Raw genomic sequence first — 72089 nt, forward strand, 5'->3', positions numbered from 1 at the left:
CCAGGCCCTCTCGTGCTACCTTGTTCCAAGTGGCCTGATATTCTGCCTGCTAGGCACACATAGTCTGTACCCTTTTAAGGTACAAGTGGGGAAGAAGGACACTTTCTGTCACATCCATTACCACAAATTCCTGACAGGTGGCAGCTGGGCTCTGTGGGAAAAGGACCAACATGCTCAGTTGAGCTCAGCACCTCCTGAGGCCTCCTTACCAAGCCTGGAGCCTGGCCTGTGGAGGAGACAGGTGTCCCAGCTGTGGCCCAGAAGTGTGCAAAGGTTGGGGGTGAGAAGGTGGAAAGACTATGGGGTTGGGCAAGGAGGTGTAATCTCCGCTTGGAGCATGGCTGGAGGAGAGCAGGTAATGGAGGGGTGGGGAGGGCTCCCAGGAAGGAGGGCCTGAGCAGGGTGTAAACAGGCCATAGAAACAGGGTGAGGAGGGGTTCTGGGAAGGAACGGGCCAAGGTGTGGGTCTTGGGTGGAGTTTCGGGGGATGCGAAGCAGAGGCTGTAATCATGCACAGCACACTTGCTCTGGACTGTGTTTTGGGCTCAGACACAGAGCAGTCCCTAGGCTGAGAGACCCCAATGGAGTGGGGACAGGCAACATTCTTCGTGGTACCTCAGTCTCCAGTGGGCCTGTTGTGGGGATGCATCTTCTGACAAGCCCATCTCTTTTGGGGTAGATGAGAATTCCTGGAGATCCAGGGATGCAGCCTTCAGGCCTGGGTTTGTTCTCCCCGGAGTCTCTGTGACCTGGCCTCCCAGAGAGCTGAGGATAGGGCTGCACTGGCCCCTACCTTCTGACAGACACAAAGCAGAGCTGGTTGTAAAAACTTAATTAAATGAAGTATTTTAACAAGAAATTCCTAGAACAGAATGCCCTGCTCATAAGCAAGCCATCACAGAAATAAAAGCTGACAGAAAGCGTGTGTTCTGTCCAGCAAGAGAAAGTTTCTGCAAGAAACAAGATAGTGCAGAGAGCTGGCCTGTGCTGGACCAGTGGCTGAGCAAGCTGGTTCCTGGAGTCAAAGCCAGGCAGAGTCGGGACACAGCCCTGGGGCTGTGACTACTTGGCTCAGGAATGCGTGAACTCCAGACCATAATTCATGCATTCCACAAGCTTTTCCTGAGCACCTACCGTGTGCTGGGCAGTGTGCTGGGCTCTGGGTATACAATGCCTTCAGCGTTCACCAGGTGCTCCTCTGAGAGGGCTATTTTGCAAGATGAAGAAATGGGGGCTCAGGGAAGTGAGGCAACAGGGTACCACTGAGGCAGAGCTGGGACTGGAACTCAGATCTGCGAATCTTCAAGTTCAAGCTCTTTACCACCTGACCTACTCTTTACACCACAGCTCAGTTAGCAGAGGTGCTGAAGAGGAAACTCGACTGTGTTCGCAGGCTGCTAAGTTGTGGCCGGCCCCATGCAAGGCCACCTCTCTGGCTGGAGTGTGCCGTTGTAACTTCCTGGGGCAGTGCAACCAAATCCTGTCCTCACAGTGGACTGAGAGTGGACAGAGACACCCATTCCCATACTGAGGGAAAGGGCCTGCAGATCAGAGTGTGTAGCTTGCCTAGTGGACTTCCTGGAGGAGGTGGCACTTGAGAGGACCTTGAATGTTTCTGTAGAGAGTCAGGGGAGGATGTGCCCCTACATAGGAGGGGAAAGGGAGTAAGCCACGCCTGACAGTGGGCAGCAGAGCATGGAGTGATGCTAAGTGGCAGGAGGAGCCTGCATTGGAGGCGAGAGTGGAGCCTGGCTCAGGGACTGACTCTCCAGGGAAATGTTGCCCTCTGCATGTGTCAGTAAGGATGAGGTGACAGAAACATCTCTTGCTCCCTTGCCCATCTTGGGTGAGTGTGAGGAAAACGCATCACACGCACAAGCCAAGGAACTGGCTTGATTTCTCCTGATTGATTATTTCCCAGGCTAGAAGGATTTCGGGAACAGCAGAGTCAAATCCTTCCTGCTACCCGGTGCCTTTGTTCCACACCATCTTCCAGTGACCTCAGTAGGACTTGGCTCAGGACCAACCTGATTTAAGAAAATTCCATCAAAAACCCTGACATCTGCAAAGAAGACTCATTTTAGGTAAAATCGTTCACAGGGTAAGAGGAAACTTTGTTTTACATGAATATCCTCCATCAGGTTCTCTTATATTGTAAATTTCAAATATTCTTTGATTTATTCAAGGAAATGCCCAAACTTTACAGGATATGGTGAGTGTGTACAGTGAGACAGGGCCATGTTTGTTCAGAAATCAGCTTACAACAAGTGCCTCTTTTTTGCAGCAGAGAAATTGTCTTTAAATTCTATCCCCTACACTCGCCCAAGGACTCAGCCCCCTATTGCCCCAGGGAGTCTGGAGAAGGAAAGGGGAGTCTAGGGGTGGGCGAGTCCTATGTTTGGATGACTCTCTGCCTCTGGTATTATTGGGGAGTTGAGGTTGTATGTGCACTCCATGCCAGCATCGTGGCTTTGCCCCATTCACAGAGCTGAGGGGGAGACCCTGCATCCCTGGCTTATCTCTGTACGTGTCACAGGAAAGAGTCAGCCCTGCATGGGCAGCTAGACCTGTGAGTGGGGAGGCAGGGTGCCCGGGACGGGGAGGCAGAGGTGGAGGCTCAACCCATGCAATAGAGCATGACAGCAACCCTCAGTCAGCCTCGTGAAACTGCAGCCCCTTCCATCTCCCATCCAAACCTTTTTCTGAGAGAACAAGCCTAGAAATGCCACTTTAGTGTGTGTGCTTAGCCAGTTAGAGGACGGCAGCACACACCAGTGCTGAGTGAGTTGTCTCAGAGGCATCCATGCAAGGGAATGATTGTTTTCAGCAAACTCAGCGAATCCCCAAGAGGAGGCCCTTCAACTACCCAGCCACAGGGTGAGATATGGAGGAAAACTGATGAGACCTCAGGGGAAACCCCTTGGAAGGGCCTGGTTGATTTCAGTTTGGCCTAGGGAGTGACACAGGCGAGGACAACTAGATCAAGGCAAGCACGTGGCCTGGGTGTGCTTCAGCAGGGATCGGGGGGTCTTCAAGGACTAAGAGACATTCTTTGCTGGGCCTTGGAGGATTTTTGTATAGAGAATAAAAAGAAACAGTCACAGAGGTGAAAAGCTTAGATGGTATAGGAGGAGCCGGGCTCATTCAGTTCATCTGGAGCATGTTATTGTTCTCTGAGTTTCCATTTTACAGATGAAGTAACTGATGAACAGAGAGGCAATGTGACTGTCCCAGGACCCCATGGCTGGTGAGTGGCACACTTGGAACTCACACCCACATCTCTCTCCAAGTGTGCTCTGTGACCTCCTGCCTCTTCTGTCTCCGTGATCCCAGAATCCCTATAAGTCCTCCTCATTTGGGTCCCTCCCAGATTGAACACCATGTCAAGCCTCCTACATCAGTGCCTTGTTTATTTCTCTGCCCTGAATGCTTAGGAGAATGCCTGGCCTAGAGAAGGGGCTTAATAAATAGCTGCTGAAGCAATAATTTTGCCTTGAGAAGGAGGAGTTGATCTGCCCAAAAATCTCAGGTGAAGAGGAAAAGGAAGCATGAAATAATTTAAGTGCTTCATAAAAGCCATGCACTTAAAGGCTTTACTTTTTTCTCCTTTGTTTTAATTCATTAAATAAATAATATAGCTAAGTCAATTAGTAGTGCCATAAGCACCTACAAACTCACCCTCCAGCATGAGAATGAGGACATGAGGGTCACCCACATTGACCCATGATTCCTCACCCTCCCTTCCCTGCCTCTCCCCACCAGATCATAACCTATCCAGAATGTTGAGTTTAGCATTCCCTGGCTTCAAAACTATAATCCCAGAAAACAAAGCATTTTGTTCTTGATTTTAACTATATTAAAAGAGTATGGCGGCTGGGCTCAGTGGCTCATGCCTGTAATCCCAGCACTTTGGGAGGCTGAGGTGGATGGATCATGAGGTCAGGAGATCGAGACCATCCTGGCCAACATGGTGAAACCCTACCTCTACTAAAATACAAAAACTAGCCGGGCGTGGTGGCACATGCCAGTAATCCCAGCTACTCGGGAGGCTGAGGCAGGGGAATCGCTTGAACCCAGGAGGTGGAGGTTGCAGTGAGCCAAGATGGTGCCACTGCACTCCAGCCTGGTGACAGAGCAAGACTCTGTCTCAAACAAATAAACAAACAAACTAAAACAAAAATAAAAACAAACAAAAACCAAAAAACCCAAAAGAGTCTGGCACTGCATTTCATCTTCCAGGACTTGCATTCTTATTCCCTATTATGTTGTGGTCAGATTCCTCTATGTAGTTGAGTATAATTGTAATTGTACGTCATTTATTTTGACTTCCATCAATAGAAAACCATCGATGCATTCATTCGCTGTGTGCCAGGCTCCATGTATGTTACCTCATTTAATCTTTGTAACAACTCTAACATAAGAGGGGGCCACTTTCTCCTCCTGCTCAGAGTCGCTCAACCTATTTTTCTCATTGATCTCCATTTTAATGATGAAACTGAAGGTTAGGAAACTCAAGTGACTTTTCTGAAGTTAAATAACTCATGAATAATGAAGCTTGAATTCGAGAGTGGGGACTTCTTTTGAGAGGAGGGAAGTATTGACTGCCTTGATTCCCAACCTCAGCTCAACAGACTACGGGGCAGCAGTTGGCCCTCTCTATTGTTCTTTCCAGGATCATCCAACATCCCGTGTGATTATAGAAATGTTCTAATGACCCTAGCTCCAACCCCAGTTCAAAGGCTTTAGGTCTCCTGGAGCTATACTGAGCTCCATTACTCTAGAAAGACCTTGGCACCAGCCTGGAGGAGCCCCACCTGATGGAAAAGCAGAGAAATGGAGAGGGAATTGGTGGAGCTGGGCTGTTGGTCCAGCTGTGCTTTCCTTAGGCACTGTTTCTGGGTTAGAATCTAAACTCTGGATGCCTCTGCTCACTGTGGTTTGGTGTTCACGCTGCACAGCTGACAGCCCAAGCCACAGTTTAAAAACAAGGGTGGGGACACAGGTCTGCAGTTCATGAACGAGTCCACCTTCAAGGCCTGAGTCATCCCTCTCACCCCAAGAATGGGCTTTGGTGGTGTCAGTCCAGGGAGTAAAATGGACACAAGTGTCAGTGTTAGCACTTAGTGCCCTGGCATTGTTGACTTGAAGCACTGCTCAGATCTGGGGAAGGCATGAGCCAGTCTATGTAGCAGAATAAAGGCAGGGCCCTCTCCTTGTGGAAACATGTGCACCTACTCCACCAACTTTTATGAGGCCCTGGAATGTTATTTGTTGGTGACCACCCAACCATCCCACCAACAAATGGAGCACTCTGAAGGGAGTTACAGCTGACCTCTTAATGTGAAACAGCATACAAGGAGATGAGCTAAGAGGTAGGGTCTGTTTCTGCACATTTATCTCTGGTTATTAGACACTTTTAGAGGGAACATCTGTTTGTCCACTCTGGCTCCCATATTGCAGGCCCCATTTGAGGGCCAGCTTGGCCCCTTCTCTGACTGAATTGGGACTAAGTCATAAATTAGAGTCAGAAGGGGACCTAGAATAGGGAGTTAGAGGGGGCTTTGCTCAACTCACCAAAAAAGGGGAATTGAGCTGTTCAACTGACCAGGCTTCAAGTAAAAAACAGAAGAAAATGGAGGTAGCTCTGAAGACATCTGGTGGTGCTAAGTCCCATTGGACCCATTTCTTATCAGGTTTATCCTGAGGACAGCACCACTACTCTAGGTGGGACCTGGGAGTCAAACCAAAGCACACAACTTGATCATGCTTCTGAAGCCCCAGGGACTTGGGCTGGGCTCCATTATTTGATTTCTCCTTTGGTTGAAAACTTTAGATATTTGTTTAATGGGAGGAATATCTGTATTTATAGCAGGACTTTCCACGTCACGTCACAGTATGTTCTTAGCAGATGTACCTGTTGACTTACTCCCAGGACAATAGGGCAATTAACTGTACAAAAGGAAAAACCCTTTGTTTTCTTGTTAAGTTTCTAAAGATACTTATACAAACATAAAATTAATGCAATTATTGGTTAAAATCCTCCTTTGTCCCTACTCCTTTGGATATTGTTTCTCTAGCCCACATTTCCAACTGGCCTGCTACATATCTCTGCTTAGACACATCATTGCAAATGGAAACTCACTATGTGATCCTGTAGTCTCATTCCAGCTGTGATGGTCAATGAGTCCACGTCTTATACTGATAATTTCCCACTCAACACATTCCTCCCATTTCTACTGAGGCTCCATAATCCTTCAAGTTACACAGGTTCGGAATTTCCTAACTCTGAAGTCTGCTTTACCTATTCTTCCTTGTTCCTCTCTCTCCTGCAACCCCTCCAATTCCCGGCTTCAGTGACTTACCAAGGCAACTCCATTTCTAAGAGCTTTTGCACCCATCCTTTGTGTTTTACTCAGTCAGCCACCTGATTCTGTCAATTCTGCCTTCCCAATCTTCTTTTATCCTACCCTCCTCACCATTCCCAACCCTAGGACTTGACTGAGGTGCTCCTCATCTGTTACTTGGACCCTAGCACAACCTCATAGATGTGGTTTGGGTCTGTGTCCCCACCCAAATCTCCTGTCAAATTGTAATCCACAATGATAGAGGTGGGGCCTGGTGGGAGGTGACTGGATCATGGGGGCGGATTTCCCCTTTGGTGCTGTTCTCATGATAGTGAGTGAGTTATCACGAGATCTGGTTGTTTAAAAGTGTGTAGCACCTCCCCGCACTTCCTCCTGTTCCAGCCATGTAGGATGTGCCTGCTTCCCCTTTGCCTTCTGCCATGATTATAAGTTTCCTGAGGCCTCCCCAGTCATGCTTTCTGTACTGCCTGAGGAACCATAAGCCGATTAAACCTCTTTTCTTTTTAAATTACCCAGTCTCGGTATTTCTTTATAGCAATGCTAGAACGGACTAATACACTCATATCCAGATTCACCCCATTACAATTCATTATCTATATGTTGTCATGTTGGTTTTCCTAAATCACAATGCATGTCACCCTTCTGCTCAAAAACGTTCACTTGATGTCCTTCAGCAAAGAGAGTGTCATCTTTTTACTCTGACATTCAAGCCGTCTGCAGTACTATAGATCTGCCTTTCCAGTCCTCTCTCCTTCTTACCTTTCCTGTGCTTTGGCTAAACTAGATAATCCAGTGTCCTTACAACACACCTATCTATCATTCTTTACTCATCTTCTCCCTAGACCGCCCTCTCTCTCATCTGTTTATTAAAGTCAATGTATATTTGAGATCCATTTCAACCTTTTCTATAAAAATCCCCTGATTCACAACTTTCCTCTTTTAAATCCCTCATAGTACTTTGGTTATATCCATCATGAGACAACACATTTCACCTTTGATAGACAAATGGGCAGACAGACCTCCAGGAACTGCATCTTATTGATCTTTGTCTCCTCTATAGAGCCACTGCACAGTGCCTTACACATAGAGGTGTTTTATCAATGCTCACTGAACCAGACATGTAGCCCTGCCTCCATTGTTTCTTCTTGTCATAACATCATTTTAATAATCATCTAATGATAATGGCACTTTGTTTCTACAGGACATTAAAGGTTACAGAACTCTCATATATGTTATTTCAACTGATTTTCATGAAAAGTCCTGCAAGGCAGGCAGGATAGATATTATCTCCATTTCACAGGTAAGAGAACTGAGGCTTGCAGAGGTGAAATAAGTTGCCCTAAGTACAAGCAAATAAAAAATGTAGCTATTAATTGAACCAGAGAAGTATCCAGATATGCAGTAGAAGACCTAAGAAGGGAGCAGGCAAAGTCCAAGCCCCCACAAGGATCCCTTGTTCTTCAAACCTCATTCAGTACAACAAAGACATTATGAGCTCATCAAGGGCCCTTTGTATGAGGGACACTGGTCAAGGAACTGAGCAGTGGGTACCATGTGACTGCATAATCATTTTGGATTTGTGGCTATTTTTTTTTTTCCTTTCAGCACTAGATAGATATCAACAAATAAGCACTGGGAATCTTGGACTCCCTCTTTCCCTCCAAATTAAGCCACAATTCCAGGCCTCCTTTCAGTTTGAACACTCACTAGATTTTTGCTGCTTATAGATCATCAGGGAAACTCTTGCAGAACTATTCCTGGAACTATTCCATGTGGTGCCTTGGGATTTGAGTCTAATTTCTATGTTTCTCTCACTCTCAAAACTGACCCCTCATTTATCTACTCATTTATTCGCTCACCCACCCATCCATCCATCCATCCATCCATTATCCAACAGACTTTCCTTGAGTACCAGATTCATACACTACCGTATTATAGCTCTGTAGACTCTTTCTCACTCTTCAGTTCAGTACAGAAGAATATTATTGAGGCTATGTGTTTCCTTTTCCAGGTAATGCCTGTGCATTTTAACAGTGGGCTTCACCAAGAGAATGTGAAGCTTTATGAAAGAATGGTGGAGGTTGAAGGATTTTTGAATTTAAAAAGGAGGTCTTTTCCAAATAGACCTTATGTGGGATTTGGGAGGTGGTGACCTCCAATTTCTTATTGCCCCCAAGTTACACTCTTCCTTTGCTCTTCAGTGTCATGGAAAAGAATGTGCTGTTTTATATCTACCCTTGTCAGTGATATGAGTGCAAGTTTTGTTGCACAGGTTTTTTGCAGCTTTCTCTTTCTAGAGCTCAGCTTGGAGGTTCTGACTGGACATTGCCAGTGTTTAAAATCAGAGTATGAAGTGAGTGGATGTGACAGGAGAAACCCTTGGGTTTTTATTACACTTGGGACTGTTGGATATTACATTTGGAAAAATAAGGATGTTTAAGAGCCTAAAGAGCATACATGTATGTTGGGTGGCAGAATTGTTAGGAATCTACATCTCCACCCCTTCTCTCTGAATCATACTTTCTTTGCCTTGAATGGATCCTGGCAGAGCTCCAGGGAGACATGTGGGGTCCGTATTGCCATGAAGCCCCTGGGGCTAGGACTCCCTAGCCATTCCTTCTCCACTCCTGGCAGGCTGAGTGAAATAAAGGATCTGTTGTTTCACCTCAAGGCCTACCGGAGAGCCTTGACTTGCGAAGGCAGACTGTCAGTGAAGAAGACTATGTAGCATATGAAGACACCAGAGGTGTGTGTGTACAAGCCTTTGTGATCAAAGTGTGTACAAGCCTTTGTGAATATTTTTTCCTTCTCGCTTGGCAAATACAATTCCTGAGATCAATAACCTCGTCTTTTTAATTTTTTCCTATTTTTTAACTATTTATAAAATACTGAATTATAAAGTATGTAATTATAAATACTTTAATTATAAAATATGTAATTATACTTTATAAAATATTTAATTATAAATATTTTAATTATAAAATATTTAATTATAAAAACACAATTACCTCATCTTTTTAAATATTTTTACAAAATATTTCCCTCCACAATTTCTCCATTTCCATTTTTATTCTGTTACTTAAATCACACTATATGTTCTAGAGGTTTTGCTGTGCCAGAACATTTGCATCAATGCCCTCGTTTCACTGTCTTTCAATACAAATGAGCCACATTGAGTGGTATGATACACAATAAAGACTCCATTTATTTGTTCCTCCTCCCCCAAGTTTAGCAAAACAGCTCAGATCCTGATTTTCTTTAACTTGCAAAAAATGCCATCCTTCTGAATTCAGAGACCTTCAGAGCCCTGGTGCCAGCTTTGGTGCAGGTCCAGTTCATATGTGCTTCTGCTTATAGTCTACTGCCTACTGCAGGGCTGGCTCACTGTATGGTTTTATCAATATAGGCAGTTTGAATGTTTTCTGTGCTATGTGAAAGTTCAATTGGAAAAGAAGAATAAATGAAGATTGCTTTTAAACAGTTAGAGGATGATAGTAAGTTCTCCTGGAGCAAGCTTCATGTAGGGGTTCATGACTGTGGTTGATTGCAGCTTTTTCAGTAACTCCATGATGTATATCAGAAATGTGTGGTAGTTTTGAATGGACAGGTCAATCAGTCTTTTGGATTCAGCAATAAATTTTTCATAGTAATCAGAGAGTTGGTCTGAAAAATCTTGCAGTTTATATCTAAACTGCTGGTGGTAATCAGAAATTATTTCCTTCATAGCAATGGCCTGGCTTTTAATTATTTCCTGAGCAGTGGTAGAAAGCTCTGCAATCTTCTCTTTCCCTTTTCCATCTGGATCGGTAAGGATGCTAAGATATTCCTGAATATTTCTGTGCAGAAATTGCTCAACTTGACTCGAGAGTTGGGAAGTAAAGTCAGAGGCACTGACAATATATTCGGAATGGAAGTCCTTAAAAGCAACTAACAGGTTCTTGATCAGACTGACTATCTTTTCTTCAAGTTCATAATATTTCACTGTCCAGCCAACTATACTTGGATCAAAATATTCTTCACGAAGGGCCATAATGTATTGATGGATCTGCTGTAACTCTTGAGAAGCTTCCTGAAGCTCATTTTGAATAAATTCATTGAACTTATGAAGATTAAGGCATAGGTTTTCTTTCAACAATTTAAAAACAAACGGGATATAATCATTGAAGATTGTGTTGATCTCATCTTGGATATAATTAATAAGATTAGTAAATTTCATCTCTTTCAGCTCTTTAATGTTATCTTCTATTAGTTGGAAAATAAATTGTAAAAGGTCCTGAAGATTACGTAGCACCTCTGTGGTCTTGAGAGACTGAATGGCTTTAAATACCTCTTGGGCTTCTTTTGATAAATCTTTCAACAGTTCCCTATACATCGAGATTACATCTATTAGTTTATGTCTCCTTAACTCGAAAGGAAGTGTAATCACCAGGTCTTGGAAATAGGAAAACAGTATTTCTGAACCGTTATGGACTTTTGAATATACCTGGGACAGTACTGTCCCTACCTCCCTTATGAACATAGTGCAAAGTTCCTCCCTAGTGTATGTCCCAGGTTTCCCCGGAAACTGGAATCTGGGGAAGTTCAGAAAATCAATGAGTGAGTCAATCAGATGCTTGACTTTCATATGGAATTCTTGAGTAACTCGTACCAAGCCGTCAAACACCTTATCCTTGAATCCCTGGAAACTGGCTTGGCCTTCCTGAGTCAACAGTTCCTGGTACAGATTCTGGGCCTTGTCCTTCCACTCTTGGTAGGTCCCAGTGGTGCCACTGGCTGCTTTCTGGAACCGCATGTCGATATCATCAATTTGCCTAATGGCCCCTTGATAAACCCATTCAGCATTGTTCTGCAGATTTCTTCTCAGCTTTGAAGACGCTTCTCTCAGGGTGAGCCCTGTGTGTTCCCAGTGGTACTTGTTGACATAATCATAAAGGGCCCCTGTGGCCTTGGGCATGTTGTCTTTCAGAGAGGTTAGCAAGCCAGAAGCTGCCTCCTCTTCCCAATTAACTTTGATCTGAGTTTCCTCATCAGATTCCCGGACCCTCAGCTCAGTTTTGAATATGGTGAGTTTTTTATCTGGAGAGGACTACATAGAGAGAGAAAAAAAAAAAAGAACATGTTTTCAATTACTCCAATTACATAATATAGTACACTAAAACTTCATTAGCAGTTAAAAATAAAGATCAGAGAATCTTTCATATACTGAAAGGGATTTATCTTTCATATGTCAGTTCATGTGTTTGTTTTATGGTTAAATAAGTCTACTGTTGTTAATTTCTCTTTATCACATGCCCCAGAAAGGATTTAAAAAAACGCTTGCTGTTTGGCATTCACATTGTGACACTTAACATTAAAGCCTTCCTAGGACTGAAAACTGGAAGAGGAGGAGGGGGAAGAGAAAAGAGGAGAGAGAAGAAGAGTCAGGAAATGACAGATAGGGAAAGAAGAAATAGCAAAAAAAGGCAAGTTGGAGCCCACCCTGTAGAGACCCAGAATCCCAATATCAGTACGCATTCTCCAAGCCCATGACAAACTTTTAGTAACAGTAATAGAACCATGTTTGCTCTTCTCCTCTGGTAACGTCACCCTTGATTTGGCCCTGGCAGAGCTTGTAAATGACATGAGAGAAATTCGATGTATCTCATCTAGCAATTCTATTGTGGGGAAGAATTTTAAAGTTTTAAATACTACAGATACCAGCACTCTCTGAAAAATATACCCTGCCTATGGTTGAGCTTGCCTATGATTTAGATGATGAGGTATAACCCTCATCTTCCTGGATTTGCCCAGAATTAATAAACAATAGTGCTGATAGGGTGTCATGTGTACATCTAAAACTTAAAATCAATCAAGGACTCATTGTAATACTTTCTAGAGTATATTTCCTCAGAGAAGAAGTTGCTTACCGCCTGTCTTTCACCTAGTCTGGGGAATCTCTGAATGCATATTTGGTCCTGAATTAAATGTATCTGCCCTAATTCTCCACTCGCTCTTGGGTGTGTGTCACTCATTAGGTGGTATTTACCTGAGGGCTGTAGTAGAAGTTCCATTTAGAAAAGTCGTCATCTTCATCCATATCCATGCCCACGGTGCCTATGGCTGGGGAGGCTGCTGAGGTGGAGATGCCTTTCTTGTCTTTCTGGTAGCGCAGATGGAGATCAGTGAACGCTGGGCTTTTGATATTGAGGTGCGCTTTTCCTTCCCATTCCCTGAAAGCAGAAAAACAGATGAGCCATCACGAAAGGGGTATGGAGATGATGAAAATCACAATGAATTTTCAAAAGGGATAAGGTTTCAATAAAAGCTCCATACGGAAGTCCTTCATATTTGCCATCTTCTTCATATTCTGCGCTGAAGTCACGGTGTGCAAATGTTCCTTTAGTCTTAGAGGCTAACATACCATCTTCGATTTTGTGTGTTCCCACAACTGTATAGGAGAGATTTTGTATTTTATTAGATTCATAACAGTAGGATGTAGATGTTTTCATTGTGAAAACTGGGAGAATTCTATCCTAACCAGATACTTATGTTTAAAACATGCAATGTACAGCTCACAGTTGTTTTAAAATAAATAGTTGAAAGACATTGTTGGTCCCAAAATAATTACAGAAAAATCCATTTTCTTTAAAGCTGTTTGACTTGAATGGCACTAGATTTTCTACAGTTTGGTTTTTACGTGTAGGGTATATATGTATCTCTTTTCTTAAAATTTTGTGATATTGAGTAATTGTACATCTACTCACAACTAAATACATAATTATTTATGCATAACTCTTGTTGAAAATATACAGTATCTAGGGGAGGATGCAGGATATTTCTTACCATTTAGTTCATATTCCAGGAACTGTATGGTTGAGCTGCATGTGGAATCCAGAACTATTTCAGCATGATCTGCTTTGTTTTTCAAACTGGCACTCCAAGTGGCATTATACAGGGGAGAGTCTACCTCAAAGCGTGCAGTCAGTGCTCGAAAGGAAGGAATGAAAATTCCAGCAGGTACAGAGAACTTAATGGAGGGAATCTCAATGGTCTGCTTAGGCACGATGATGGTGGGCAACTCAAAGTCTGCGATCTTGTTGGCTACCGCATTTAGATCCAAAGCAGCAATGCCAACTGAAACACTTTTTGGAAGCGTGAACTGGGACACAGTTAACTGAGATTCAGGCACGGTTATCTCAAAAAAGGGAATCAAGGAGTCTTCTGGTTGAGAATATTTTGTTAACACATCAACTTCAGGGAATTTTACCTCGGGGAGTGTTGGTAGGTTGAGGGCAAATGATGAAGTTCTCAGCTTCTTATAGATTTTTATTTCTCTGAAGTCAAGTTTGTAGGATGGGACCTGAAGATCTGTAAATGGGACATGGAACGTAGGCATGACAAGAACTGAATTTAGATCATTTAGTTTCAGCCCAGGAATAATGAATTTATCAGCCAAAACTTTTACAGGGATGGAGAATGAATAGCCATTGGGGTTTTTGGTGTACACAAAGGCAGTTGAAACACGAAGATGCTGTCTCCTACCAATGCTGGTGGTTACATCCAGCTTTAGGAAGTCCCATAGGCTCTTGTCATAGACTGGTAGGATGATATTTTTGAGGAACCTTAGGTGTCCTTCTAAGGATCCTGCAATGTTAAGGTGTGCCTTTTCTTGGTCATTGGAAAGCTCGACATGGCTCTGGAAAGACCCAGAATGAACCCAGACTTCATTTTTCCATCTGATCTTCTGGTTCTTAGTGTTAGCATTCAGGGCCACTTCTTGGCCAAAGTGGGGGAAATCAAGGAAGGAATTGGGCTGACTTGCATGGACCTGAACAAGAGCTGACATTTCCCATGGAGAGAGTTCCAGGGTGGCTTTGCTTGTAAGTTCTCCGTTTGTGAAAAAGAGGCCCTCTAGCTGTAAGTGGTTTTTCGTACTGTGCTCCCAGAGGGAATATATGCGTTGGAATGTGGCTTCTCCAGCAAAATTTTCTTTTACTTCAAGGTTCCAGATATCATCAATTTTGGAAGTGCCCTGCAGCTTCACTGAAGACCGTGTGCTCTTGGAATTCAAGTAAGTGTTGACCTCACTAGCAATAGTTCCTGAATATTCCCGAGAAAGAACTGAACCCTTGACATCTCCTTTGGTAGATGACTCAATGGAAAAGTAAGAGGTGAGGCTTTCCAAGCTGAGCTTGTGGTTAACTGCTCCTTTAGCGGTAGAGTACAGCATTGAAGAATTGAAATCATACTTAAATTCCATGGAGGAAGAGACAGTAGGTTTTGACTTGGTATTTCCATTAAGTTCTTGCTTGAAATTCATTCTCAAAATTGGAATTTGGGCTTTTGCGGTTGTTGCCACTGATGCTTCCACGTTTTTCTTGGTTAAGCTCACAGTACTGTTATGACTACCCTCCACAAATTTGTTGCTCAAAGACAGAGCTGTGGCTAACTTCAATCCCCTTTTTCTTGTCAATCTTGTGGTGCCCTCTAATTTGTACTGCAGTGCGTCAATGACAGATGAAGATGAAGAAAGGAGATGAGCAACAATATCTGACTGGTTAAAAAGTTCAGCATTGGTATTCAGTGTGATGACACTTGATTTAAAGGAGAAATCATAGGTAATATTGCCCATGGCAGGAATAAAAATATGGCTTATGGTACACAATTCCTTGAAATCTGGAAGAGAAAGCTTGAGATTTCTAGGGACATGAAGGACTGGCAGTGCTAAGGATGGCAGGATTAATGTGTATGAAGGCACACGGATGTCAGAACCTAGGATGGTGAAACTAGGCATGCTGACTGCTTTTGGGAACACATAGCCGAATGCCGACATCTCTATGGTGAATGGAGACACTTCAACATTGACAACTGGAACAGTGTATCCAGGAATTTGAAAGGTCCTGGGGAGCTCGTCGTGAGATTTTTCAGCTTTGTACTTATCAAACTTAATTTTTGCTTCATTATAGGATTTGGTGACAAAATCTAATGCATTGTTTCTGGCTTTTTCAAAATGCCTGTCAAAGGATTTGATGCTCTGACTGATAAACTCATAAAGCACAGCCAAAGGATTTGTGATGGAATGCCTGTGTTTGTTTTTCTTATACTGAGCTTTTACACTTAAATCAAATGATTGCTTTGTTGTTTTCAAGAATTCCTTCAAGCCTGTTCTTTCCCATAGAGAGAAATCTTTCAGTGGAGGAGTTGTGATTATTGTGTAAGGTAGACGCATTTCAGGAATTGTTAAAGGAATGTTTAAGAAATCCAGATTTGCTTCTCCACTTATTCCTGCGTGGGCCTCCATAATGTTCTCATTGTTTCCAGCAGAGAAATTTTGGTTGTACTTATACTGATTGAACCTAGCACTTACTTGCCAACTTGCTTGCTGGGCACTGGGACTCAGAAACAGTGCATAGTTATTCAGGAAGTCTATCTTCCCTGTTAATCTTAATGGAAAACTAACTTTCAAATTCCCTTCATTGTTTGTGGATGCCGTGATCTCAAATGGCTGGGCTGAAAAGAAAAGAGAATTTTTCAAAGTTCCAATAACCTTTCCATTTAAATGAGCATCATGCCTCCCAGTAAACTCTGCCTTCCCTTCTCCAAACAGCGCCGTGCCTTTAGCAGTTAGCACACTGCGGCCCACATGCTGGGAATCAACTTGTGATTGAATTTCAAATTTAGAAAAGTTGAGGGAGCTAGATTCATAAACCAAGTTTTGGTTTACTCTTAGGTGTTTGCTATTGATCTTATTGGACAGTCCAAAGGAAGTGAAGGGTCCTTCTATGGTGAAACTAATTTGTGATTCATGTGTTCCCTCATCTGAGAATCTGGGGCAGGCCCATTTCCATGACCCTTTTCCAGAAGAAGTCCATGCTATGTGGCCAGCTTCCAACAGTGTCTTGATCTCGTTGCGCAGGTCAGCCTGACTAGAGAAGTCCAGTTTGGGGATGTTCAATTTGTGGAAGTACTTAGTGTTGCTATCCAGGGTAAGCTGATTGTTTATCTTGACAATCACTCCATTACTAAGCTCCAGCGTATTTTTTTCTGTGTGTAAACTTGCCACTGTGTTTGATTTTCCTTCAATAGCATTTCCAAAAAACAGCATTTCACTCCCATGCTCTGTTCTCAGGTACTTGCTGGAGAACTTCAGGGACTCCTTCAGAGCCAGTGGATTAATCTTAGGGTTTGAGAGTTGTGCATTTGCTTGAAAATCAAAATTGAGAACTTCTAATTTGGACTCTCCTTTGGCAGTGATGGAAGCTGCGATACCTGCTTCGTTCGCTGAAGTGGTTCCATTCCCTATGTCAGCATTTGCATCTAATGTGAAAAGAGGAGATTGGATTTTCAAAATACTGTACAGCTTGCCAAAAGTAGGTACTTCAATTGTGTGTGAGATGTGGGGAAGCTGGAATTCTGGTATGTGAAGGTCAGGAACTTGAAAATCTTTAAGGTTGAGATTTGGGATTATGAATTCTGGAATTGCGATTTCTGGTAAATGGAAGTCTGGCAGGGTGATTCTTGCTAGAGGAATGTCCTCTACCTTCAGATCTCTGAGATATACTTCTGGAACGGGCCACTGCAGCTCACTGTTCAGCATCTGGTCAATGGTTCTGATGATCTTTACTTTTATTTCTACAAAGTCAATTGTAAAGGAAGGAATGTGGAGGGTGTTAAGGATGGTAAATTCTGGTGTGGAAAACCTGGATGGGATTTTTATATCTTTTAACTCTTTGAAGTTTATCTGAACTGATGGAATCCTCAAATCTGTTAGGGGGACTATAAAATCAGGTGTCTGGAAGGTAGCTTTCTGAAGAGCCTGAAGACTGACTTCAAAGGCAGGCATGGTCCCAAGGACGGTCTTGATTTCAGGAACAGTGAACCCTTGCTCTACCAATGCTTTCACACGTTTAGCCCAATCTTGGATAGAATACTGCTCTGCAAAGTCAGTAAGGTTCTTAGCAGCAAGAGTCCACCAATCAGAAATGTAGGTGACAAGTGTGCTATAAACTTGGCCTACCAGAGACAGGTATCGTTGAAGTTCCTGCTGAATGTCCATTTGATACATTCGGTCTCGTGTATCTTCTAGGGTCTCTCGGAATTTGGCCTTCACGTGAGCCAAAGATGCTGAACTTAAAGCATCCTGTAACCAATCGATGATTAAGGTTATTTTGGTGTCCTGTAGGCTTTCCAGATACACTGCGACTGTGGCCTTGGTTTCCTCCAAAAACAGTTTTAATGCTTCAGCTTTTTGTGGTAGTTCCAGAGCCTGAATTTCACCATTGAGTCTCTGAGTCACCTCATGGATTTTGTTATTGGTTTCATCTACAAACTGGTGGTAATCAAATGACTTTAATTTCTTTATCAACATGTCAAGGAATTTGTTAACATCTTCAATGACTGTTTTAAAAGATAATTCATCAAGCTGCTTGACAGCATCATCAACAAATCCAACCAATTTCTCAAAGTAATCTTTTATCTTAACTTGTTGTAGGATATTGCTTAGCTTCTGAATAGTCTCCTTCAACTTGTATTGGTGGGCCAACTCTACTAATTTATCCATTAAAACCTGGATTTGTTGGTCTACTTCATACCTCTCAATTAACTCACGGACTTTGGCTCTGAAGGCATTGATTTTCTCAGTTACTTCAAAATCCCCAATAAGATTTATAACAAAGTGTTTGACATGCTCAAGAATGTCATTTATTCTTTCAAATGAAATTGTAGTTCTCAACTGATCTAAAAGCACTCTAACATCAATAGCCTCAACGTGTTGTTTTAACTTTCCAGCTAGGTGCTGGATGTCTATATTCTGTATGTGTCTCTTAAGCTGCTGCAGTTTTTCTTGTATCTGGATTCTGATTTGGTACTTAGTATCCACATTTTGAATCCAGGATGCAGTACTACTTCCACTTTTGTTAAAATCAATATTTTCAATAAACAAATGTAGATCATGGATTGTTTTTACTAAATTTACATGGATATGATAGTGCTCATCAAGACTTTTTAATTTTTCAATGATTTGATCAATAATATTAGCAATAGCTATTTTCAAATCATTTATATCATAATTATCTTTAATATACTGATCAAATTGTATCATATATGTCTGCAGTTGAGATAGTTTTTCATTGAAGTTGATTTTGGCATCATCTAATGCAATTTGTATATCATTTTCTGTAATTCTATACTTTTTTGTGAGAGCAGTCAGTTTCTCCTTGGCACGTGAAACTTGTCTCTCCCAATTGAATGAATTCAGATAATCATTAACTTGCTGTGGGAGTTTTCCCAGGGCTGCTCTGTATTTTCTTACAAATTGATCAATATTGATGTGCTTCAGGTCTCTCTGTATGTTTTCCAGTACAACTATAATGGTTCGTTGATTCCTCTCAAAATATTCTTGCAAGGTCTCAAAAAATGGGAGGTTAATGGCGTGAACATCTTGGTTTTTATCATACTTTACAAAAGCAACAATTGTAAATTCTTGGGGCTTCTCAACGGCATCTCTCATCTCTAAAGCATCAATGATATTGACGGGCTCACTGAGTAAAAGTGGCACTTTAATTGGGGAGTCTAGTAGAGTTAGGTCGGCCAGGGCTCGTCCACTAAGCTCCACCCCAATTTTGTCTTTAGTGTTGTAAGCATCCAAGTCCTGGCTGTATTCATTGTTGTTAAATTGGGTCTTGAGTTTCCAGGTGCCTGTCTGCTCAGCTGGAGTAAGCAGGGCACTGACTTTGTGTTCAAGAGCTGTACTGATGCTTTTCCTAGACGTGAGATGATGACTTGTGGAGCCTTTGTAATCATGAGAGAAAGTAAATGCCAGAGGTTCTGCTTTCAACAGGAATTTGCTATACAGCTGCCCAGTATGTTCTCCCCAGAGAGCGAGTTTCCCGTTGCCATTTGTATGTGCATCGATGGTCATGGTAAATGGGGCCATGATAGAACGGAAGACATTGCTGAAATGCAGTGAGTCTGAATTATAGTTTGTGCTCATGTCAATGGCTGAAGCCAGCCCAGCAATGTCTGTGTTGAGCCGATGGCTAAACTCCACACCCTGAACCTTAGCAACAGTGTCTGCTTTATAGCTTGCTGATAAGGCAGCAGAAGAGATGGCATAGATGTGTTTTATTTCATTATTTTGGTAGGCTCCTTTTAGGTTACCAGCCACATGCAGCTTCAGGGGTTCTAGCCGTAGTTTCCCATTGTTGGTGAGATCCAGAGCATTGTATTTCAGGTCACTGTTTAAAGTAGTTACCAGAGAATAGGGCTGTAGCTGTAAGTTAAAAGTTTGCTTATAAAACTTGTCAGAGCTGTAAATGTTGTCAAGTTTTGAAGAGAAGTCCAGTGATAAGCCTGCAATGTTCAGACTGTTTGTGTGGTCAAATTTCATTTCGGCATATGAGCCCATCATGTCGTTTGAGAGCTTAAGTCCTTCTTGACTGATCTTGAAGTTGAAAATGTTTTTGCTGTCGACACCCAGAATCATGGCCTGATAAGCACTTCCCAGTGATAGCTCTGTAAGGGCGGCTTTCCCATCCAGACTGAATTTTGCATTGTGTTCCCTGAAGCGGCCATTTGTTGTTAATTTCATAGATGCCCCAGAGAGGCCAAGCTCTGCATTCAGCTCATTCTCCAGCACCAGGAGACTATACTTCAAGTTGGTCGTTGCACTGGTAGATATTCCATCTTGGCCAATCCTTAGTGTCGCCTTGTGAGCGCCACTATTAATTTTGTCAGTGCCCAAGATGTCAGCATTTAACTCAAGACCATGGGAATTTAGTGATCCAGAAAGCAGGCTGAAGAACCTCAATGACTCGTAATCAGCCTGATACTCAGAACGCAGCAGTGCATTTTGCTTAGAGAAGGTCATATCCATCTTGTTAGAAGTGGCAAAGTTCTTATACTTCCCATTGGTGTCAGATTTTAAAGTCAGCTCGTAGTTCTCATACTTCAGGGAAGCAGTATTTTTAATGATGCCACTTTGCAGATCAGAGGTGGAGGTGAGGGAGAGGGTTCCATCTTCATATTTTCCTGTTATCTGGTTGGTGCCTTGGAGGTAGGAGGAATTAAACCTCAGGTTGGACTCTCCGTTGAGCCAGCCAGTGTTAGGATCCCTCTGACAAGACAGGCCATATGTGCCTTTAGCATAGAATGAAGAGACTCTGAACTGCCCATCAATCTTGACTTCTTTGACAAACAAATGCTGTTTCTTTTTTGAGTCCAAATGAACTGAAGCAGACATCTGTGGTCCCCAGGAACTAGATGCATCGAATGTTAGTAAACCTTTTGAGACTGGGTTGTTTCCAAGTTTTTCTACATGACTGAATTTGATATTCGAATCTAGAAATTTGTGGCGTAGAGACCCATCACATGATAGTGTGAACGTATTCTTGTGGTCATATGTTGTTTCTCCAGATCCTATAATAAAAATGAAAAGACATTGGTTAAATTAAGCAGTACATTTCCAGAGCAATCTCTATGTTGAAAGTCTTTCAATAATAAAGTCCCATTTTTCTGGGCCAATTGTGCAATAGACTCCTCCATCTGTAATGCAAAGATAAAATCTGATAGCAAAAGGCATTCCTCCAGGTAGCCTTGCCTGACCACCACAGGCTTTGTTTAGGTTCCCTTGCTGAGTGCTTCCACTCTACCTTATACTTATATACTACACTTTATCATAGCACCTCTCGCACTGAATTATAATTGCGGGCTTATCTGTCTACTTTCTGTTACTGCCTACTAGAATATTTAATACATGTGATATGTTTAATAAATATTTCTATTTGTTGAATAAAATAAAACTTCCAAGTAGCAAGGAAGATTATCTGCTAGAAAACCAAAGTCCTTTCCTCCCTGGAGGAGGCTCTCCTCTTAGAGCCTGCCGTGAACTAGCCCTGTGCACCCTTTACCTGAGCATAGCTCACCTTGCACGTTGTAGGAAAGCAGGTCAACCACAGAGTCAGCCTTCATATGGTAATGAGCCCGAAGGCTGAAATGGTCTGTGCTGGTGTTGCCACCACTGTAGGAGGCGGACCAGTTGTACAAGTTGCTGTAGACATTCGTGGAGAGGTCTAGAACACCCAGGAGAGGCACTTGCAGTTGATACAACTCGGGAATGGTAAAAGTAGGGACTTGGAACTCTCGAGATGGCAGATGGAATCCCACAGACTTGAAGTGGAGGGCTGGTGTCCTAACAGTCTCTAACATCTTTAGATCTCTGGAAGATTTGCCACCAAAAGGCAAAGGAATCTCAATTTTCAAACTGTTCTTGTTCAAGGTATATTTGACCCGGCCATCGCTGAAATGAACAACAAAGACAACATCCCCACAGTCAGACATCAGTCATTCGAAGTTCTCTGCTTCTGACCTTCACAGCAATATTGTACTTGCCCCATTCCCAAAGCCACTCTGCACTTTTCCTTGTGCTACTCCTATGCCTGGACCCCTTCGCTTTTACCTCCACCTGTCAAACACTCAAATCCTGACAAAGCTCTTCTAAGAGCCACTCCTTATCATTACCATCCCACCTAAGTCATAGCCAATTTGTCTCATTCTTACAGTTACATAGTCCCTTGCACCTTTCTCAAAGAGCAGGTCATAATTTTGCTTATATAATTAATTATTTCTCATTTGTTGATGTCTCCATGGTATCTTCTTGAAAGAAAGGACTATACCTTACCCAGTTTCTATCTTCTCACTGTACCTAGTCTAGCATTTTGCACATAGGGGATACTTGATACAAATTTGCTAAACTGAATTGAGGCAACTTGATTTGTGGAAAGAACATAGGTATGGAAGTCAGTAAGCCTGGGTTAAAGTATTTTCTCAGAATGCTGCCTCCATCTCATGCTCAATGGCTGTTCTGACTCTCTGTAACTTAACAGCAAGCCTGTAGTCAGTAACGCCTCTAGCCATTCTGAATTCTTCACAGTCAGAGGGAGAATTTGCTTATAACAGGTTGTACTGTTATACAGTGGGTGAAAGTACCAGAATCCTCTAACGACTTTCTTAGATTCTTCCTGACAGGGTTGCCGTTCTCATGTTTACTAATGCAAAGATGCCACAGTGTTTGTGCTATAGTTATTAATCCCCTTAAAATGCTTAAATTATTTCCCTTACAAATTTAAATTAAAAAAATGTCTAAGTCATGCTATGTAAAATCTTTCATTTACTTTGCGTGGTTCAAGAAGCTTTGCCGGTTTCTTCTTTTACCTTTTTAAGAAGAGGTTTTCTGGGATGTGGAAGTCTGGCAATGCCATGTTCTGGAGGTTGAACTCCTTCAGGCTATTGAGGTGGTCTTGCAAAGTCTGGGTATAAGGAAGACTCCCAGATGCCTTCTGAAGCCATGAGTTCATTGCCTACAAAATGACAGGAGATTTTTAAGGTAATGGGCTTGGATGAGCCTCAAAGAGCAATGAACATTAGGCAAAACTCCAGATTTGACAAGCTAATTATTAAGCAGGACAATGCACTGAAAGTTAAAAATAAATAACAGAAAATTATGAATCTTCGTTGCCACTCACTGATCACTGTCCATATTTATAAAGGGAATGTCTAACATAGTCAGCCTCCTAGCTAGTGTCCTGAAGCTTCCTTTGATACCACTAGGCAAAGAACTGTTCTGCTTAGTAGCATCTCTTTGATATGTATCACATTCAGCTTTGTGTAACTGGGTAACTACACATGTGTGAAAGTTTTTTTCCTCCCCAAGAATTCCCTGGGGGGCAGGAGGCATGCCTTATACATCTTTGGAAACCTTCCTGCACCTAGCTCAGAGTTGAGGATGTAATTAGTACTTATACCCATGTATTTATTGACTGGCAGACTCATACTTACAACTATTAATTTGGAACCCACGTGCCGGAAAGTCATGTCTGTTTGAGGGACTCTGTGATCCAGGAGTCTATTAGCATACATATGCAAGCTCTTAGGATAATCGGAGAGATCCACAGGGAAATTGGAAGTCATTTTTTTGGTATCTACATTGGTGCCTGTGTTCCATTCAAATTCAATCTTCTCTTCATCTGAAAATACATAGGAAATAGTTGTGAATGGTACTAGGTCAGCCTGTAACCACAGGTCTCAACACCTGCATTACTTTGGAAGTGCTCACACAGGGGAAGAGACATGTACCGTAATGCCACGCCACCCTCTTGGAAACTGTGGAGCCATAAGCTGTAGCAGATGAGTCCATTTGGAGGAGCAGTTTGGCAGGCGACCAGTGGGCGAGGATCTCACTTCTGGCTTCTGCTTGCAAACGGGGTATGGAAATAACACCTTTGATTTTTCTTTCTTCCTTTGTGTCACAACTATGGTAAAGAAAATCAGTTGGCACCAATGATTTTGTCCTTTCAAAGGAGATATGCAGGATTAAACAGAAGTTCCATTTGTGGTGATCAACCAGATACAAGGATGGTTCAGAGAAACAGCCACAGATCAAACTCACCAACTTCTAAAGCCAACATTCAGCACAAATTAAGGACTTTGCAAGCAGGTTTAGGAGAAAGAGAAGTTTTTTGAAAACTGTTTGAATCCTGCTCTGCTATTTACTAGCTCTATGACTTTGACCAAATGATTTAACCCCTCTGAGCTACCATTTTCTTATCCCTGAAACAGGAAAACTCACAGTGACCTCGCAGTTTATTGTGAGGACCGAGATAATTTCTTTAAAGCACCCAGCACTATGCTTGATATATGAATAGTAAGTGCCTGACAAATGGTAGGAAAATCCAACTGGACATGTGCAGAGGGTTAAAATGTTGAGAGCTCGGCTGGGCGCAGTGGCTCACACCAGCACTTTGGGAGGCCAAGGCGGTAGATCATGAGGTCAGGAGATCGAGACCATCCTGGCCAATATGGTGAAACCCTGTCTCTACTAAAAATACAAAAATTAGCTGGGTGTGGTGACACACACCTATAGTTCCAGCTCCTTGGGAGGCTTAAGCAGGAGAATCACTTGAACTCGGGAGGCGGAGGTTGCAGTGAGCCAAGATTGTGCCACTGCATTCCAGCCTGGTGACAGAGTGAGACTCCATCTCAAAAAAAAAAAAAAAATTGTTGAGGGCTCTATCTGCCACTCTGATTATAGACGAGGGGCGAACATGGCTTGGTCAGGCATAAAGTGGAAGGGGAATAATGAAAAGAACCCCCCAGGCCTGCAGAGCAGATCAGATAACCCTCAGCCTTCCTTACCTTAGGTGGCCCATGAGGGCGACCTCAGTAATTTTCTTGTTCTGAATGTCCAGGGTGAGTCTGTAAGACTTTTTGCCCTCAGTAGATTCATCATTAACTCTGAGGATTGTTCCGAGGTCAACGTCAAAATCCGGAATTTGGACTTCACTGGACAAAGTCATACTCTGCCGATTATATTTGAACGTCATGGTAGCCTCAGTCTGCTTCGCACCTGGACGAGTGTATAAAATTTTTGGGTGGCGGGTGGGTGCACCTGTAACCACGCTTTGAAGCCAAGGTGGGCAGATCACGAGGTCAGGGGATCAAGCCATGAAAAAGTAGAGAAACTCCAAGAAATCAATGTGCTTAAACAAAAACACAGTTCAGGATTTTATTGAGATTTTTTTTCTCATTAAACTTTTTTAATGGGTTTCATTTACTGATAATTTTAAACTCAATGCTGTTGATGTATGCAAGTCTTTATGGATCGCCTATTATGAGCCTATTATGTGCTGGGCATTGCTCTTGGTACTGGGGAGTCCTTGCTTTCATGGGGCTTACCTTCTAGTGGGGGAGCTGTACAGGCAATAAACAAGTAACTTGCTCATGTCAGATGGTAATGAATGTTATGAAGAAGAGTAAAACTGGATACAAGGATAAAAGAAAGGGATAGAAGAAGTGTTATTTCATACTTGGTGGTCAGAGAAGTTCTCTCTGATAAGGGCACATGTGCGCAGAGACCAGAATGAAGAGAGGTTGGAGCCATGCTGAGTTCTGGGAGGAGCACATTCCAGGCAGAGGGTGAGGAATGCAAAGGCCCTGAAATGGGGAGCACTTAGCTTGTTTGTGGAACAGCAAAGGCTCGCAGCCCTTCTGGGCCAGGAAGACATGACATCTCTATATTACTTTCTATCCAAGATGCCTGTCCTGGTTCCTTGCTGCCCTTGCCCTGGGCTCCATCTCCCCAACTCCCCCTTTCTTTGTAACAAGATTCCCAGGCGTCCTTCGATCCATAGGCTGGTCCATTTTATATCCTTCGTGAAACAATGTTTACCAAACACTATTTCCCCAGCATGCCCTGCTCCTCCAGTGCTTTCTATCATGAGATTTTCTTCCTAGTTTAATTTTGTGATATGCTATCCCTATATAAACATTTTTCCAAAGTGAACACCTAAATTTGCCCCATTCCCTAAAACCTGCTCCTCACTATCCCTATATAAATTTTTTTCCAAAGTGAACACCTAAATTTGTCTCATTCCCTAAAACCTGCTCCTCCAGTAGCCCTTTCCATCTCAATAAATGGAAGCTCCATTTTTCAGTTGCCCAGGCCAAAGACCTTAGGTTTGTCCTCATTCCCCTTTTCCTCTTACACTCAACATCCACTGTATCAGCAAATCTTGTCAGCCTAGTCTTCAAAATAGGGCCAGAATCCATCCCCTTCTCATATCTCCTCTGCCATTGCCCTAATCCAAAACAACACTGATTCCTGCCTGGATTATTGTGATAACCTACATATTAGTTTCTCTGCCCTTGTCTCCCCATAGTCTTTTCTCAACATAAACATAAATCAAATCATGAGGACTCCCCAGTGGCTTTTGTTTAATTCATAGACAAAGCCAAAGTTCTTACCATGGCCTATGAGATCATCCCTCCTTCACCTCTCCATACCTCTCTGTCCTCATCTTCTACCTCTTTTCTCCCTGGCCTTTCTGCTCCAGCCATACTGGCTTCCTTCCTTTCCTTGAAACATGGCAGTAGTGTGTCAGCCTCAGGGCCTTTGCACCTGCTGGTCCCTCTGCCTGTAACAGTCTTACCACACACGGCTTCTCCTCTTATTTCTGTTAGGTCTTCTTATGCTCACTTTACCAGGGAGACTTTCCCTTGTTATTCCAAATGCACTGCTTTCCCTGCCCTTCTTCCTCCCTCCTACTCCTAGCCCTCCCTAGACCAGTCTTTGCTCTGTTTTCCTCCTCAGAACTGATCTGATATTCCAAATGTTAACTTGTTTGGTTGTTCACTGTAACTTCCATGAAGGCAGAGACTCCACTGTTCACTGTTCTAGCCCCAGGTCTTAGAATAGGCCTGCCGCTTATTGGGTACTCAGTTAACCTATTTGTTAAATAGGTTAAATTACATGTGTTCGCCTCATGAATTCTGAACCTGAGACGACAAGCAGAGATGAGGCAGCTGTGTTTTCAATACTCACCTTCTGCTTGAGTTACAAACTTCAGGGTGTCCACCAAGGCTCTGTCCTCTCTCTGGAGCTCATAGGTTGCACTGACAGAATACTGCTCAATCTCTCCTGTAGGCCTCAGTTCCAGCTCTAATCTAAAGATGTTACAATGAAGACAGTGCCTAATGTTAGAGATTTCAAGGATGGTGATAATGTTCCCAAAACAATTCAGCCTCAAATGCAACAAAAATATGGTCCTTATTTTAACATTGTCTCTTGCCCTTAACTAAGATGATCTTTTTGATCCCTCAGTCCTACAAGAACCCAAGGCAAGGGCAGACACCAGGACTCCCAAGACTTTGGACAAGCAGAGCAGGAGTTGGCTGGTTGTTTCAGCAAAGCTGAGAACAAGCACTGGAACTTGGGGGCTGAAGACAGGGAGCCGCCTAAGTATGGTGAAGGCTTCAAGCACATTGGTGGGCTCCAGGAAGCTCATAGCAATGGGTCTGGAGGCTCAGAAACATGGACACTGAATTAGGAGCAAATTGGGATCTGTGCTGTGATCCCATCCCATGCACAAGGAAGCAAAAGGGGACACCCAACCTGTTGGCCAGAGGACCCTGCTTTAAATACCCAAAGATGATGCAAACCCAGAAGGCTAGTGACAGGGGCTTACAACACAGAGCATTTTTTCCTGTGCCATGCTAGGTGGCCATGATGTGGAAGGTGAGAAAACGCCAGGCCAGGCACTGAGCATCTCTAACCTGGTGTCCCCGGTCAGCGGATAGTAGGAGGCGGAGTCTGTGGAGCTGGCGTTGGAGTAAGCGCCTGAGGTGCAGTAATTCAGGCCAGTAAAGAATTGCTTGCAAACTGACCAGGACTGCCTGTTCTCAATGAGAGGTGGGATCACCTCCGTTTTGGTGGTAGAGACCAAATGTAATGTGTTGCTGGTGAAGAACAAAAATATCTGAGTTATTTCCAAGTCATGAATCAAAATGAACATCACAAATTCTCAGGGTGCAAATACCCCCTTATCCTCCTGTCTTCCCTCAGTCTACACCTATCTCTAACTATTTAATTTACTGAGAAACAAATAATATTAGAAAGAACATCAACATGACAAGCCATGAGAGTGACTCTGAAGCTTCTGGCTGAGTGCTTTCCATCTGTTACCTGTAATCCCCACAACAGTAGGCTTATGGTTCTCATTTTACAGAAGCAGAGGCTCAGAGATGTTAAATAGCTGACCACTGGGGCTGAACTTCAGTGTGCCCCTTCCTTCCTACGATGCAGGGCAAGAGAAACTGTCTCTTTCATATGAAATCTCCTACTCTCTACCTGCTTCCTTCCACCCGCATTAAGCACACTCAAGTCTCTTCCCCTGTGCCCCTCCCCTATGCTCCTTTCTTTCTTTTCTTGTTTTCTCATCTTCCTCACCATCAAGAGAGTTGTCTGCCTTTGCAGTCTCTACTTCCTCCCTATGTGCTCTGACTGCTCACTCCATCTTCTGAAAATGCTTTCATCAATGTCTCTAATGCCCTCCTTGCTCCTACATCCAATGGGCATATTTAGGTTTCATCTTCCTTGACCTCCCAGAAGCCTTCCATAGAGTTGCGCACTCATGACCAGACTAAGATGCTGGAGCCTCTCACATCTGAAGAGATGATGGCACCTTCCTTCCAAGTGTGTACTTAAAAACTTAGTACATGTAAGAAAGTTCAACATTGGCCTGGTTTTTTCTAAGGATGCTTTCTTTGAAATAGCACATTTTCCTCTAAGTATTGTTTCTCCGAGTTGGGGGTGCCACAAGACCAAGCTTTGCTGATGTGCTGGAGTCCTAATGCCAGCTTTCGCCTACCCATGGGGTGATCTCCCCCGTGGCTGCTCTTTGGCTTCTGTGACCTTTTATGGGGCTTTGGTTCTCCTTCTGCTTCTCTGGTCACTTCTTCTAACTCATTGCTGGTTTTTCCCCTTCTTCCTTTATATGTTTGTCTTCTCCATATTTCTGTCCTCATCTGTCATGTCTCACTCTACACCAGTTGCTGTTTAACCACAACAACCTTTGTATACTAATGATTCCCAAATCCATAGGTGGAGCCCAAGCCTCTTTACTGGGCTCAGATCCATAGGTCTATTTGCCAGCTAGATTTCTAAACTGGTTGTTTCACAGGACATCAAATACAGCACATCCAAAACTGAATTTGTCACCTTCCTTGAAACCAGAAGCTCTCCCACTGTAGTTCTTATTAAAATGAAGGGCGCCTCCTTCCTCTTTTCTTCTTTCTTTTGCCTTGTCCCCATACCCAGTTAATCACCCAGTACTTATGATTCTGCCTCTTAGAAAGTTGTAGAATCTGCTCACTCCTTTCTATACCTGGCTTTCCTCCATTGCAGGCTATTATCAGCTCTTAGCCACATAGGATCTTAAGAGATGCCCAGTGATCTCTTCTTGTCCAGCTGTGCTTCCTTCTTACCCATTTTCCACACTAGAGTCAGAGTATTTCTTCTAAAACATCACCCCTATCTTATTTCTGCTCCCCTTTTCAACTCCTGTGCCTTCAAAAGAGTCCAAACTCCTTAGGATGGCTTTCACAGCTGGGCAAGCTCTCTCCCCTGCCTACCTCTCCCCATCATCTCTGAGCACCTTACCATTCTGCACTTCTTCCTTGAACCATATTCCTTTACCTTCAGGCCATTACATGCTTTTCCTTTTGCCTGGAACACTTACTCCTTTCTCCTTTGCCTAAATGACTCTGACACAGTCCTCAGTGATCAGGTCAAGTACACTTGCTTCAGAATGCATTCTCTGACTAGCACAGGCTACATGATATAAAATTTCATGGTACTCTAATACTTTCTATAACTTAGCCCTTACTCTATGATTACTGCTTGCTTAATTGTGTGTCTCCCTTATAAAATGTAAGCGTTCAAAGGTCAGGGACCTTGTGTGTCTCACTCAACATACGTGGTATATATTAGGCAATTAAATATACTATTTTTTGTTTTTTGTGAGACACGGTCTTGCTCTGTCACCCAGGCTGGAGTGCAGTGGTGCAAGCATGGTTCACTGAAGGCTTGAACTCTTGGGCTCAATTGATCCTCCCACCTCAGCCTTCTGAGTAGCTGGAGCTACAGGCATGTGCCACCACGCCTGGCTAATTTTGTTATTTATTTTATTTTTTTTGTAGATATGCGGTTTTGCCATGTTGCCCAGGCTGGTCTCCAAACACCTGGGCTCAAGTGATCCATCCACCTGGGGCTCCCAAAGTGCTGGGATTACAGGCGTGAACCACTGTGGCTGGCCAATTAAATATTATTTTTGAATGAACACATGAATGTGTCTAAAATATGAAAACTAAGGTAAATCAATGGTTGAGGGTGCCACTTAAAATGGAGCTCTCCATAAGAGGCTGTATCCCATTATCACGAGGTTAGGAGTTTCATGCTTTACCTACCTAGCTACCTCAAATCAATATGTTCTTAGGTATTTTTTAGGGGGAAAATATTAATTTCCCAAAGATGATCTCTCCAGAGCTATTGTTTCTTCATTTTCAAAACAAATAAACAAAAAAATCACAACTTAATAAAAACTAATTAAGCAGTAGGTCTTAATAAGTCTCAAAGCAGAAAGATAAAGGACAGTTTAGTAAAATGTAAAAAGTAGAAGAAAGGTAATTATGTAGTTATGTAGTAAGTCTAGGCTAGAATTAAAATAGGTAACCCGGAATCTTTCCTCTCTACTCCTCTCCTGCTTCCTCAGGAACTGAATGATCTCAATCAACTGTTTAGCCTGGCAAAATTCTGCAGGTATATTCTCTGTTCTCTCTTTCAAACTGGCTAGGCAGACTTGGCTGAAAGAATTACCCTCCACTGAGCAGCTTGACTGGTCTCTTTGGGGAAGGAATGATAAACTTCAGCTGCCCAGCTTTTAGGGCAACATGAGCCTCCAGACCCGACTCGTGGAAGAAGTTGGTGTTCATCTGGACCCCACTCCTAGCGAAGTCCGGAATGATGATGCCCATATTTGTCACAAACTCCACAGACACGGAGGGTTTTGCCACCAGTTCAGCCTGCATCTATAAGTCAGAAAACAACCTATTCAGATTCATTAAATACTTCAGTCCCCTGTTAGTCAGATCAACCACCGTTTCTCACCTCCGGGCAAAGATTTCCTGGATAACTCAGACCTTTGGAAACATTACTGGGATTTGTTTGGAAGAAGGAAAGCAAGTTCTCAGTTCTCTAGAGTTGGAGTATACTACCCAGAACTAGAAAGTACTTAAGTTAACGTTAGGCAAAACCAGATTAAAAACATGATAGGAATACTCATTTATTGAGAGAACTGAGTTCTTGTCTTAAGGCCATACCACTACTGGAGCTAGTGAGGTAGTGTATTCTGGTGGAAGCTTGAAGTTTTCATAAAAAAATAATGAGGTGATTACAATGATGAAGCATTTTGTCTTGAACTGGAAACACATTTTTAAATGTGTTTTAACAAGAAATCCACCCTGGAAGAAAGTAATAACCTAAGAAATCAAAAGGCAAACAGCATCTTACGTTGGCTACTTCCAGTTTTACTCCAGCCTTGGTTCCGGGAGCAATGACTCCAGATGAAGATATTTGCAACTGTAATCCAGCTCCAGTGGGGAGTTCAAAGGCATTCTCCATGAAGATGTAGTGAAGAAAAAAGTCATTCTTTGAGCCCTTCCTGATGACCTCTCCAATCTATAGACCCAATAGGGGAGAGCAAATGAAAGTAAGTCTTTTTAAAGTCGGTTTTGTTAATTGCAGCCTCCCATACATTGGAGAGTAATTCCTCTTTATCTAGAAAGGAAGGACTAACATATTTTGATGAGCTGAATAGTTTGATAAATAAAGATCAAACTGATGTTTTTACCATTTTCAGTGAATCAGGACATAAGCAATTTCACTAGATAGATATCATGTCATTTTCAACTGGATTCAGAAGGCCCTTAAGAATATTGCTGGGCCTCAGAGCTTTATGGACTTTAAGTATCATATATGCCATGGCTTAATTCTGGTGTTCTGGAGTCTCACTGTAAGTGAAGGTGTACTTGAAATATATTATATTATGATAAAATCAATTTTTTGAAACCAAATGCCTATTGAGATGATGTACATATCAATTTGCATTGGGTTTTATTTTTTAAATAATATTTCCATAAAATAGCTTGAGACCTGTTTTCTTAAAGTCAACATTTTTTTTTTTAATCAAGCCATAGGAGTACATTTATATATTTCCTTTTATTAATAAATTAATAATAAAAATTATAGCATATTTAGATAGTGAATTATAGTTTGCCAAATACTTTCTTTTATAATCATTGTATCATTTCAATATTAAAACGACCTTCAAGTCAGGTGCAGTGGCTCACACCTGTTATTCCAGCACTGTGGGAGGCCCAGGCTGGAGGATCACTTGAGGTCAGGAGTTCGAAACCAGCCTGGCCAACATGGTTGTTAACAGGCTTGTCTCTACTAAAAATACACAAATTAGCCGGGCATGCTGGTGCACGTCCATAGTCCCAGCTACTTGGGAGGCTGAGGCAGGAGAATTGCTTGAATCCGGAAGGCAGAGTTGCAGTGAGCCGAGATTGTATCACTGCACTCCAGCCTGGGAACAAGACTCCATCTCAAAAAACTAAAAAACTAAAAATAAAAATAAAAGGACCTTCAGCAAAAGTAGAGGAAGGTATACCGAACATTGTTTTCCAGATGAATAAATTAATGCTCATAAAAATACAGCTAACATTATGAATAGCTTAATTTCTAAATGTTAACAGTTCCTTGTGATCCAAGAGTCATCTTCAGTGAAATTCAAGGCAAACCTCCATCTTTGAAGAAAGTACAAGCATCTTTTCTGGCTTGTGCAGCTGGGATCGTAAGGGAGTCTGCGTGATCTAAAAAAAAAACCAACGTCTGGTCTCATGGGCCCCAATGGGGCCTGCTGACTTACCATCTGGGGGATCCCCTGCAGAGTGCGGGCACTCATCAGAAGCAGCTTTCCCAGGAGCTGGAGGTCATGGAGCCTGGCAAAGCCAAGCTCCTCTCCCAAGATGCGGAGGTAGGCTCTGGCTTCCGGGACTTCTTTGGATTTCAGATCTTTAATCAGCTTGTCAACACTGAGCATCATTCCATTTACCATATCCTGAGAGTTTAGTAATAAAATGGCCAGTGAGATGTCAGCAATGTCAAACACCTTTCAGTTCCCAACGTGGGACCTGTCTAGTGCAGCCAGGATGGGCCTAAAAAATGCTCCAGGTGAGGAACAGGGAGACACTGAAGTCCAGGCTAATTCCTCTAAACAGAGATTAAAGAACTAAGGTCTTGTCAGGGATAGTGGCACTCCTAAAGCTATTCTTAATTTAAAAATCAGTAGACATAGTAAGATGTGGTGGGGTGAGGGGAGGGGTCCCTGTTCTCCAGTATGCCAGGATCCTCAAGATTAGAAGATCCTCTATCTCCCGCCTGTTCCCTGCTTAGCCTTCTCTTCTTTGACCAGTGAAGATTACAAGGTGTTTCTTAAGAAAATGTTGCTGTTATATAAATTCACCAGAAGTTTGAAAAACACTGGATCCTAGACAAGTTCTTCTTAGAGAGAAGAAGAATCTCAGAGATGGATGCCCAGGCATTGGGGGAAAAAAATGTGAAACTGACAGACTCAAAGCAGATCCAAAGATCCTCGGCCTCAAGTGGGGGTCAGGAAATTAGAAGATGGAGCTGGTGCTCAACAGTGAGCTTGGAGGGGTAAATTACTGCCTTGCTCTGCAAAGTTGAATGTGCATACAAGTCACATGAGGTCTTGCTAAAATGCAGCTTCTGATTCAGTAGATTGTGGGTGAAGCCTGAGAAGCTGTATTTCTGACCAGACTACACTTTGGGTAGCAAAAAATTCAAGAATAAGCTCCAGATCATACAACCTATTTTGCTCCTTAAATGGGAGCTCATTGCTAGCTTCAAAGTGGAAGTTTGGTCTCATTTGCTAGTGCACTGATAGGAGTGAGAGCCAAAGAAAGCAGTTAATAATAATGAAAATATTAATTTAAAACCTGTAATAGTGTCTGCTTATTGAACAATCAATGCCAGCATCAGGCACTGTGCTTAGCATTTTAGATGACTTATTTCATTGTCTTTAAATAACCTTGTGAGGTTTGGACTGTTATTAGTAGTCTGGGATAGAGACAGAAACAGATACACATAATATCAACCAACTTCCCCAAGTGCGCACAGCTTCAAGACAGGGAAGTTAGAATTAAATCTATCCCCAGAGTTCATACTTTTTTTTTTTTTTAAGATAGAGTCTCACACTGTCACCCGGGCTGGAGTGTAACGGTGTGATCTCAGCTCACTGTAACCTCCACCTCCCAGGTTCAAGCAATTCTCCTGCCTCAGCCTCCCGAGTAGCTAGGATTACAGGCACCCACTACCACGCCCAGCTAGTTTTTTGTATTTTTAGTAGAGACGGGGTTTCACCATGTTGGCCAGGCTGGTCTCAAATTCCTGACCTTGTGATCTGCCCACCCTGGCCTCCCAAAGTGCTGGGATTACAGGCATGAGCCACCACACCCAGCCCAGAGTTCATACTCTTAATTGTTATCCTAGAGTACTTATCGTGAGTCTGGTTTCTGGGCACACTGAATTCAGGAGACCTTTAACTGCAGAGGATACTGGCCCTTACCCCAGCAGGTCTGGTTGATAAAGCATAGTTATCACTTCAGTTAGATAGTATTTTGATGACTTTCATGCTTAGAAAATAATTGTTTTTGCGTTGAGATCCAAAGCTTTCCTTAAGAAGATACTTAACAAATACACACCTGCTCCCGTTTATCATCTTTGGTATAGCCAAAGTGGTCCACTAAGACCTTAGAGACACCATCAGGAACTTGACCTTTAACCCAGTACAAAGCTTTGCTGACACTGTCTGGGAAAAATCCTTGCTTCCCAAAAAGAGCTTCCAATGTTGGCTCAAAGCCTTTTCCTTCCAAGCCAATCTGAGAAAGAAAATCAGACAAGAAAATGGCATCAGGTTTCTTTGTTGTATGCCAGCCTAGTAGTCCCCCTTCTTGATGTCCAGTTACCTAAACAAGTATTTGAATACCACAGGCCAGGAGCTGACCTTAGTTAGCACTTCACAGGAGCTGCTTTATTAAAATCTCACTAGAATATTGACCTTATTACTTGCTTTTATCTAGAAGAGGCAGCTATGGTTTAGAGAGGACAAATAATTCAACCAAGATTTCAGAGTTGGGAGTGATTTGAGATTTGAAGCAGATCTGACTAGGCAGCACAAATGCTTCCTTGGCTTTGGGACTTAAAGACGAGACATCTGCATTTCAATTTTTTTTTTTTTTTTTGAGATGGAGTCTTTCTCTGTCGCCCAGGCTGGAGCGCAGTGGCGCAATCTCTCGGCTCACTGCAAGCTCAGCCTCCTGGGTTCACGCCATTCTCCTGCTTCAGCCCCCCGAGTAGCTGGGACTACAGGCACCCACCATCACTCCCGGCTAATTTTTTGTATTTTTAATAGAGACGGGTTTTCACCGTGTTAGCCAGGACGGTGTCGATATCCTGACCTCGTGATCCACCCGCCTCGGCCTCCCGAAGTGCTGGGATTACAGGAGTGAGCCACCTCGCCCGGCCTGCATTTCTATTAATGTTAAGAAGTCATGCTTCAGGTGACCCCTAGCGGGGAGAGAGGAAGGCGGGGAAGGAGGGAAAGAAGAAAGCCTCAGAATCATGGTAGGAAGTGCCTGGTGGTTCTAGTTTTCCTCTGGCTAGCTCCTGGCTCCCAGGGACTCTCTGTTTATGATGCTGTACAAAATGGGCTAGAGAACCTCGAACTCTTCACACTTACCTCGAAGAGGTCAGCTGAAGCAAATCCAAAGGCAGTGAGGGTAGTTTTCAGCATACTTTCTTTAGGAAGGTAGTTATTTGGATCAAATATAAGATTCCCTTCGATTTTGGCTGAGGCTGGGTCAAGTGATGGAAGAGAAACAGATTTGTAGAGTTGATAGTTCCGAGAGAATTTTCTGAAGTCCATAACAGTTGGAAGTTGAGATTCTTTTAGAGCTTCTTTCACTAACTTTTTCAGACTAGATAAGAAGAAGTAAATTTTGAGCTGACACACTATGTTATTATCCTTTGACTCTTGCACCCCAAGTAAATATGGATTTCCAATCACTACTAAAATGTCCGGATTTCATTGACCCTAAGGCTTTGAGTCTAGGTATGCTACACATTTGCACAAGTGTTTGTTTCAGAAGCAAGGGCAGATAGTGGCTATGCCGAAACCTGGGGTTGGAATTCCAGCTCAGGGCCCTCAGTGGTATATGGGTGGAATAGCTTTTACTTACTCTTGGATATCCAATTCTTCTGAGTTCAAGATATTGGCAATATGGGAAGCCACAAAGTTCTTCACTTGCTCATTCTGTTCCCGTGGTAGAAGTTGGACAATTTTGTTAATATCTGCCTGTGAAGGACTCCTCATCAGCATGAGATAGGCAGCCAGTCGCTTATCTCCCGGAGAAGCACCATCAAGGAAAATCTGAAGAAGAACCTCCTGGTCCTGCAGTCAAAAGAGGAGATGGTTATCACTGTCCTGTGGTCAGAACACAGAACATGCCTGGCAAACACTGGCATTGTCTGCTAGCTCTTTCTTAAGCACAGGTCTAATTTCTCTGTAATCACTCTTCAAATGCTGGTATTGAATCTTCTTGCCAGTGTTTCCTAGAGCACTATCAAGTAAGGGTTCCCAGAAGAAGCCTGTGGAATGCCTGTTGAATTCAATTCCATTAAAACACATAAATTATGGCCAAGTTATGATTTGTTTGGAGATCCACCACTAAGTGAAAATCAAGTTGTTTTAACGTAAGTTATTTTAATGTGAGGGTAAAGATGAGAAGGGGTAGTAAGAGTTTGGGGCTAATAAATAGGGTAGTTTCCAAAGTTCTGGAGTCATTGCACCTAAGAGGGGGCCAAGTTGGCTATCCTAGCCTAAGGTTTTTGGTAGAAAATTAAGCATGTTTTTCCATGATGAGAGGGATGATCAATCTGGTAGGTGGATGCTAGGTAGCAAAAACATCTCACATTCTGCATGTTGACATAGCAGCAAGGTCAAGTATTTCTCTCATGTCACCTACTGCTAGGCAGTCAAGTCAATAGGCTTGTTGAAATTTGCAATTAGACTACAGTAGAGGCCAGGTACAGTGGCTCACACCTGTAATCCCAGCACTTTGCGAGGCTGAGGCAGGTGGATCACCTGCGGTCAGGAGCTCAAGACCAGCCTGGCCAACATGGCAAAACTCCGTCTCTACTAAAAAATACAAAAATTAGCTGGGTGTGGTGGCACATGCCTGTAATCCCAGTTACTCGGGAGGCTGAGGCAGGGAGAATTGATTGAACCCCGGAGGCAGAAGTTGCAGTGAGCTGAGATCATGCCACTGCACTCCAGCCTGGGCAATAGAGTGAGACTCCATCTCGAAAGAAGGAAGGAAGGAAGGAAGGAAAGAAGGAAGGGAGGGAGGGTGGGAGGAAGGAAGGAAGGAAGGAAGGAAGGAAGGAAGGAAGGAAGGAAAGAAACAGCAGAATAAAGTCAGTAGATGAAATCTAGAGTCTCATTCCCCCAGTACCTTCCAAATCCTTGTTAATAAACTTTCCCTTTCAGACCTCTTCTTGTGGACTTTACCTTGTCTTTAGGCTCCATTTTCCGCAGAGCCTGGATGGCAGCTTTCTGGATCATCAGTGATGGCTTTGTACTTTGGACACATTTCAGGATTGAAGACTTGAGTTCTGGAGTTAACTGCTCCATGGTTTGGCCCATATTTCCAATGACCTGCATTGAAGAAAAGAAACAAGAACCCATCAGGGTGCAGGAGAGGGAAGTAAAAGGTGTCCAGGAAAAGTGCTTCTGAAATGATGTATGTCATATAAAAGACTGAGATTACCCGCAGAATCAAATAGGTGTAATCTTCATCCCCAGTGCAGTCGTCTTTAATCTGTTCCATCAGGTAATTAGCAATGTCCAGCAGCTCCTGGGTCCCTGTAGGGTTTGTCTTATGATAGCTACAGAATAAGAGAAGAGAGTCAGGACTTGGTAACCCAAGTTAGGTTTGTCTTAAAACCCAAACTTGTGAATTGGAAAAAATAATTATAAAATTCATATGGAATCCAAAAAGAGCCTGAATAGCTGAAGCAATTTTAAGCAAAAAGAACAAAGCTGGAGGCATCACATTACCTGACTTCAAATTATGCAACAAGGCTATAGTAATCTAAATAGCATGGTATTGGCATAAAAATAGACACATAGATCAATGGAACAGAATAGTGAACCCAGAAATAAAGTCACATACTTGCAGTCAACAGATCTTTGACAAAATTGACAAAAACATACACTAGGGAAAGGACACCCTTTTCAATAAGTGGTGCTGGGAAAGATGGATTGCCATATGCAGAAGAATAAAACTGGACTCCTATCTGTCACCATATAAAAAAATCAAGATGGATCAAAGACTTAAATGTAAGACCTGAGACTATAAAAATGCAAGAAGAAAACCTAGGGAAAACTTCTCTGGACATTGGCCTAGACAAAGAATTCATGAATAAGACCTCAAAGGCAAAGACAACAAAAACAAAAAACAGACAAATAGAACTTAATTAAAGTAAAAAGCTTCTGCACAGTAAAACAAATAATCAACAGGATGGACAACCTGCAGAATGGGAGAAACTATTTGCAAACTATTCATCCAGCAGGTTACTAATATCCAGAATGTACAAGGAATTCAAACAACTCAACAAAAAATCTCCGATTAAAAAGTAGGCAAAGGACATGAATAGACATTTTTTCAAAAGAAGATATACAAATGGCAATAGGCATATGAAAAAATGCATAACATTACTAATCATTAGAGAAATGTAAATTAAAACCACAATGAGATAACATCTTACAAGAGTCAGGAGGGCCATTATTCAAAAGACAAAAAATAACAGATGTTGGTGAGGATACAGAGAAAAGGAAACAGTTAACCACTGTTGATGGGATTGTAAATAAGTACAACCTCTGTGGAAAACAATACAGAACTAAAAGAACAGAAAACAATCAAAGAACTAAAAATAGAGCTACCAATGAATCCAACAATCCCATTACTGGGTGTATACCTAAAGGAAAAGAAATCATTATATCCAAAGGAAACCTGCACCCATATGTTTATCGCAGCACTATTCACAATAGCAAAGACATGGAATCAACCTAAGTGTCCATCAATGGACGATTGGATCAAAAATGTGAAATGTATAGGCAATAAAATACTATGCGGCCATAAAAAGAATAAAATCATGTCATTTGCAGCAACATGGATGGAACTGAAGGTCATTGTCTTAAGTGAAACAGGACAGTCACAGAAAGACAAATATTGCGTGTTGTCATTTATAAATGGGAGCGAAATAATGTGCACACAAGGACATAGTGTGTGGAATCATAGACAAAATTGAGACTCGGAAGGTGTGGAAGTGGAGGGAGATGGATAGTGAGAAATTACTTAGTGGGTACACTATATGTTGTCTGGGTGATGGATACTCTGAAAGCTCTGACTTAACTACTGCACAATCTATTCATGTAACAAAATTACAATTGTTCCACATAAATTTATATAAAAATGTAGAAAAGCAAAAAAATTTCATCAGAAGAAAAAACTGCTAGCCTGAGCAACATGGTGAAACCCTGTATCTACCAAAAATACGAAAATTAGCCAGGGCGTGGTAGCATGCACCTGTGGTCCCAGCTACTCAGGAGGCTGAGGTAGGAGGATCACTTCAGCCCAGGAATTTGAGGCTGCAGTGAGCTGTGACTGCACCACTGCACTCCAGCCTGGGTGACACAGTGAGACCATCTCAAAAAAAAAAAAAAATTAAAAGGAAAAAACTGCTAACTAATATTGAACTGAAGTTAATAATATGCATGCTGTAATACTTAGGGGAAAGTGTGTTGATGTTTTCAATTTACTTTGAAATGCTTCAGAAAATAAGATGAATTAATGGATGGATGTATATGTGATAAAGCAAATATAATAACACTTAAATGGTAGGAGATAGCTGGTTTTCTAGGGGTTTTCCCTGTGAAATTCTGTCAACTTTGCTATGTTCAAAAACTTTTATAATATAATATAGAGAAAATATTTTTAAAAATTCAATTTGTGTTTGCTGATATCTTATTTCAAGTCATTACCCCAAAAATGATCAAGAAAAAACACAAGAGTAAGGAGCAGAGTTTGAAAGTGGAAGGAGGGGTTCAGTTTTAATACAGAGATGCACAGAGGTGCAAGATGTTCCTCTACTTCTAGGAGGAGAAGTACAGTGTGGAAACTCACTTGTTGACCGCGTGGCTCAGTGCATACAAGGTGGCTCGGCTGCGCTGATCCCTTGCCATGTTGAAGATCTCTCGCAGCTGCTGTGCTGAGGGCTCGGGGATCAGGGCCACCAGGTAGGTGACCACATCTATCAGAAGGGGGTTGGCATGCACACGTTTCAGCCACTGGAGAATGTGAGTGGAGCACTGGGGCTGTCCACACTGAACCAAGGCTTGTAAAGTGATGGGGCTGAGAAGAAAGACATGGATAAAGTTATACAGACCACCTTCAGGGCACATAAAATATTGCTCATGGTGTGTCCTCTGCCAGGAGAGCCCTTAATCACCTCATTCACTATTCAAATCTAACCATCTTTCAAAACCCAACTTGGAGCTCAGAACCATGACGCTTTCCTTAGGAATATTACCCACAGAAGAAGCCCAATCGAGGACAGTCCCAAGAGGGGACTGCGGATCTGTAGCGACAAGAAAACTGTTATCACAGTCCTTTGGCCAGCACACACAATATGCCTGGCCAACATTAGCTGGGTCTCATTCCTGGCCTCAGTCCCTTCTCTCACCTTCATAGCACTTAAAGCCAGTGCCTTGAAGGGTAGAGAAATCATATTATATTTTTTGTCTGAGTTCTCTCTCCACCAGCCTATAAGCTTCTGAAAAGCACCTGCAATAGACCTAGGAATTAAAAGATACCCATCAAAATGTGGGAACTATTCTCCTTCTATTTTAACACACAAATACGTAGCTGCCTTGAACAGAGTATGCATGTGTGTGTTTCATGGAACTCTTAGCACATCAGCTATCCAGCAATCATGAACTGATTGACTAATTGATTAACTGGATTGATATCCAAATGGTCCCTGAGACTCTCCATTTGGCCAAGGTTTGAAAGTTCAGTCAGTTACCATCAGTTTTATAAAAAGTTGAGCTGTAACCATTAGATACCTGGACACCTCGATCAGCTGTGGCAAGAGAGATGTGACTGCCTCATCACTGAGGCCTCTCAGCTCAGTAACCAACTTATTGAAGAGATTAGCTCTCTGGATATTTTGCTCAGAGATGGTTAGTTTTTTCAGTTCCTGGAGAGTCTTCAAAACAGCTTCGGCCTGCTTTGGAGGTAATGTGGATTTGGTGCTCTCAAATGCGAGACCCATCTTCTTAGTACCTGGAAGATGGAACATGTCAAAGGAACTCTAGCTTTCTTCAACTCAACCATATCTTTGTGTACTGGAAGCTGGAAATTGTGGGGTATCAGCACAGGGGAAAAGGGAAGAAAACTATCCTGTATTCAATGCCTGCTAGATCTGGCTCTGCCATAGGTGATTGACTTGTTTTCACTGACTCATCATCCTATCCCTGTGGGGTGGCATTATTGTTCAATTTAACGATAAATTCAGCCCTGCTTCTGAGACCCACAGAGTTTTTGGGCAATGTAAATTGCTCATCCCTGGATCTCAGCTCTGAGTCCCAGATATGAGACAAAGAGATGAGACCCAGAGATGAGGAACTGCGACCCAGAGATGAGCAACTTAGGTTTCCCAAGAGCTCTCAGGATCTAAGAGGTAGAGCTGAAGTGGAATCCAGACTTGTCTGAGTCTATCATCAGGTTACCTTTAGCTTGAAATAATTGGTGAGGAGGTGCTATTGTTGACATGGTTACAACTGGGACCAGGCACATGGGTGCTTATCACCATTTCTTCTAATTGGGTCTACCAGCAGCTTGTGGGGAGGGGAGACACTTTTGTATCCTCTCCACCACCTACTGTGACCTATGCCAGGAAGAGAGGTAAAAGTCATCATGGAAATGTGGTGTAATGAAAATATTCCTGGCTTAGATTACAACCTGGCACTTATTTGCCCCCCTCTAATATTCTGCGGCCTTGACTACATCAAACTCTAAGCCTCTCTGTGTCACTGTCTCCTCTGTAGAATAGGTATAAAATCACATCTCTACCACTGACATCACAGGCTGCTATGAGCAAAAAGGACAATGAGGTAGTGTACAAGAAGGAATTTGGACAGATACAAATACAATACAATACTGGGTAAGGGTTGGACTTGAGATTGCCAGAGTTCCTTCTACCACTAAAGACTGACTCCGGAGGTTACTATCTGGCCGGACTCTCAAGGTTCTCTCCCATTTGGTCCACCTCGTCTGGGACAGCTCTGGGTCTTATCACAGGATGGGTGATGTCGGCTCTACCAAATATGTCATGTTAAACTTAGGATTCCAGTTTCCTATTTACAAATGCCTAGGTAGCTTTGGGAACTTCTTTTCCTTTATGTTATTGCAACTTGACGTCCTGAAATGAGTTTGCTTTCTCACTAGAGGTAGCCAGAACACCAGTGTCTGTATCACTTGTTAGTCGGCAGACATTTAACAGGGCTCAGCAAGTGGCTAAGCCATGACAGGCACATCTTGAGTAGATTTTCCAGCAACTATGTGGACAGAAAGTCTTACCTTCACCAAAGAAGCGGCTGTTGATCTTTGGTGTGTCTTCAAGTTTCAAAGTCTGTGTCACTTGTGCCGCCATCCCATACTTATTCCTGGTAACCAAGGGAGCACATCACGTCACGGATGGCCAGAAAATACTACTCTTTCCATGTTGAAGGTTTTCCCTGTCTCTGGATCTACCCAAGTCCTGCCCATCTTTCAAAGCATGGGTAAATCCAGCCATTGTTGGCCCTGAATGAATAACATCCACCTCTTCCTGGTCACGCTAGTTATCCTCCCATCAAAAAGACATGCACACCTTATACTCTCCACTAGTCTCGAGTGGCCAGAGGTAGGAACTAGTGCAATGTCTCAAAATTCTTTCATATCTTCCACAACATAGAGCCAAGAATATGGCAGTTACTCAATAAATATTCATTGATTATCGGTTTTCAAAGTGGATTTGGATACGCAAGTTTCCAGTCAATATCCCAAATCTTCCATGAAACCTTTTCTAACCGGGGTAACCTGCAGTGATCTCCAGGTTTTCTGGATCTACAGCCCTTAAAGAATGGATCTTAGATATCTTTTGTTGGTCTTGGATTGTTTTGCATGCCTAGGACTTTTCTGCCAAATGGCCTGTTAGCTTAAAAAGGGGGACAGGGAGGGGCGGCATTTTATCCCTCTCCATTCCTCCCTCCCCGGCACAGGTTTGCCTGGAACAGAGCACTTGAGAAGTGTTCAGTTCACACTGACCCATTAAATGACAAATCAGGGGTGCATCACATGACCTACTTGTAGGAGAAAGGCAGGAAAAGGTGTTGCTCCTTGCAGATGGCCTCTGCCACATGCTTCCTCTTGGCGTCCAGGGTGTACTGACAGGACTGGCTGCTGCTGATCAGAGTTGACAAGGGGCGGGTCTATGAACGAGATTGGAGACAAGCATTTTGATCAGTCTCTGTTGTATTCTGTTAAAAGCATTTACCTTCAAGGTAGAAGGGAGCAGGAGTCCTGTACCACTAGATAAACTCAGAGAAAGAAGATAACTGGGTACTTGACATTTAGACCAGAGGGTGCAACAAGTCGGCATCCCCAAAGCTGAGTCAAGCTGTAGACTCCTCTTTTTCCACCCTCACTGGACAAAGTCTAAACTTTGTATCCTCCACAAGCCCATCCCACCACACAGCCCCTCACACACCTGCTCAGTAAGTTTTCTTTGCCCAAAAGCCCATTCTTACCCATCTCTTTCATTTACATATTCTTTGCATTTATTGGGTTCCTGCTCCACATCTTCCACGAAACATTGCCCACTGAGCTACATGAATAATACTTTCTCCTTCCTGGTCAGGCCCAGGACTTCTTGTCTACACTGTTTGGCTTATCACCTTATTGAGTATATCATGTATACTTTATTGACCTGGCTCCTGCATTAGACTGGAAGCATCCGGAGGGGAAGGTCCATGGTTCATCTGCCACTGTCCCTTCCTTGGTGCTGCCCAGAGTGGGGTTGAGCAAACAGCAGATGCTCAGAAAAGACCCCTAAGCCGGTGCATTATCCTCTTCTGACTGTGGCACTCATGGTCATCAGACTCCCTGTTTTCAACCCTAAGGACAATGACCAGGAACAGTGCCCAGCATGACAGTGATTGCTCAAGTTATTCACGTTCACTCAGACATCCTGGGGCTCATATCAGGGAAGATGTTGCAGGGGTCAGTCAGGCTCAGGTAATATGGTGCTCCATGGCCCCAGTTAACAGACAGGAGAGGGTGCTCTGGGCTGGTGGCAGTGGGGCCATGTTTGGTCAGGGTGGTACTGGGGGTGGAAGGACAAGAAGCTGGAGCACTCTAAGTCACTCCACTTCATGGTATGAGGGAGAGGGGGAGAACACAGGTCTTGGGACTTCTTCAAAGGCCAGAGGCTTGGAGCTGGCACAAGGAGTCCTTGTGCAGAAAAGAACAGCAGGTGGTTTTGCTGCCCTACATCCATCCCCGGAACCTTCTCAGGGATGAGCAGTCATTACTCTCAAGTGATGAGATTAGAGGCAGTTTGGTGCCAGTGACAGAAGGACAGGAGGAAGGACAGGAGGAAAGACAGAGCTCTGGGCTGGGAGGGAGGAGCCTGACTCAAGTCTTGGCTCAACTGATCCCAGGCCATGAAGCCTGGGCAGACCTTCCCATGCCTGCTCAGGGTCCTATCTCTAGTCTGTATAAAAAACAGGCTGAGCAGGCTGTCCTCAAAGGTGCCCACTAGCTCGAAAATTCTGGAATTTTATTAATAAGAGGGTGCTCCTTGGTGTGCACGACAATGCTGACATGGGACTTACCATGCCTTTGATGAGAGCAAGTGGGCTGATGCCTGTGCGGATGGGCTTGAAGCGATCACACTGCCCCAGGTCTCTTTCAGTGGATATTTCTGTTGCCACATTGCCCTTCCTTGTCTTGACGGTAAAGTGAGTGGAGCAGTTTCCATACACGGTATCCTATGGGGGCAGAAGATGCAACCGCATGTATTAAACACGGGCAACATCCTTGGGTACTTGGGAGGGATGGGGTGGGGATCGTGAAAGAAAAGGCAGAAGGAATCTAGCTTTGGGAGGGACTTTCTTTTTCCTACTATGCAGAGTGTGGCCTTGCTAGTGCCTGGCCAGCCCAAGTTGGGAGAGAGAAAACCAGTTAAGGGTGGGTCTGCAGAAAGGCCTCCACAGCTTGCATCGCTGTCTTCTCCCAGTATGGTGTCGTAGAGAAATTAGAATAAGATAAGGGCACAAAAGTGCTCATGGGACTGAGGTGAAATGAATTCTGTCTCACAGTGAAACCTGAAATTCGTAAAAGAGACCAGCAACAGATCCCATTATTTTTGGTGTTTAAAAATACACACAGGATTTACTGTGTTACACCATAACCCAGCAAACACAGGTAAAGAGCATCAAACAAAAGCAGGGGTGGGGTGGCCAGGACTCCTCAATAACTGTTTTAAAATTAGACCCAACCTGATAAGCCTGCTTGGGATGATCCGTCAGTGAGCCCAAGGGACAGGAGGAACCTCGGGCACCAGTATGTCACGCCAATCCAGGGCTTCCTATGTAACTAGTCATGGAGCTGACTCAATGATCTGCTTTGTATATGGTAGGACTGGTCTCTAACACATGAAGATGAGTTTCAAGGGCCACTGCTATCAGCTTTCTAAATCCTCACCAGAAACAACACTTGCTTGGCTTCTTCTGTCTCTGGGGGAACCAGGAGGGCAGAAATGATGCCCCTCTTGATGTTCAGGATGTAAGTAGGTTCATCTTTCTCCGGGTAAAGGAAAACTTGCTTCCCTTCTGGAATGGCCAGCTTGAGCTCATACCTGTCCCAGAGAGAAGATGGTCACGGAAATGTCCTTCTCCATTATAACTTGCTGGAAGTAAGCTGGGTGGCACTGAAGTTTCTTTTCTCATGTTTTTTTAACCAATTGTTCTTCTGACATCATTTCTTTGTAAATATAGAATATAGCTACACATAGACATACATTTTCAAAAAAGTATGCACATATACATATGTTTTGGTTATTCTTTTTTTTTTCTTTTTTCTTTTTCTTTTTTTGAAATGGAGTCTTGCTCGGTCGCCCGGGCTGGAGTGCAATGGTGAAACCTCAGCTCACTGCAACCTCCACCTCTTGGGATCAAGTGATTTTCCTGCCTCAGCCTCCGGAGTAGCTAGGATTACAGGCATGTGCCATCACACCCAGCTAATTTTTGTATTTTTAGTAGAGACAGTTTTCAGCATGTTGGCCAGGCTGGTCTCAAACTCCTGACCTCAGGTGATCTTCCCTCCTTGGCCTCCCAAAGTGCTGGGACTACAGGCATGAGCCACCAGGTCCAGCCATGTTTTAAATTTTTTTGCTCGACTCATCCAGCCCTGCTCTGTTTTCCACCCATATCAGTCTCTTTGCCCATCCTCCCCATACGGACACCCAAGTGGTTGTTCCATTTGTTTCTGCACACTCATACAATCCTCTGTAAACATGGGTGAGTGCAAACAGAGTCATACAAAGATTTTGTCATTGTTTGTTTTATACAAGTGGCATTGTATTATGCATACTTTTATCTTGTTTTTCTCACTTAATTATACTTCACAAAAATCCTTCTGAGTCACTTGGTATAGCTCTAACAGATTTTTTAAAAGCTGCATGCAGAACATTCCATTCCATGGCTAAATATAATTTATTCACACATTGCCCCATTTGATGGCATTTGCCTTCTCTCTTTCTGGATTTTTTTTAAACCACACAAACAATACCAAAACAAACATCCTTATATGCCTATCTTCACACATTACTGCTTTTATTTTCATGGGCTAGAGTCCCAGAGACTAAAATGTCTGTGTCAAAGGGTATTAAGTATTTTAAATTAGAGTAGATATTGCCTGATGGCTCTCATTTCCACCAGCAGCTCAGGACAGCACACTTCCTCACTGGCCTGCCAGCAACAGGTTCTATCACTGTTTTCCAGTTTTGCAGTATGATGGGTATAAGCGGATAAATATCTTGTTGTTACATTAATTTGCATTTCTTTTTTTTTGTTTGTTTTTGAGATGGAGTCTCGCTCTGTCGCCCAGGCTGGAGTGCAGTGGCGCAATCTCAGCTCACTGCAAGCTCCGCCTCCCGGGTTCACGCCATTCTCCTGCCTCAGCCTCTCTGAGTAGCTGGGACTGACTACAGGCGCCCGCCACCACGCCCGGCTAATTTTTTTGTATTTTTAGTAGAGACGGGGTTTCACCGTGGTCTCGATCTCCTGACCTCGTGATCTGCCCGCCTTGGCCTCCCAAAGTGCTGGGATTACAAGCGTGAGCCACCGCGCCCGGCCCAATTTGCATTTCTTGACTACCAGTGAATTGGAGCTTCTTTTCATACACTTGTTGGACAGTCATTCTTTCGTATGGTGTCAGGCCATGGCTGAAGCCCATGCTGACTTTGGTCTTCGGGATTTCCCATTGGGTACTCTCTGAGTTTCTGAGGACCTGGCTGCAGCCACTCTGGTTACATCAGGAGGAAAAGGTAACGGACTTATCTCCCACAGCCTACACCCTCTCAGAAAGTTCCCAACACAAAGAAATGATAAATGTTTGAGATGATGGGTATGCTAGTTACTCTGATCTGATCACCATACATTACATGTATCAAAACATCACTATATTCTCAATAAATATGTATAATTATTGTATGTCCATTTTTAAAAAAGACAGTTAAAGCCAGCCATGAAGATGCAAACCTGGAAAGCCCTCCTTTTCAAGAACAGGAGTCTCTTCTGTATTTGGAGAAGACCAAGGACCAAAAAACCACCATTCTTTCCTCCTGCCGCCATAACCCTCTCCCTCATATACAGTTAAGTCTTGGAGAAAATAAAGCATAGGAAAGAAAGAAGCCTCACAGCCTATTTTGGCGAGAAAGGCCTGGCATCTGAATCTAATGTTTAGCAAAACTGAAAAATGGGCAAGAATGGTGATATGGTTTGGCTCTGGGTCTCCACCCAAATCTCGTCTCGTAGCTCTCATAATTCCCACGTGTTGTGAGAGGGACCCAGTGGCAGGTGATTGAATCATGGGGGCAGGTCTTTCCCGTGCTGTTCTCGTGATGTGATTGCAAATGGGTCTCGGAAGATCTGATGGTTCTAAAAACAGGAGTTTCTCTGCACAAGCTCTCTTTGCCAGTCGCCAACTGCATAAGATGTGACTTGCTGTCTCTCACCTTCTGCCATGATTGTGAGACCTCCCCAGCCACGTGGAACTGTGAGTCCAATAAACCTTTCTTTTGTAAATTGCCCAGTCTCAGGTATATCTTTAGCAGCCACATGAAAACAGACGAATACAGTTTTCTGATGCTACCAAGTTAACAACTCTGTCCTGCCTGTATTCACACACACCTAAGACCCTACAAAGTGTGACTGAGGATGAGGCAGGGGGGATGTTGAAAATATTCACAACGGGTGCGACACGGGCCCTGACTAGTCAGCAGAGATGCAGCTGCGGTGCCCCATCAGCGTGCAGTGGCTGAATGCCAGCCTAGGAGGGGGAGCCACTGAAGACTTGGTGCTCCTCTGCCCTGCGCTGAACAGACCCTGCCCCACCATGTGCTGGCCACAGGAGCCAGTGCCTCTGGGACCGTACACCGAAGACCACCAAGCACTGGTCTTGTTTGGTTCTTTAAATAAGAATTCACTTGTTTAAACAAAGCATCTCAGTTTTATAATCTCAAGAAGCTTAAAGCATGAGATTTTTAGAAACACATTAAAATGATAATTAAAGGAACCTAACTAGGGAAGGGTAAATAATGCTTCTCTCTTTTTGATGATTGTGAAAACTCAGCAATTCCCTGATCCATGATGGATATGGAATACAAATACTTAGAGTCACATCCGTGCCTGGTGTAAACACACAAGTTCATACCTCAGCAGACACACACACATGCGTGTGCTCATGTACAACACACCTTACCTGGACATGGCTGCAGCAAACTCCTCAGAGTTCTTGGTTTTCTTCAGCAAGGCTTTGCCCTCAGGGTTGAAGCCATATACCTCTTTCAGGGTGCACTGGCTGGTCTTCATGATGAAGCTGCAGAGCTGGGGAACCTCCAGCTCAACCTGAGAATACAGGGTAGTAGAGCATTGAGGTTGTCTATCAAGAATGAGAGGCGGCCCCTCTAATCAGAGCACCAAAGGGAATGCTGCCGGGAACACCACTGCCTGCTCTTCAACACCACCTGCCTTATCAACATGCCTCCTGGGTTCTCTGTGCACCAACCTAGACTTAGTCCTATTGCTGGCCTTTTCCCCCTCCCGGGCTAACACGTTTCTTAAGTTTGCCCCTTTTCACGGGAAGCAGGATGTCCTTAATTGGTTCTAAAGTTACTCACTTTAATTATAAAGAGCTGTGGTTAAATAGAAGCGCTGCAGACTAGGAGAGTGAAGAAGAAAAACAGAAAGCAGGAAGAGGGCCATCCTTAGTTTCCACAGCAAATGTCTCCTTAATGTCACCCAAAAAACTGATTATATCTATTAGGGCCTATTTAGAGCTTTGCATATAGCTGGAGTTTCAACGGATTCCTACTTATTATCCAGCACTATTCAAATAACTTTATAGAAATGTTGTACATGTGTGCTGTTCAATATGGGAGCCAGTAGCCAGGGTGGCTGTTGAGCAGTTGAAATGCAGCTTATGTGACAACGAATATGAATTTTTAATTTCATTCCATTTAAGTAGCCCAATGTGGCTCATGTCTACCATATTGGACAGCACAGACAAGAGCTACAGTACTCTCTAAAAAAGGTAACTGCTCAGCTTGACTTATCTTCCCCACCCAAACCCCAATAGCAGCCTGTAGATCTGCTCCAGCTGTACATGACATGAGTACAGTCTCAATAATAAGCAAAGTTTTATTTTAGAATATACTGTATGTTTGTATTTTTTCTTCTTTCTATTCGTTTTTCAGCAACAGATTTTGTTTGACTTAAATTATAAAAGCTGCATTTCACAGTGTGATTCCGAGATGCCTGCCTCTCTTAGCTCACCTACTGGGCTTCTCTCACACTGAAATCTACAGACTCACACTGCTGCTAATCTAGATCATGGATTCCTATTGCATCTGGGAAGTTAACGGGAAAATACATCTGACTTGCGAAATTTGGCAGGGGCAGACAACATCTCAGCAATGTGGCTGACTTACAAACAGAGGCAAAGTCCCAGTGCTTTGATCAGATTACAACAGTTCTGGGATGTTCTACGTTTGCTCAGCACACAACCTCCAGGAAGGTCGCGTGTTGGGCGCCCGCTGGAACAGGGCTGGGGGAAAGCTGTGGGCTCTAGGTCCCTCCTGACTGCGTCCTCCATACCTTGCAGTTGATCTTGGTGGCGCTTCTTGAATCAGCAGTCCCAGGGACTCCACTGGAACTCTCAGCCTCATAGTTGTATGTGTACTTCCGGAGGTGCTTGAATCGGGTCGCATCTCCTAATGTGGGGAGAAATACATCGGCCACATAGCAGAAATAGCTCTCCCAAGGATAGCCAATTCTGGGCAGAGAGGGGCAGTGGCATAGAGAATTAAAAATGGTAATTAAACTCAAATTATTTTTAATTGACTTTATAATTAATTTTCCTTTATAGATTTGACTTCTCCATTGTGTTTTTGCTGAGGCTAATGTTTAAATTGGCTGGCATGTCTTGAATATCTCATCTGAGGCACAGGGAAGGGAGTAACAAGTGTCAAGTAATGGGGCCCAGAAAATCTGCATGACAGACCCTCTGGTAAATTAAGAGATGACAACATTACGCAAATAGTACTATCTCTAATGCTTTTTTAGCTTGAAAACGCCGTAATTCCGTGACTCTGAGACTACCAAATACTTGAGGCAAAGTTCATTAAGCATTAAGCGTAACTAACTTAAGAAACTCCTAGAAAGGAGTTTCTGGAGGTTTCCACCGTAGTTAGGAATTTTCTGAACAATTGAAGAAAAAGAACATCTAGGTCCTGAGCCCAGCTGCAGTGATGCCAGATGGCCACCAGATGGCGGTGCTGCCCCATCAGAAGTCGGCCTCGCAGCTCCAGCATACAGGGTCCCGCTTGGAGGCCAGTTCCTTTGACCCCCCAGGGGTCAGGTAAATAGGAAGGGGGTGGAGGTCCTATTTCTGCACAAAGGTTAAAGTCAGTATTTCCTCACCCTCACATGCTTCGAATCAATGACTAGTCACTGATAAACAGGACAGTGATGTTTCTTCAAAGTGTGCACAGGCCAGCGGAGTGACAGTCCCTTCCCTCCCCCGCCCCCAGGCTGAACTTTTGGGACAGAACAGAAGGGCAGGTAGAAGAGAGTTGGCATCCCTTGAGTGTGGGCAGAGGCTCAAGGAACTTGCTTCCTGAGTTCAGAGCAGGGCACACCACGATGCCATCTCAGCCCTGTAGAGTGGGAGGCCCTCAGGGACCCGGGTGCAGGAGACTGCACGGGGCTAGGCGCCCTTCCACGCCCCATGCGCAGATGCCTTACTTGGACAGACCGGGCTGACATTTTCCAGCATTTCCTCTTCTGTAAGACAGGAGAAAGAAATCTGTGAGCTTCCCACGTCTTCCCAGCGGGTGCCAGGGCCCGACAGGGGGACCACTGGCACAGGTTTCACGTTTCAGGAGGGAGGCAGGCTCCGGAGATCCCCTCAGCCCCTCCATCCCGCGCCCCCATCCAGAGTCTGCAGGGGCCGCCAGCTGGTCCAGTCCCTCCACTCGCCCTGGACCCTGTGGCTGCCCTCCCTCTGGCCTAGGCCCAGACTGCCCCAGCCAACCTCGTACCGCCGGCTCCCTCCCGCTCCCTCTGCGCCCGCAACGCGGCCGCGCACTCACCGGCCCGGGCGCCCGCCAGCAGCAGCAGCAGCGCCGGCAGCGCCAGCAGCGCGGGCCTCGGCGGGCCCATGGCCAGCTGCGGTGGGGCGGCTCCTGGGCTGCGGCCTGGCCTTGGCCTCGCGGCCCTGGCTAGCTGGGCGGGCTCCTCAGCGGCAGCAACCAAGAAGGGCACTCAGCCCCGCCGGTCCCGGTGGGAATGCGCGGCCGGCTCCCGCACCCCATTTATAGGAAGCCCAGGCTGCAAGAGCGCCCGGATTGCAAAAGGTCCAAAGGGCGCGTCCCGGGCCTGGCCTGTTTGCTTTTCTACACTGGCTTCTCTTTGAGCCTTGAAGAGCCTCAGGGGAGGGGGCCCACATGAGATGCAGCCGCAGCCACCAGGGGCTGGGTCCCAGGTGGGTTCCCTCCCCCGAGCGTCTTCAAGGCCCTGGCGCGGCCCTTCCTGTGTCTCAGTGGGGTTATGGCCGGCGCCTCAGGGTCTGAGAAGCCTGCCCTGACCAGGGGTGCCTTCTTCAGATGACCTACCACGGAAACAAAATCCCTGCTTCTCCTGGACTGAATTGGGAGCCACGTGGAGAACCAGTCCTGAGCGCTGTCTTGGTGGAGACAAGTTCCCATGGGTTACTTCTTTTCCATTTTGGTGGACCTTGGATTTGCACCGACGCCCTAATCCTGATCAGTATCCTGTGGCTGTGGGGTTCAGCCCGTGCTGGGGGAGGAAAGGGAAGGGGGATGCAGGGAGGTCTGGTGAGTGACCAGGCACTGCCCCGAGGATGGGTGGCCTGCCTGGTCCCAGCGGGAGTCCAAGTGTCTGTCTTCAAGAAACCCCAGTGAGGAGAGGCCTCTGGGGAAGAGCAACCTCCCAGGCCCACCCCTCTTACGCAAAGTGTTCTTGGGATGTTGAGAGGAGGCTTTCCCTACCTGCACCAGCTTCTAGGTTTCCTCCAGTGGTGGGGAGGCCGACGAGGAAAAGCAGAGTAGTGGACAGGACACGTCATGTTCCTCATAGGCATCTGGAACCTTCTCACCTTCTCATGCATCGTTTCCTTCTCTTCTAGGCGCTGCCCATTTCCCACAGGAAACTTCAGCCAGCGCTCGCTGCCTCTGCCCAGCTGTAGGGAATCAGCCTTAGTAGAATTTCAGGGACACTCAGTTTACTAACCCAGGATCACTCAGAAGGGATTATTGATGGGATGGCACTATGATGGGCTGAATGAATGTCTGAGCCTGGCTGTGTCCCCAGGGCACCTCCAATCTGGTTAGGGAGACAAGCTGTGTAGGCAGGAAACCTCTGGTGAGCAATTGTGGTAGGATAGAGGCGGCGCCAACCAGGTAGGTATACCTGCTGGGGGACCACCCAGGAAGGCGAGTGGGAAGCGGCCAGGAGCAAGCTGGAGGAGTGTGGATGGGAAGTGGACAGCGCCTGTTGCAGAAGTCAGTGTGTGCTCATTGTTACAACTTGTCAGCTTTGTTTGAATTATGAGATACCTCCGGATGTAACAAGCTACTGGTGAAGACTGATGATTCCAGAAGGATCAATTCTGAAACAGTAACTATGTATAAAGACCCAGTTCCCTCAGAGGAGACTCACAGAAAGACCTTCGCCTGCTTCCTGCACCTGGGCTCCACACCTGTCCTTATTCAGATATTGTCATTAGCCATGAACTCCTATGGGCAGCTAAACTCCCTCCAGTGATCAGTTGCTCATCCACAGCATATTAATGTTATTAAAGATGGATATTACAGAGGTCTCAACTCAAGGCTGGTCATAACTACACCACTGATTTGTGAAAGGTCTGGAAAAAGTAATTGCTCTGAAACCCCACTTCTCTGAACACTTTATTTGAATTATTCTATGTGGACTGCTTTTCCACAGGGTTCACTGCTGCTGGTGTTTGAGGAAACGGTTCTGCTTCCATGCATATTCACATTACGGAGAATGAGTAAGAATATTCAGGTATAGAGAAGCCAAAAGGAGGTGTCAAGCTTTAATTTACAATCACAAGTCCAAGCTTACTCTGTTACGTGCAGATGAAACCAGGGTCCAATGGTCAGCATCAATATATATATACTGTTATATGTATATATGTTCTCTATTTTTTTTGAGATGGAATCTCCCTCTGTCACCCAGGCTGGAGTGTAGTGGCACAATCTCGGCTCACTGCAACCTCTGCCTCCCGGGTTTAAGCGATTCTCCTGCCTTAGCCTCCTAAGTAGCTGAGATAACAGGTGCATGCCACTATGCTCGGCTAATTTTTGTATTTTTAGTAGAGACGGTGTTTCACCATGTTGATCAGGCTGGTCTTGAACTCCTGACCTCATGATCTGCCCGCCTTGGCCTCCCAAAGTGCTGGGAGACCATAATTTTTATGAAGTAGGAATCAAAAATAAATTTGATGACTTGGAGGCAGGGAAACATTGTGAGATGCTTGGATGTGCTGAGAGGACTGTCACCATCTCTAAAGGAAGAAACCTAAGACTCAGCTTCCCTCTTTTCCTGATGGTCTTTGGCAAGTCTTCCCTGGACTGGGCCCCAGCCTGCAGTAGTTCTCCCCTGACAGGGTCTAGCACAATCCCACAGAGCAAATGTTGAATTGTTGAGCTGACTTGAGTACACTCACGGAAATACTGTAAAGATTAATGCATAGATTTTTCTTCAATTACAAAATCCACTTAGATCCTTTGTCAAAGACCACATGGAAATATATTATTTGTGACCAAAGATATCACCCTTCATCCCTTTTCTTTTAGGTAGAGACACATTCTGGTGTCACACAGATTAATCTCAGCTAGTGACTGTGACTTATCAGCTCATAAATGCAAAGTCCTGCTGGGTGCACCATCAATCTGGGTAGTCATAGGGCTCTGGATACCCATTAGAAAGCCACCTGACTAGAGGAATTTCAAGGCAATAGATAATGCTGAGTGTCCCAGTTACATTATCTAGAAGCAAAACTATCTATTGTGCCTAACTGCAGCTGACCGGAAGGGTCTTGGCCAAGTTCAGGGAATCATGGAAGCTAATAAAGGGCCCCAGCAGACCAATATTCTGAGTTTAGTGCTGTTCACATACTGAAGTAGGTGCTTAGAACATACTTTGCTGAATATGAATGAATGAATCTGCACCATTCAGCTATACCCCATTTTCCAGGATATTTATGCATAGCGACCATGATGCTAAATAAATATTTCCAGTGACATAAAGCAAGGAAATACAATCTATACCAATTATTCCCAGCCATGCTGTTCCGAAATCTCATCTGGCAAATAGAGATCAGTATTGACAATGATTCATTAGCCTATCTCTTTTCTGCCTATGACAGCATTATAATTGCAAATGATACCCAGAAGCTGGAAAGTAAACTTCAAACATTGTAGATGGAACCATGCCCAGGGTGTCCTGTTCACCCAGTGACAGCATGCATGCGTGAGCACGTGCACACACACACACACACACACACAAATGAGAAATATCAGGAAAGAAATGGCACATTTAGGTGAATGGTTCAGGTGGAAGATGATAGGGTGAGCCAGTGTCAACCAAATGTAGGCATTCCAGATGGATGATTAACCCCTGTGAGAAGCAAAAAGAAACTTTCCTTCTCCATCATTCTGCTACTCAAGAGATAAGATCAGAATGTTGAGTCGCAGTTCCTCCCAGGAGAGAAGCCAGAAGTCAGCAGGGTTCAATGTGCAGTGAGGAGCTGCGTAAGTGAATTATCACCCTCTTCCCTATGTGGATGTCATCCTTCCACCCGCCAGGGCTGGCTGAAGCCCCACCTACTGCACTGAGTCTTTCTCTGGGACCAGCCCAGTTAGACTTCATGGCTTGTGACTCTGATTCCCTGTCATTCAGTTTCTAGATAGGACAATGATGATGAAAGGCCTTCATACAAACCTGCTGTTGTTGTCCTGAACTTATATTTTTCTCTTATAACATTATTTGATTTTTCATGTATTTACCTGTTCCCTTGCCAATGAGAGAGAGAAGCTGGGAGAGCAAGAACCATGCCTAGTTCACAGATTGGTACCCCTTGTCCTCTCTTCCTCACTGACACCCTTGCTAGGCCAGGCAGATGGTAGCCAAGCAGTAAACACTGTGATTATAATGTAATATGGTCCATGTGAATAGGTTTCTTTCATATGCACACTTCATTTTTACTCTTGGGTGTTGCTGCTTATGTTTACATCTTAATTTAGAATGCACAGTGAACTTGGAGCTGTAGGAGAGAGGAAGGGTCTGGGAACTGGGGCCATGGGACAGTTTCTACGGCTCTGGGTGGCAGTCCCTCATCTGTGTGATGAGAAAACAGGAATGGACAGTCTCTTAGCCCCGTTCAGTTCTTACTACTTTGATTCTGTGGAAACTTTGGGACTGAAGAAACAAACACATAAATTATTTTGGGCTCAAACCTCATGGCTGTTAGGAGCTGTGGCTGAGGATCCAGAACCATCAAGCAGGAAGGATTTTCTGGGAGGCCACCGACCTCTCCAAAGACCTGTGCCCACACTGCCTAAGAAATAGAACCCTTCACTCATTTTATACAGATTTCCAAATCAGATGAGGACATGCCCTCCTGGGGATGCTGGGGCACAGGGAATCGCAACTCTCCAGAAGTTCTTCCCCACGTCTAGCTTTAGGCTTCATCTTTGCCTGACCTCGGATAAACTTTCTTAGATATAACTTAGCATTTCCTTTGAAAGGCCTTTGGTCAGCTTTTGTCAGCCACTTTTTACTACTTTTTAAAAAAGTTTTCTTTATGTTCTCTCAAGACTAAGGCTCAGAATGCATTACCTCAGAAGGCTGAGACCAGTGCTGGTGCCAGACAGCTTGGGTGGATTAGCACACCTCACCATTCCCACATCAGCACTGCTTCTCTTCACATACTATGGAGCCCCTGAGCACGCTCCTCCGAGAGATTTCAGACCAGGAGAAGGGCATAATCAGACATCACAGTCAATCATGAGCATACGCAATGTGCCCAGTGTGGGGTCTACACCACAGTTAGACTATAGTGGTACGATGGGGGTCTCAGGGGTCCTGGACGGGTGAGGTTGAACTGGCTCTGGGATGGTGGGCAGGATTTGGGTAACTGAAGACGGAGGCACACTGTAAGTGCAGTGGCAGGAAGCTAGGAACATGTTGGATGTGTCTGGCTGCCTGTGATGACGCCAGGCTACTGGAGTCTCTGGGGAGAAGGGAGACAGGGGGATGGTCAGTGGGGGATACAGTTTGCCATGCCCAGGCCAGGGACAGAGCTTTCAGGCTAATGAAGCCTTTGACTTAATTTGACACTAAATATAGTACATATGGCATTGAAACTCTGGATTGTGTAGAAGGCCACGAGAATTGGGCTGAATTCTCCTTGTCCAGAGCTATGAAGGGAAATGTAGCAACAGATATCTGTAGTCTCAAACATAGACAGGATATTAGAGACCAAATCGTGACTAATATTCTCATCTTATAGAGAAACTGTGGCCTAGACAGGCTAAGAAGTTTTGTTTTGTTTTGTTTTGTTTTGTTTTCATGACAAGGGCAGAGGTAAGGCGAGAACTTGGATCTTTAGTTTATAATCTAGGTTATTCATTCTACTCTAATTGCACCAAATCTACATTGGCTACATAAAATTGCTTGGAGATTGCTCTTTGGGCCAGGCACGGTGCCTCGTGCCTGTAATTCCAGCACTTTGGGAGGCCGAGGCAGGTGGATCACCTGAGGTCACGAGTTCAAGACCAGCCTGGCCAACATGGTGAAAACCCATCTCTGCTAAAAATACAAAAATTAGCCAGGCATGGTGGCCTGCACCTGTAATCCCAGCTACTCAGGACGTTGAGGCAGGAGAATCGCTTGAACCCAGGAGACGGAGGTTGCAGTGAGCTGAGATTGTGCCATTGCACTCCAGCCTAGGTGACGGAGCCAGACTCCACCTGAAAAAAAAGAAAAAAAGATGAATCTTTGATACCAGTGTATTCTCTTGTGTATTAGTCTGTTTTCACGCTGCTGTGAAGAAACACCCGAGACTGGATAATCTATAAAGGAAAGAGGTTTAATTGATTTACAGTTCCACATGGCTGGGGGAGGCCTCAGGAAACTTACAATCATGGCATAAGGTAAAGGAGAAGCAAAGACCTTCTCTACATGGCAGCAGGAGAGAGACGAGTGAGGAGCGATGGGGAAATAGCCCCTTATAAAACCATCAGATCTCGTGAGAACTCACTCACTGTCACAAGAATAGCATGGGGGAAACCACCCCCACGATCCAATCTCCTCCCACCAGGTCCCTCCCTAAACATGTGGGGATTATGGGGATTACAATTCAAGATGAGATCTGGGAGGGGACACAGCCAAGCCATATCATCTTGTAATCTATTTCTTATTGAAAGTGAAAAATTTCATTGTTTTTTTGTGGGTTTGTATTTAGAATAAATATGATTATGTAACTCATTACATAGGATCATAGAGGTTCAGGGCCTAGAAGGGCCATAAGGTTATTGAATCCAACTCTTCTCCATCAATCTGAGAATTCCTGGGCACCCATTAACAGGCTGCCTAACTGGTGGAGTTTTATGAAATTAGATCATGTTCTAGGCAGCATGCAATGAAGAGTTTCCAGAAGGGAAACCTTTCCAGCCTGTCTATCTACAGATGGCCAGATGGAGCCTGCACATGTGGATCAGTGCTTTGTGGTCTTATCTCAGGTCTCTGCTATTTCTGTCCCCAATCCAGGGCATAGACCGTCCATCACAGGGAAAGCCAGGAATGGTCAGTACCGAGATGGAAGTTTTTCTGACACCATCTTTATCTAGATTCTAAAGTAAAAACCAAATAACTACCAGAATGGCCTGACACTGTTTTCATCTGTGTGTTTTTCCCTCTCTGATAGCATGGAGAGGGCTCAGGCCATTGCCAGAGCCCAGACTGCTTAGGTTACTTGGTCTCCAAAAACAAAGTGGGTGGAAATGGGCCATTTAGTATCAGGAATTTCTTAGTTTTCTCTTTTTAGTGGTGCACTTAATTTCTAACAGAGTCATTTAAAAAAAATAATGGCCACCTTTAAGTGTTCTAAGGCCCACCCTGCAGAGGCCACAGATAAGTATATTCACTTATCTGCAAATATACTAATGGATTCACAACAATCAATTTTAGAATATTTTAATCACCCCCAAAAGAACTCTGGTACCAATCAGCCATCACCCCTTAAGTTCCCTACCTGTCCAGCCCTAGGCAACCACTAAGTTACTTTCTCTACAGATTTGCCTGTTTTGGACATTTCATATACATGGGATCAAACAATATGTGGTCTTTTGCAACTGGCATTTTTCACTTCCCATAATATTTTCAAGGTTCAAACATGTTGTAGCCTTTTATTCTTTTTTAATTACCGACTAATATTCCATTGTATAGATATGTCACATTTTATTTATTCATCAATTGATAGACATTTGTGTTGCTTCTACTTAACAGCTATCAGGAATAATGCTGCTATGAATATCTGCATTCAAGTTTTTATGTAGACACATGCTTTCATTTCTCTTAGATGTATACCTAGGAGTGAAATTGCTGGGTAACATGGTAATTCTATGTTTAATCATATGAGGAACTGACAGATTGTTTTCCAAAGTGGCTATACCATTTTATATTCACACCAGGAATATATGAAGGTTCCAATCTCTCCACATCTTTGTCAACACTTATTATTATCTGTTTTTTTTAAAATTATACCCGTCCTAGTGGATGTGAAGTGGTATCTCATTGTGGCTTTTATTGCATTTCTATGATGGCTATTGATGTTGAGCATCTTTTTGTGTTCTTACTGGCAATTTGTATATCTCTTTTGGAGAAATGTCTACTCAAATTCTTTGGATTTTGAATTTTTAAATTGGAGTGCTTGGACTTTTTATTATTAAGTTGTAAGAGTTGTTTTTGCCTTCTGGATTCAGGTTTCTTATCAGACATAGCATTTGCAAATATTTTCTCTTATTCTGTGGGTTGTCTTTCTACTTTTCTTTAAAATGCAAAAGTTTTTAATTTTGATGAAGTTCAATTAACGTTTTTCCTTTGTTGCTTTTCCTTTCAGTGTCATACGTAAGAAACTATTGCCTAAAACATGGTCAAGGAATTTTACTCCTGTGTTTTCTTCCAAGAGTTTTATAGTTTTAGGTCTTATGTCTAAGGCTATGATCCCTTTTGAGTTAATTTTTCATGTATAAAGGAATCCTTTTGCACTTTGCTGTTACTAATTTTCAGGTTCTGTGAGCCTGTAAGTGGCCCTGAGTTACCTCTTCTGCCTCCTTGCTAATAGGGCGTGACCTGTTCCCAATGTGGGTGACATTAGCCCTATTGCTCAATGAGCAGAATCAGTCCTTATCAGGGACTGTTCCTCCCTGGGGCTTTTCAAAGAAGTGACCAGAGCCCCAGTCACTGAGAGGACAGGCCCTGAACTATTGCCTTTTCAGAGAAAAAAATAGAGATATTCTTGGTCTCCGAAGCTGAAATCCCAAGCTTCTTTTAGAGTCTGTAATGTCCTGATAACCTTTCTTCCCTTTTCATTCAGAAAGAAAGTATTCAGTGGTTAGAGACATAAGGCTTACTCTGTATCCAAAACAGCTTAACATGTTTTATAAGGAAACATAGAAAACTAGCAACAAATACAAGTTTAAAAAAGTGACATCAAGCACCTTGGAATGGTTGCTTTTGGTGTGAATGAGAAGAATAAGAGTTGGGAGTGGGGATGCGGAGTAAGGATGGGGAACTAGAAACAAGCCAACAAAATGAGATAGCACCCTTCACAGACAATTACAGTGTGCAGATGTTGAAGATGGTGAATACTTCATCTCTGCTCCTCAGTGGCAACAGGAAATTGGCCTATCATTGTAAATATATATATTTGTAAACCCTAGTATTTCTCAAGCACCAAAAAATGGACCCATCATTGTGATAATTAACTGTCATAAATTATCTCATTTTACATTCCAAAAAATCTGCAAAATAGATATTTTAACCAGCCATCTTACAAATGAGGGAGCCAGGGCTAAGTTTTACATAACTAACCAAATTCTATTGTCTTCATTATATAAGCACAGGTACCTAGAAGGGGCAGTTATGAATATGTAAGATCAAATGACCAACATAAGATTGAGTCTCAGTGACTTTGGTGTAAGCACACGAGTTGCCCTCTATCTGGAGAAATAAGCTACTGTCTTATTAGCAAGATCTGCAGTCACACAACGCTTTATGTTTGTAAAGGGCTTTGGTTTCCATTATTTCTTTTAATCCTGGTAGCTGTGCGTTTTATGTTACACATCACAGGTGAGGCACCTGAACCTCCCTGGGGTTAAAAGACTTTCCAGGATCACCTGGCATATAAATAGCCACGCTAGAACTCAAACTCAGGTGTTGTGACTTTATATCCCATGCAGCTCATACTACACCAACCTGAATCTCAATGAGAGGATTAGGAAACCTGAGATTCTTTATGGCATTTGTTAGAGAAATAAGGCAGGAGGGGGTTCTGAGCCTCAGTGGGCTCCCAGGGAGGAGAGGCAACATGAAAATATCACAGCGATTCACTGCCAGAGAAGGAGATGGGAATTAGAGGCATTTCCTAGGGGCTGCCTTTGATAATATCCAGATTTCTGATGAAATGTGCTTAGGGAAAAGCATAAACATGCGGAAATACCTGTGCTTGCTGCTGTTTGGATGTGTTCTTAATGTAAATGCTCTTTATTACAATTTTTCCCTTGTAAATGTCTTCATGCAATTTCCCCAAGTAGGTAAACAAGAAGCTGGGCTCAGCCATCTCAGTTGTTTTTCAATACTTATCCTGCCCATGTCCAAATTGTGGCTTTACATGGCTGATCCTACCAGATTAACAATCTGAAATGTGAGATACTGCAGCACACTCAGAAAATACCTCTGAAAAAGAGTTGGTATGAAATGATGTGTCTGTCGATCATTTTGGACCAGGCCCTGGCACTGGAGTCCCTTGGGGAACACTGGCCAATGGCTTTCTCCACCACTGGCTGACCCCTGGGCAAAGCTGGAGGCCAGCTCAGTCATTTAATTTGAACAAATCCAATAGAAAATGGTAAATTTAGGCAATTAATTAAAATCATTCTGTTCCTCTTGACTCTTGCACCTTTTCAGCCTGGACAATTTAGTTGAAAGTGGTGATGGATGCCTGAATTATCCAGATAATTACTTCCTTCTCACTTCATTAATAACATAGCCGTGTCTCCTTGTGAGAAGTCAGATGAGCTATTTGCTCCCTTACTGGTCAGAGAAGTAACAGCCTTCCTGAAAGGAGGGAGGCGGAGAGGTGGGAGAGTCAGGTGGCACAGACAGCTTCTGAGCCTGCCTCACTGAGGACCGGCCCCATCCTCAGGGCAGGTCAGCTCGGGTCTTGAGCCTGATTCCCCTCCTGACAACGTTTCCTTCTCACCCCCATCTCTCACTCCCTTTCTCCTCTCTCTCTCCACAGCACTCTCTCTCTCTCTCTTGCCCCACCACCAAATCTCAGCTGCAATCTCAACCCTCATTGGGAAGGTGATCTGTCCTGTTTCTCACCCTTGCCATCCGGTGTCCCAATACCTCTGAATTCGTTGGTTTTCTGAGTTATTTTATGAACGGGGATGATAGCATATGTGGAATTCGCTACTTTGCTGCCTTAACAAAGTACCACAGACTGGGCGGCGTAAACAGTAGACATTGATTTCCTCACAGCTCTGGATTCTGGAAGTTCAAGATTAAGGTACTGGCAGAGTTGGTTTCTTTTTTTCCCTCTCATTGCTGGATTCGGTTGTTTTTTTTTGTTGTTGTTTTGTTTTGTTTTTTGTTTTGTTTTGAGATGGTGTCTCACTCTGTCACCCAGGCTGGAATGCAGTGGCACAATCTCAGCTCACTGCAACCTTTGCCTCCCGGCTTCAAGCAATTCTCCTGCGTCAGCCTCCTCAGTAGCTGGGATTACAGGCAACCGCCATTGCACCCAACTAATTTTTGTATTTTTAGTATAGATGGGGTTTCACCATGTTGGCCAGGCTGGTCTCGAACTCCTGAGCTGAGGTGATCCACCCACCTCGGTCTCCCAAAGTGCTGGGATTACAGGCGTGAACCACCATGCCTAGCCTGGATTTGGGTTTTTAATGTTTAAGGTTTTTTGGTATACATATATTCATAAGTTAAATGGGACTATATTTTTTCTATCCTTTTAATTTTATTTTATCTATGTGTTAATAACTCTGGTAAGCAGCATATAGATAAGTACTTTTTTAAAATTTAAAATTTTACTTCTTAAATTGACAGAATAATTATGCATATTCATGGGGTACATGTACATAGGATACATATAATGTAATCAGATTAGGGTAATCAGCATATTCTTCATCTCAAACATTGATCATTTCTTTGTGTTGGGAACAGTCAGTATTCTCCTTCTAGCTATTTGAAACTATATAACGTATTATTGTTACCTATAGTCATCCTAAGGTGCTGTAGAACACTAGAACTAAAATCTATCCTGCTGTAATTTTGTATCCTTTAACAAATCTCCCCCTGTCCTATCTGTCCCGCATCATTCCCAGCCTCTAGTATCCTCTGTTCTACTTTTAACTTCTATGAGATTAAAGCTGGTTTCATTTGAGGCCTCTCCCCTTAGCTTATAGATGGCCATCTTCTCCCTGCATCTACACGTGGTCTTTCCTCTGTGCATGTCTGTGTCCTAAGCCCTCTTTATAAGGAAAACAGTCATATTAGATTAGGGCTCATCCTAACAACCTCCTCTAATCTCGTTACCTCTCTGAAGATTCTATCTGCAAATATAGTCACATTCTGAGGCATTTGGGGTAGGGTTTCAACACATGCCTTATTTTGCTCGGGCTGCCTTAACAAAACAGCTTCAACAACATAAATGTATTTTCTCACAGTTCTGAAGGCTAGAAGGCTGAGATCAGAAGGAGGGCTGTCTCCCTTGCTTTCAGACAGCTGCCTTTTCACTGCATCTTCACATGGAAGGAGGATGAGTGGGGAGACAGCTCTCTGGCATCTTTTATAAGGGCACTAATTCATTCATGAGGGTCCTACCCTCATAACCTCACCTAAACCTAATCACCTTCCACAGGCCCCATCTCTACATACCATCACAAGGGGGATTAGGGCTTCAATATATGGATTTTGGGGGGCAGAACTGAGCCCCTAATAGCCTGAATGGGAACCGCAAACAAAAATAGGTCTACACTTCTGGTATTTCCTGAGAAAGGCTTTCAAAATCTTTGATAAGATTCTGTCAACTGACTAGCTGACCAGGCACAGTGGTCCTAATGGTCTTGAGAGTGCCTCGAATGTGGCCTGCCCAGTATCTGAGTGCTTCCTGAGATGGGCTTTGGTCACGGTGTGTGCGGCAGTGGAGAAAGGTTGGAGGTTGCCTCTAGGGCACAACACTGGCACATTTGCTACTGTACCCTGGTGACCACACAGCCATGAAATCCTGTGGCATTCATTCCAGGAGTAGGATAAATCCAGAAAACTACTGCCCTAGGACACTCATAAATCCTTTCAGCAGCAGCAGAATAACCCAGGAAGAAGAATGATAAAGCTTGTTGACTTTTGCTCTTTGGAGGCTATCTTTCTCCTAGCAGAGTAAACGCATCTCTAGGGGATTAAAGGCAGGCTCCAGAGAGCTATCGACTCCCATGCACTTTTAAGTCAGCAATCCTTTTAGCTCAAGAGATAACACAGCCGCTAACCTTGGCCTTCTCAGGAAGTGCAGGTCAGGGCTTTGATGATGTGAGTGATTTGGTTGGGAAACAAGAGATATAAGGGTGTCCTTTGCAAGAAAGAAAGACACTAAAAAGAACTATAAATTAGAAAAAGATTTATTTACATGAGATATTAGGCATCTTCAGAAAAGTACTGGAAGAAATATTTTTGGCTATTCATTTATGAGATTTTTAAACTGACATCATTGACATCAACCAGCTTAAAAAGAAAGACACAATAATAGCATATTTGGGAAAAAATGATATTAAACTAAGACAAAAAAATTATATTGGTGGTCTGAGGAGTGTGATGAACTCAACAGCAGTTTGGCTCCATTATGGTCAGAAAATTTACTCTCTGATTTCAATCTTTTAAATTTGTTGAGGCTTGTTTATGGCACAGAAGATGGCCTATATTGGTGAACATTCCATGGGCACTTGAAAAAAAGTACGTATTCTGCTGAGTTTGGTATAGTTTTCTACAAATGGCAATTAAATCCTGTCGGTTGAGGGTGTTGTTGAGTTCCTTTACACCCTTGTTGATTTTGTCTGCTGGTTCCATTAATTGCTGAGAATGGAGTATTGACGTCAGCACCTATAAATGAAGCTGGGGCTCGAAAGCCAAAACCAAACACACTGTGACCTCCAGCTCTCAATCAATCAATAAATCAGTGACAAAGCATTTATTGGTTAATTTCAGCATCCTTGGCCGTATCCTGGATGGTGAAGGAAAGAGGAGATATGGGCTTAGTTAAGAAAACTTGGTATTTACATCATGTATGAAATGGATATGTATAGGTTCATGCTGATGTGCTGAAACATTTGTGACTTCCATTTCTAAAGATTTTGTTTTTTTTTTGAGATGGAGTTTCACTCTTGCTGCCCAGGCTGGAATGCAATGGTGCAATCTTGGCTCACTGCAACCTCTGCCTCCCGGGTTCAAGTGATTCTCCTGCCTCAGCCTTCCCAGTAGCTGGGGTACCACCACACCCGGCTAATTTTTGTATTTTTAGTAGGGATTGAGTTTCTCCATGTTGGTCAGACTGGTCTCAATCTCCTGAGCTCAGGCATTCCGCCCGTCTTCACCTCCCAAAGTGTTGGGATTACAAGCGTGAGCCACCACACCTGGCCTTTAAAGATTTTTATGTGTTCAGTCAATTCATCCTGTTAGCCAGACTTGGTTCTAGGTAACCATATAGAGCAATAAGAAGCAAGACGGGCCGGCCGGGCGCGGTGGCTCATGCCTGTAATCCCAGCACTTTGGGAGGCTGAGGCGGGTGGATCACAAGTTCAGGAGATCGAGACCATCCTGGCTAACACGGCGAAACCCTGTCTGTACCAAAAATACAAAAAATTAGCCGGGCGTGGTCACGGGCACCTGTAGTCCCAGCTACTGGGGAGGCTGAGGCAGGAGAATGGCGTGAACCCAGGAGGCAGAGCTTGCAGTGAACTGAGATCGTGCCACTGCACTCCAGCCTGGGCGACAGAGCGAGACTCCGTCTCAAAAAAAAAAAGAAAGACAGGCCTTCCACATGCTGGGTGATCTATGGAGCAGCTTACCCTTGTTACAGAACAAGTGGATCCTACACAGACCCAGAAGATACCCACCATTTATGCAGGGCTAGGTACTCATGCTTCCTTTGTTCGTGCATCTCTTCTTTTTAAGGATGTGGACTACCAGCATGGCTAGGAACGCAAGCTCTGAAGCCAGGGGCCTGTTCAGTTCTGCCACTCACTAGCTGTGTCATTTGGGACATGTTATTTAATTCCTTGGGCTTCTGTTTCCCTATCTGTAAAAAGGAGATCACAATAAATGATACCTACCTGATAGGGTTTTGTATTTATTAAATAAGTTAATACAGATAAGGTACTTGGCACAGTGCTGGTACTTGGTTAATAGTCCATAAGTAATAGTTATTATCATTGGTCTACCAATATAACCTTTCACATTCAGTTCCCTTTCTTCTATGGGTCTGGGACCTTCCAGTGTGCAAACATAACATTCACTTCAGACCCTTCCCCAAGGATACCAAGATGTGTACAAAGTGTTTTTCTTTTCGTTTACTTTTAGCAAGACCTATATAAATAGTCAAACTATAAGACCAAATATCACCTTAAGAGAGGTAAAGTGGCTGCTGGAGTCGTGGGTGGTGGCCAAGTAAGATGAACTGTTTTTACAAAAGACCCCAAACCTCTGAGAGATTTTTGCAAATCATTCCTTTGGATGCTTGCAGAATGATCAATGGACATTTTTGTGCTATTTGTGTTTTACTAAAGATGTCCGTGTTATATCTTTTTTTACTAGGTGTAATTTCACATTTTTAGTGGAAATGCTAACTTCTTATTTTATAAAAAATTTGCTTTTGCTTCTTATTTGGTATCTTTATATCTTCAATGCAGTTTCTGCAGAAACTTTGAAGCTTTCAAATTATTTTTTCAGGTAGGCTATCCTTTCATCTCTCTTTAACATCTATGAAAAACAAGTAATAATCTTCTCACATAATTTCTAAAAAATCATCCAAAGCATAACTATGGGATAGCATTTGCAATCCAATCAAAAAAATCCATGCTTGGGCTGAAAGTTGAGTTGCCTTACAACCTCCCAAATGGTGTGGGGGATGAGCAGGGCTGCCCTGGTCACCAGTATCCAGGACCCCAGCCCCCAGTCAGGGATGGAAAGTAAACCCTCACAATAAAATCTGTTAGAGTGTATTCTTATGTTAAGGAATTCAGAGCTGGAATTCATCGTTTTGTGATTTGTTATGGTAGGGAAATACTTTCAACATTTTAGTTTCATTAAAGATGAATACTACATGACAAAATGCCCCTCCCATTCACTAATCCAATCAGTTGTTCCAAACCTTCTCAAGGCTGTGACTCTCCCAGATTTAGCTGTGGCACCCTCACAAGGGAGAAAGGACTTTCAGCCCTTGGGGAAATCTCTTAGTGTCCAATAATCTTCTTTACCTCATCCCCCAAGTATAGGGGTTTAATTAAGTAAGCCAAGATTCTTTAATTTTTATTCCCCCTCCTCTCACCCTCTGAATTCTACATTAATTATTTTCTGACCGTCACAACTCTTTTAAAACCACACTATCATATCATTCAAAAGATGTCCATTACAGGGTCTGGTTTCAACTTATACATACGTTCTCAATATATATTTATGGACTATCAAGGTTTTTGTATGCCAGGTTAAGAATTCTAGATTCCCCATAAAAAGGAAGATTCAGTGAGGGATTTTACATATGGAGAGATGAATCCTGCAGAAACAAAAACACTTAGATGTAGGACAGGGAAAACAGGAACACAGAAAAGAGAGGCCCAAGAAGTGAGAAAAGATATGGAAGAGAGTGTTGGTGCCCATCTTGCCTGCCCCAACCCTCTCTAGGTGGAGATGGCCATTGAAGGCTCAAGACTAGGCTCTGCCCACCTGGGATCTGAGCCCATGAGACCAAGGCTCACAGGATCTGCCCTTGAGACACCTCTTCCTCACTAATCAGTCAAGCCAGTAGCGGGTCTTCCTGTCCTAAACCTGGTTCCACTGTGCACAGAGAGTCCCTGAGTCCCATGTCCTAAAACATGTGAAGGTTGATTAGACAAATTGGGTCATTCTTATCATACTGAACCAAATAAGACTCCAGAGGCCAAGGGGAAAAAGCACTTGGAGCACAAAGCATCTGCTCCAAGAATTAAATTTTCTGCAAGCCCAGCTGCTGAAACAGCCTGATGTAACCATAAGACCAGTTTTGCCTAGTAGCTGCTAAAACAACCTGCCTCTAAGACTAATTTTACCTACCACTGTCACTCACCAGTCAGAGCTTGCCAGCTCCCAGAAGCTTCTCTAGTGCCAAGGAGTTTTCTTTCAAAACAGTATGTGACATTTCTCTTTCTGATAAAACTCCCAATCCTCTTTTTGTTCTTCAGACCTAGGGAAGACCGGACAGTCTGTGTGTTTGCCTTGAACTGGAATTCTTGCTTGCCAAATAAAAGCTTTTAAATTTGGAGACTTGTCTGTCTATATTATTTGACTTCAGCAGCTACAGTCTCTGTGAAAGCAGTGGTGCAGCACAATGGTTGAGAACTGTGGCATCTGAAACTAGCTGGCCTGGGCTTGAGCCCTACTTAGGCACTTATTAGCCATGTGATTCTGAGCAAGTCACTTGACTTTCTTATGCATTAGTTTCCTCACTCTAAAGATGGGAATAAGCACAGCCGTACCTTATAAAGTTACTCTTGTGATAATAATTAAATGAATTAGCATGGCTTAACAGCATCTGTCAAAAGTAGGTAAGGACTTATACAAACATTAGCTGTATACATTGTTATTACTGTTACATTGTTACGTGTGCACAAATCATGGTTTGCAGGGCATCTCCACTTACTGGAGCTCCCATGGCTGGTGCGCTGCAAGCCCTTGCTAGCTCCTCTTGTGATGCCCTCTGCTTCAAGCAGGATGGACTTTCTCTGGAAGTAACATGCCAGCACCTGTCTATTAGTTTGAACCATATATGACATTGCCATTTTTTATAGGTCACAAATTATTGAACCTTGAAGATTTTCTGTGGTTTAATCTAAAGTAAGTAATGCTCTTGGCATAAACCTGCAAACAAACAACTACACTTCACACTCTGAATTATGATCTCGACCTCCGTTTCGAGAACCAGCTCTAGTGTCAGTTCTTTGAGTCCTAGACTTGCCCATTTCGGGCTTGCTACCTCCTCTGTTAATCCTAGGGCTGAGGAATGATAATAATGATGATAATAATAGGGGATCCTCTATAGCTAAAGGGTATGTATGATAGTTGTTAAGGAGAACAGAAATCACTCCAACTTAGAATAGTGTGCCTGGTATATTTACCCTCAGATTAGAGTAGTTATAACATAAGACATAGATGGCCACATGGTAGCCTTTCACCCCATCTGCCTCATAAGGATCCCTAACTTCAAAAGACTAATGTTAATTAGTAAGTGATAGTTGTCAACTTCTAGTTTAACATTAAAATATTATATATCACAGGACTACTTCCTAGGCACACAGTAGATACTGTCACAAAAAGCTGTTCTTTCCACAACAACAGAAATGTGGGCGAAGCATATAAACAGACAGTTCCCATTAAGGGACATAACTCTTAAACCTGTGAAAAAGTGACTATTCTATCTTATAATAAGAAAAAACGACCAGGTGAGGTGGCTCACGCTTATAATACCAACACTTTGGGAGGTTGAGGCAGGAAGATTGCTTGAGCCCAGGATTTCAAGACCAACCTGGGTGACAAAAAGTTACAAAAATAAAGTTTAAAAAAAAACAAAACAAAAAAACTAACTAGGCATCATGGCCTGCATCTGTGAGTCCCAGCTCCTGGGGAGACTGAGGGGCTTGAGCCCTGGATGTTGAGGCTGCAATGAGTCAAAATCGTGCCACTGTACTCCAGCCAGGGTGATAGAACAAGACTCTGCCTCAAAAACAAACAAACAAACAAACAAAAAATCCTGCCATAATTACACTGAGTTACACATGACAAACTTCCTAGGAGTTGGAGAGTGACACATCTCTCCAGTGAGATGTGAGGGAGGAGGGGACTGATATTCCTATTGACTCACTTCTCTGGACCCACTTCCTATTGTTTCTCCAGACTCAGTTTCAGGTTTGAAGATAAAGCTTCTTTAAGAGGTCAGTCACAAAATGCAAGATCATCTTGTATTTATGTGCCATATGCTCTCTTTTCATGACTCTCATTCATCTTGTCTCGTCTCGTCTCGTCTCTTCTCGTCTCGTCTCTTCTTGTCTCGTCTCATCTCATCGGTCCTGTCCTGAGTCCTGTTGAGTCCTCGGTGCTGTGCTAGCCACACAGGAAAGACATATATGAAACTATCCTTGCCCTCTGAAAAAGTCAGAAAGGGAAACAGTAAGTAGAAGACAATGTTAGGATCCTGATGCATCTTCTTTGCTCCTGATTCAGGATTCAGGGGCTTATTTTCCCCCAGTTTTTGGGTAAACAGCCAAACAGTTGAATCTCACATTCTAGAGGGAGTGGAGAGACATCATCTTGCCATAACACACCAGCTTTCCTGGGAGTAAAGTCAAGTTGGAATGCTATCTCTCAGTGGCAATTCCACTGGATATATCAAACTCTGCATCTCTCCTCTCTGTTTTTTTGTGGTGAGGATGATGGAGTAAATATCTCCTTGGTACTCTGAGAGCCTGCGGAGAGAGGTGTTTGCATGAAGAAGCAGGAACCTATTCTATTTGGATTGAGAAATTTTTGCAGTCATAAGTGATGAGTGATAGCAAAAAAAAGTTATGAATTGTAGTTTATTATTTCCATTACTCTTCCCACCTCCCCCTGGGCTGGGAACTTCTTTCCTGGGCAGAGACAGATAAGTTTTACCTGTCTGGCTCTGCTTGTGGTGTGTTAAGGGGGCAGCAAGTTGGCCTCTAAGGGTTTCTTTCCATCCTGTGATTTGTATATTCCTGAATTTGCTGACATGTTTCAGACAACAGACTAATTGCTCTGCCTGTGTTGTTCTCCCTCCTGCTTTTGAAAGATCTTATTTCACGTGTTGTGCCCTCTCTCTCTTATCTCCAGATTCTGCTTGCTGGCAACACGATCGTTCCAAGCATCGGAATTAGGCCTGGTTGTACATTCTGCTTCAGGTCTCAGTGATTGGGATGGCGATAGGCAAATTGTTTAATTTCTTAGAATCCGTTTTCTCATCTTTAAAAGGTCAATAAGAACCATCTTATTACTGCACAGATTTTGAAACCAGACCTTTGGTTCCATTTTGGCTGTTTTTGTTTCCATTTTGCTGTTTCCTAGCTGTAAGCCCTTGAGATCAACTTTACTTCTCTGCTCCTCAGTTTTTCCACCTGCAAAGTGGGGGTGATGATACCACTAACTTCATAAGGATTAAGTGAAGAAATAAATGTAAAGTGCTTATAACAATGTCTGACATACATTAAGTACCCAATAAATATTAAATATCATTATTATCTCTCAGTGTCATTCTGAGGATTAACTAGGAACACATGTATAAAGTGATTAGAACAGTGCATATAAAGCATGCTACGTTGTTTCCATATGAATCTTGTCAAATCCCTACTACCTTAAAAATATTTTTTCATCCTGAATCACTAGCTACTCCTCTCTTTATTCTTCCTGAATTTTCCCACAATGTACTTCTCCAAAATGTAGATCACACACATTGTCTCCATTTTTCTCACTTCCATTCACTTCTCAGCTCAATGCAATCCAGTGTAGGCCCTCTCTATCACTCAAAAACATGGAAACTGTCCTATTAATGTTGCCAGAGCTCATTGAACAAATCCAGGGCAGCATCTGAATCTTTATCCTGCTTGACCTGCCTACAGCTTTTGACGCTGATGTGCATCACATGCTTCTCGAAGCCCTTCTCTCCTCTGGGTTTCATGTCATCACTTTCTGCTAGTCCTCCTGCCGTCTTGCATGCAGGACTTTGCAG

The 72089-nt window shown here is 43.4% G+C and overlaps 1 protein-coding gene across 1 annotated transcript; it reads right to left on the reverse strand.

Moving 5' to 3' along the window:
• Positions 1 to 9507: 9507 nt before the first annotated feature.
• On the reverse strand, positions 9508 to 52056 carry APOB (apolipoprotein B). The gene is made up of 29 exons (XM_032172346.2): positions 51859 to 52056; positions 51512 to 51550; positions 50363 to 50478; positions 48969 to 49114; positions 45690 to 45843; positions 44819 to 44974; positions 43290 to 43414; positions 42522 to 42607; positions 41006 to 41225; positions 40065 to 40292; positions 37647 to 37764; positions 37388 to 37534; positions 36057 to 36268; positions 35558 to 35795; positions 34521 to 34697; positions 32663 to 32854; positions 31243 to 31410; positions 30550 to 30761; positions 27450 to 27632; positions 26719 to 26840; positions 24534 to 24744; positions 23475 to 23650; positions 23178 to 23365; positions 22554 to 22699; positions 21266 to 21639; positions 13188 to 20759; positions 12678 to 12792; positions 12391 to 12574; positions 9508 to 11451 (listed from the first exon to the last, which is right to left on the reverse strand). Exons 1-29 carry the CDS (start codon positions 51926 to 51928, stop codon positions 9847 to 9849), a joined length of 13680 nt encoding a protein of 4559 aa, XP_032028237.1. The 5' UTR covers positions 51929 to 52056; the 3' UTR covers positions 9508 to 9846.
• Between the last annotated feature and the right edge of the window lie 20033 nt (positions 52057 to 72089).

This window comes from Hylobates moloch, unplaced genomic scaffold, assembly GCF_009828535.3.
Source record: "Hylobates moloch isolate HMO894 unplaced genomic scaffold, HMol_V3 SCAFFOLD_13, whole genome shotgun sequence".
In the NCBI taxonomy this organism is placed as follows: Eukaryota; Metazoa; Chordata; class Mammalia; order Primates; family Hylobatidae; genus Hylobates; species Hylobates moloch.

Coding starts and splice junctions, on each gene's coding strand:
- APOB (XM_032172346.2), bottom strand. CDS start 51,928: ATGGGCCCGCCGAGGCCCGCGCTGCTGGCGCTGCCGGCGCTGCTGCTG. Junction 26,841..27,449: donor CCGCTGACCGGGGACACCAG/GTTAGAGATGCT, acceptor TAACATCTTTAG/ATTAGAGCTGGAACTGAGGC. Junction 22,700..23,177: donor TGGGTTCCAAATTAATAGTT/GTAAGTATGAGT, acceptor GTCATTTTGTAG/GCAATGAACTCATGGCTTCA.